The sequence below is a fragment of the Tetrao urogallus genome (assembly GCF_951394365.1).
Source record: "Tetrao urogallus genome assembly, chromosome: 13".
Lineage (NCBI taxonomy): Eukaryota > Metazoa > Chordata > Aves > Galliformes > Phasianidae > Tetrao > Tetrao urogallus.
Genome location: NC_136826.1, coordinates 14,500,662 through 14,572,750, shown reverse-complemented (window position 1 = coordinate 14,572,750; position 72,089 = coordinate 14,500,662).

Sequence of the window (72,089 nt, the reverse complement as noted above, 5' to 3'; positions counted from 1 at the left end):
GACAGCCACTGTAGCATTAGCATCTTTTGTCAGAGGCCCCATTGCCAGTGAAGGGGTAGTACCAGTCTGTGGAATGAGCCCTATTACCACAGTAGAGTACCTTGATGTTATTCTGGGAGTCCATCTAAAGGAAGGCCAGTAACTGCAGCAATTGCCATATAGAAGAGATTTCCCTTTAAGAATCACAGGGGATGTGTGGACCAGCAGCTAGCCCTGAACCTTTGCCCTTGCCTCATTCATAGTTCAACAGGACCTTTGTGATTCCTGTTTTCAAGTTGGCAGGAAACATGCACTGAAAACACTGCTCATCAGTTGGAAAGCCTCTCCTGATGAGTGCTGAGCTGGCAGCTTCTGAGTTTCCAGCATCAGAAGTGAAGTTGCAGCCAAATGACCAAACTGAGAATATGTCCCCTTCAGCTGTCCGTTGCTGCTTCCTTTGAGAGCCCACATAGAAGTCATACATCTTCAGTTGATGCAGATTACAAAGGGCAGTGCATGAGCTGGATGTGTTTGGCACACGGATCCTTCGGTGCCTTGCTGTTGCCCTGAGCTCACAGGGTTCTAAACAGTCCATCTTAGGTGATCATATCATTTGATGAATGGCACTGTATGCTACGAGGTTCCAAGTTTTCCCAAAAAAGCTGAAAACATATCAGATATCAGACTGAATCTTTCCTTGTCTAGCTGAAGGCCTGAGGTCTATGTCAAAAAGGTTTGGTGAGCTTTTCGTACCAGCATATTAAACCCAAGTGCTGCCATATTTCATATAGCAATAATTATGTCCTTTGCCTCTAATGTTCTGGGTAATGTTTAGCTTTGTCTTTATTACTTGCTACTGTTCTGCTGGGAGCACTGGTTTGCATTTAATTATGGATCACTTTCAAATAACCCTTGTGGCCCTGATTCAGCAAACATTTCTAGCGTGTAATTTTAAAGCAAGTGAAGCCTGGTTAAGTTGGTGTAGCTCAGATCCTCAGTAATGTTTAAAGCTAAGCATTTACTCATTCCATGACTCTTATACTGTTCTTTCAAAAACATGAGTATGTGATCGACTCAGCAGGTGTCACACTGAGACCTCAAATCACTAAGAACGTCACGTCTTTACTGCGCTCCTTAAATTGGGCTGGAGCTGCAGCTGCCTATTGGTTAGCATTGTACAGGCCTCTAGGACTTTGGGATTTCTTAGTAGGAAGAGCCACGCTTTCTATCATTTTGTCATAAAGCTGGATCCCCCTCTGCTGCACACTTCCTTTGTCTTGATGTAAGTGTTAGGATGAAGCATGTTGTGGAGCAGGATATGCCAGAAACACTCAGAATATTACATAATTTAATGGATCAGTTGAAATGCATAATAAAATATGGAGTGTTTGAGTTATTAGCTAGCTGCCTATGTAATTACTTCCGTTTAATAATTAATAGTGTTGATCTTTTTGTCTTGTCTTTGTTCCACGCAGAAAATTGATCCTTCTTTTTGTCTATTTGCAGCCATTGGGCTACTGGGCAGAGGGCTTTGCAGCTAATGTTTCTCATTGTTCAAATGTCACCATCAAATATTTAGCATCTTGATAACTCTAAAGCTATCACAACAGATTGGATGGCAACAATTAAAATTATGCCAACATCACTAAAACAGATATAACGGAGTGATGCTAGTTAAGCACTTAATGATCCCTTTCCCCAAGGAATTCCATTTCAATTTCTTTATGCTGCCTGATTGCCTCAGTGCATCCTGCAGGTTTTGTGCACTACTGCTCTGTGTAATACATATTCAGGCCTTTCTCTGTAACTCTCATTGTGCCAATCAAGGATGCAAATGGAGGTCTTTGGGACTGTGTGATTAGAATTTCTTGCTTGTTTGCAAGCCTGCAAATGATGGAGTGAATAAGAATCTGATGTGTAACAGTATAAAAAGTAATCAGACCTTGTATCTGGCTTCTAGTTAAACATCAGGATAACCCTCATGCAAGTGCTGCTGTAATCAACAGGAGGTTTTTATTGACTTAAATGGGAGTTGAATTAGGCCTTGTCTGTAGTTTGGGAATTCAACTGCAGGTACTGGGGCAGGCCACTGGCTGGGGTAACCTGCCCTTGTGGTCCTGGCAATCAGACAGCCATTCTGATGTACTGCAAGCAGCAGCCTGCCCTCAACCCCTGCTCCAGTCCCACTGCTCTTGGGCTCTGCTTTCCGTGCAGGGGAAGCTCCAGGTTTTGCTTCATTCAGCTATTCACTTAGGAGCTCAAATTACTCTGTGAACAGTGTTTAAAATATGTAATTATCTGTGGAAAATACGTTTCACTTGAAAGGGATTCTAATAATCATTATTTTGAACTTTAGTAGCTTGACATTTTCGTCATTTATGAAAGAACAATATCTTCTACTTTATTTTGGCTGCAAGGGAGAAATGAGCCTAATTAGCAGGAATAAAAATAAACTAAGTTGATAGAAAAAGCAGTTCTCACACATTTTCACATCCTTGCTTGCAAATACTGACACAAAATATTATAAAGGCTTTATGAAGCGTCCCTGCTTTGGGATCTTGTCAGGATGAAGAGGCAGAGATAGCTGTATGTGGATGGAAGGCTTTTGAGCACCGTTTTGGGGATTGTGTGTATTATGAAACACTCATAGAGCTGTGACACCCTTCCTGTTCCTTAAGTACTACAATGAATATAAAGACCCTGTAAAATTATTTGAGCAGAGACTTATTCTGTCTGCTCTGCTTTGAAAGGATATAGGAAATATATCCTTTGGGAACACTTCTGGCCAGCTGAGCTCTCCAGGGACAGGCTTGAAAGTGTACTGGATTGATGTTCTGGAGCAGCTCCAAGAGTGCGTGGCCAGTTGTACGACTGCATCTGCCCTGAAAACCAGAGAAGCAAACGTGCACCTATTTCTGAAACGTGTGGCTGTTAGGCTTATTCCACAGCAGTGAAAATCAGTGTGGTGCTTTTTCCTTCAATATAAGGATTTATGCTGATTTATGCTACCTGAAAATTGATGTCTCTACCTTCTTATGTATACACAGCCACCACTTTTTCTTTCTTTTTTTTTTTTAATTTATTTTTATTTTTTTATTTTTAACTAACCTAGGTATTATTTCCAGCAGAGATGGGGGGAAGCAAGTCAGACAGGGTTACTTCAATGAGAAATTTGCCCTGCCTGTCAGAAAGTGCTTGGCTCTGTTGTGAAGCGTAGTGACTTTGCCACTTCTCAGCAGAACATGGGTCCTTTGCTCAGCCTGGGGTTGAATTCAGCAGGGTAAGGCCAGGCCAGGTCAATCATAGAATATTTTGAGTTGGAAGGGGCCCTTGAGGCATCTGGTCCAACTCCCCTGCACTGAACTGGGACAACTACAGCTCCATCAGGCCCTCAGAGCCCTGTCCAGCCTGACCTCAGGTGTCGCTGGATGGGGCACCGCTATATCTCTGGGGAACCTGTGCCAGTGTCTCACCACCCTTATTGGGAAGAAAATGTCTTCCTTATATCCAGTTTGCTTCCCCTCTTTTAGTTTGAAATCATTACCTCGTGTCCTATCACAACAGACCCTGCTACAGATTATGTCCCCATCTTTCTGTGTTTAGAGAGAACAAAGATGGGGGTTGACAGTAATCACCTTCTTATCAAGATGCTATGTTTTCGTATTGTTTTTCTACTTTCCTGAGTTTCACATTCACTAGCTTTATTTTTTCCTCTCCTTCCCTGTGCTATATTCATTCAATATCAAACCACACAGCAACAAGTGTGGCTGTACTGATTCATCCTTCTGTAATGGCATGCTCATCTTGAGCATTTGACTGCAGAGCCCTTGGCAACCATTGCTTGTAGGTGAAAACAGTCGCTACTTTTTTTTCTCCCCTCTTGTGATGATTTTGGAGTCACTCCTTTTCACTTCTAAAGATTTCAGTTCATGATGATACTGGGTGAGCCTAAGAAATAATACCAAACTCAGCCAAAACACATAGAAGGAATGAAGGTGCCCAGAGAACAGTCATCAAAGAGAGCAAAGCCAGGCAGTCCTGTAGAGGAAGTGAGGTGGCAGAGGTACCTTATATAATAGCAACTAAACATCTGTGTATTCGCACCCACTCATGTTCTGTTGTTATGCTAGGGACTGGAAGGATTTCTTCAATGTTGCTTTTTACATTTTCTCTTATTATTTGAGCTTATGAATATTTTGAAAGCAGTTTAATGTTTCACAGAGAAATTTCACGCAGGTTTCTCTGTGCTAAGGAAAATGTGAACAGGATTTGCATTTTGATGTTAACTTAAAACTCCTGAGTTGGGTAAAGCCTCCAGGTCTACCTACTGCTAACAAGTGGAGCAGTCCTTCCCCTTCTTTATCTCCTCATTTTCACACAGCAGTGTTTTACCAGCCAGATATTTTGTTCTCATTCCTGAAGAAGCGTTGATTCTCTTTCCCATCAGCTCCTGTTGTCTGTTGATCTTCAATCTCCACGTGGATCTCTACTTAGTTCCTCTCCCTGACCCAGTCTGTTTGGTGCTATTCTGTTGCTGTTAAAGTTCAGGCTACAAAGACTTTGCTCTTGTCTTCATGTGCAATTAGCACAGTCTGCATGGTAGACGTAAATCCTGCTGCTGCTCAGGGCACTGGGAGCTTGGCCATTGAGTTCAGTGGGGTTAGCGTTTGGGCACATTAGAGCCTTTCAGCGCGGCATAGCTTGCAAGTAATTTAGAATATTGGATTGAATCATATTGATAATTGTTATTAACAAACATGCCATGATTAAGCCCTTCAGGAGCCCCTAAGAAGCTGTTTTCGCACAGCTGTTCCTGGTGCGTTGAGATTAAACTTCCTGTCAAGTTGGACATGTGGACACTTCCAGGCATGGGCTGACCTCGACAGTACTTTGTAATTAGGAAGAATTTTCAAATTTATATGATTAGTTTTATTTCGTGGTGAGTGCACACATACGCACAATCCACCCAGAGAAGAAGAAAGACTCTTCTCAAACGCAGCCCCATCTCTCCAGCTGTCTTCACAACTCTCTGTCTGTAAGAGCCATAAAATAACTGCCAGCTTATAAATTCGCTTTTTTCAGTTATTAAATGTGCTTTACTCATTCCAGCCTGTTGCTGTGGAGATAAGTACAATATAGGAACCTTGGCAGTATGACAGGCAATTAAAATACCAAGATGTTTATCCATGTATGAGTATTTTCACACAGTGAGACCTCTAAGCTTAGCCTGCTACTGACATTGTTAGTTATTGAATCAATTGCATGAGATGAGGTTGACAGGTGTAATTATATATTTCTATGGTGATTATGTATGGCCTGTCATAGAGACCAACGTGCCTGTAACTTTGCACTCACTTAATAGTCATTTATTGAATGAAGTATTGAAGTTGGCATGCCATTTACAAGGGGAGGAAATGTAAAACAAAACAGAAGTCCATTTTGAAATATAATTGATTCATTAACACATTGACCATTACTTTCTTTTAGTAGACTGAAATATTTCTTTTCATTTTTCCTATGGTTCTACCAGTTATTTAAGCGTGATCTTGCACCTGACTTTAACAAAAGCAGAGAGCTAATGCAGTGCATTAGTGGAAACCTGGACTGGATCTATAGCTGCCACATTAGCAATGGAGAAGCAATGGAGCTGGCTGGAACTAGATGGGGATGTCTTTAAATATCTGCTTCAAAATATCTTTAAAATCTTTTAAAGCAAACTTCTCTAAGTCCATATTTTTGTACAGTCTTATTTTTCTTAGTAACAATTGCTCTCCAGTCTGCTTAAAATTAAGCAAGTATTATTGGAACACGCTGAGGTGAGACATGAGCTGTTGCTGAAATTCCTCAGCCACTTTCTAGGTATAGATTTCTCTGCATAGGGACGCAATCCAAAATATTGCTGTGTTTTTCTCCCATATAGTCCTTTCTTCTGGCCTTTTGTGACACCCTGATGACAGGAATGAACGTCTCTGTTCCTCAAAATGAGAGGAGGCAGAAAGAGAATAGAAAGTAAATATTGATCTCAACTTATTGAGAGATCCTCTCATCCAGCTGAAGTTGAGCGACCAATTGGACTCATTTTCCTCAGCCATCTCTCTGCAGTACGGCTGTTACCTTATTCATAACAGTTCTTGTGCCTGGGATTTGAGATGTTTTTTGAAATAGGGGTGGTTTCCATGAAACTGTCACAGGACTCTGTGGGACTCTGTGGAAAAAATCACAATTTCTTTGCCTTCCCATTTCACAGGATGTGAAAATAATCTCTTCCCTATCTGTAACATCAAATTTCTGTTATTTAAACAATATAATTTTCAAACTTCTTTTCACTATTAAACTGTAGTGTTGTTTTTTCTTTTTTTTTTCAGTGATTCTATGCAACGTCCCTTATGGAAATTAAAAAAATAAAAAATAAAAAATGGGGCAAACATTTTCAGTGTAGCTCACGTTTTATTAAAAGTAATTTTACCAATAATATTACTGGTTTCTTCTAGCATAAAAAAGTTTCATTTTGAAGTGAAGTTCTGCAAAATAGTATAGGTTGATCTGCTTTTTATTTCAGGTCAGGTGGAGAAATCTGAAGGAATAACCATTAACTCACAACAGCTAGAAAATACCAGGCTTTGTATGTTGGTCCATTTTCATATCTGAAAATCTAATGAAGTTTAAGCAGAAAAGAAACTTTTTTTTTTTCCTGGTAATTTAAGTTCTCCATTTAAAAGCCATTTCTTGTTGGTTCTTCAGCCATTCAGGTGGTGAGAAGGAAAGAGGTCATGCTGGAAGGTGGATCCCAGACAAGGGACTCTGAAAGGCCCTGAATCCTGCTTAGGTGGAGCAGAGATTGAATTGTCATCTAGAGGAAAGCCAGATGATGCAGAAGGGAAAAAGCTGAGGTTACTCTTGTGCGAAAGCTCTGAAAGTTAGAAAGACCTTTGTGTGTGAAAGAACACTGAGAACCTAAAACATGTCAGTTTGGTTTTAAACTGACATCCAATCAATCAACACTGAGGAGAAAAAAAAACAACATGACAGTCTTCTGAAAGTCGGGAATAGGTCTGTTTGCATAAAAGCCCAATGCTATCCCTTTCCTTTCCAGAGCTTTTTCCCTCCAACCCTTTGGCTAACCTCACAGCTTGGAAACTGGTCCAGGAATAATAAATTTGGGTTAGTAACATCTTCTGTTTAATTTTAAAGAACAGAGCGTCAGCATTTTTGACAGTAGGTATGAGAATAGCAGCAGCTCCAAGATGGGAGTCTCATCTTTCCTCTCTATCACAGCCGGCTCCCGGTGTGGATTTAGCTGAATGATGAATGCTCAGGGCATTCGAGCTCCAAAAAAGTGGATGCAAACCTGAAATTGGAAAGTTTCAAACCCAGATTTAAAAGAATGTCTTTCCACCATTTCATCTGCCTAGACCACATTGGCAAGAAGTTTAGTAATAGGAAGGATCTGGGCTAATATCTGGCTTTCTAATTGTGTGCTTGGAAGGACAGCTTTTGTTGCCAGAAAACTTCGAAAAGTGCAGTAAAATGTGTGGTGTCCTAGAAAAAATGTCCCTGAATAAGGTGGTGTTTGGTGAATTGCATCCTTTTTACTCTATTCAAGTAGCATTTAAAAATCACAGAATATTTGATGTTTGAAGAGACATCTGGAGATGATCTGGTACTTGATCAAGTGATTGGCAACCCCGCCTGTGGCAGAGGAGTTGAAACTTCTTGGTCCTTGAGGGCCCTTCCAACCCAAGCCATTCTATGATTTAGTCCAACCCTCCTACTCAAAACAGGGTAAGCTGGAGTGGATTGTTAAGGGCCATATCCAAATAGGTTTTGAGATCTCCACAACTTCTCTAGATAACCTATTCTAGTGTTCAGTCACCTTTAGGTAAAAGCTTTTTCACAAAGGTAAAAAAAAGGCCCCCCCATGAATGCAAGTTGCAGTGATGGGATTTTATGAATGCTTTGGAGTTGGAAACCGACAACACTGGGGTTCTGGGTCTGAGTGCAGCTGCAGTGAACTCATTTCCAGCCTGTGTGTGCTTGCAAATCTTAGAATCATTTTGCCCCCCTCGGTTTCACAAGGCAGTGCTCATCTCACTCCAGCCCCCCTCACCCTTACTGCAGACTTTTGCTGCGCTGTTCTTTTCCTTTCAGATCTTGCCCTCCTGTTAGAAGTTCTTCTAAACAATAGGAGGAAATGGGATTACTGGGAGGAGTTCGTGTGTTTTGCAAATTGCAAGCCCTCGGTGTGTTTCTTCTCATTGCCTTATCCTCCTGGCCACCCTCGTAGTTCTGTGTTTTTTCTAAAGCTTATTGCCCCTGAAGCTGATGTTTCCCTTCCCACTGTTGTCTCAACGCTGCAGTGCCCAGGTGTCCCAACATCTTTGTCTGGAGGCCTTGGTGCAAATGGCCCAGAAGTACATGTTCTGGATCGGTTTAAAGGCAGCCATGTGGATCACTTCTTGAACAGCAGTTGCACGAGGAGACTTACAATGCTTAGAAACAATTGAGATGCCCTCTCCTTTGCATGGTGACTTTTCCCCTCCCTCCCTTTGCCTTGCTCTGCCTTGTCTTTAAACTGAAGTTTAAAAAAACCCATATTTCTATTTTCAAATTACATTCTGAGAATTTAATATCTAATTGGCTGCACGTATCCCTGATTAAATTCAGCAAACTTACATCAGAGCTGAATACAGTCTAATACATTGTGCTGCTTTCTGTGAGAATCTCCATAGCAAAAGTACTTTGCAAATCTGGGAAAAAGAGATTTCATCATAATCACTTTGGCTTTTGTTTTAGACCCCGCACTTGCTTGTAAGAGCTGCTATGGTTTCCCCATCGGACACCAATTCACTCCATGGCTCCTTCATGCATTGTTTGACAAAGGTTGATGCTCTGCACATTGGCATTGCAAACTTGGGGCAGTGCTCTTTAAAAAAAAAAAAAAAAAAAAAAAAAAAGTCAAGATCTCTTTTTGCTTCTGCATCTTTGCAGAATTTGGTGAACAGTTACTGTGCTGAGAGGTGGTAATGTAATGCAGCAGCTGCTGTTTGGAATTTCCAAATTACAGCTGTGGTGGAATGAATCTAGGGGTAAATCATCCTCAGCCATAATGGGATTGAAACCTCTTCTTTAGACTATGGGAAGGAAAAGGGAGTGGTGAGCATCTGTCTGATGCTGGGAGCAGATGTGAAGGAATAAAGGAGAGGGAAACAGAGTTGTGACTCCAGGTAGTTTCAAAGATATGGAGGGATTTTAGTTCAAGCTCTACCAATAGAGTAAATAGGACGTTGTTTTCTGTCTCAATGTGGTGCTCCTTTATTTCCATTCCCCAGATTATTTCCCTGTAGCGCTTACAAAAAGTAGTTGCATGTTGAAACGTGTAACAAAGGCAATCCTCTGTAAAATTGAGCAGAATAAACTCCGGACTGACAACGTGAAGCTGTTTGTGGATGAAGCTTTCAGCTCCTCTCAGGTGCACATGGGGCAATGAAGAGAGCAACAGCTTGGAGGTACTGTGATAGAGCACTTTTGATGGAGTTCCTCCTGGGTTTGCAAAACTGTTAGCAGAGTGAAATTGCTCATCTTTTGAGGATGATTATCTTCACTACTGGCCAGCTCAGAACTGTGAAGCTCAGCTGTAAAGTGTAACTGGAACATGATGTGAGCAAAAGGGAGAGGATTTTCCATATACACTTCTTGTTTTGGTATGGCATTTATTTCTATTTAAAACAATTCCTTGTTTTGTTCCAGTCTTGGCCACGTGGCTCCAGCAGCTCCATAACTCATGTTGCTGATGTTCTAACGTGATGGAGCAAGAAACAGATTTTATTTTCTTTTAATGTAGCTTTCATAATTGGTTGAAAGGCTAAAATCGTGAATGCTGCGGCTTACTCGCACACTAAACTTGACAACAGAAAACAAGTTTGCTTATTTAATATTTGCTTTGATTTGCTGATTAGTCATGGCTCTTAATTATTTTTTACCGTTTCCACATGAGCGATCAGGAAATGAACTGCTGTCTCACACTTTCAGCAAGTTTAAAAGAGCCTAACTATGGTATTTCCTTATTGACTTTTTACTCGCCCCTGTGCAGAATACTTAAAGATGTTGCTCCTCTTAAGTTGCCCACCTCACAGCTTGAGTAATGCCACAGCTTTTAAAAATGCTTCCCTTCTGGCTTGCTGAGGTGCTGAAGACAAGTCAAGTCATCCAGCACAAGAGGTACACATGAACAAAACGTGAATTGAAGGTGCGGGTCAGGTTACAAACCAAACAAGGGAAATATTAGAACCAGTTTTGGAGTCTGGGGAGAGCAGTAGTGCGGTGCATTTGCAGTGAGAAATGATGCCATCCTGGGATACTGGGTGAAGTTTTCACCGCGATAGCAATTCCCCTTTAGAAAAGAAAAAGAAATGACTCGCTCTGCCCCTTTTTCTGCTGATGTTTTTCTTTCATCTTTTCACTCCCTTTCAATTCGGTAATGATTGTAAATCACTCCTTGCCACAGAAAGCGCTGTTTTCGACAAGCAGTGATTTGATTCTTGTAATCTTATTAGTTTTATTCAATAAACACCCAACCTATGCTCCAAATGCCTTTTGAAAATAAACTAATAAACAGACCCCGATTGCTCTTTGATTGAATTGCAGATAACTCACTGATGATATAAATAACATTAAGTTAATCATCTTTCCTTTGGGAGTGCTTTCAGCACAGCACAAGCCTTCACTGTATCTATATATTTTTTTTTGCAGAGGAGAAGACCACCGACACTGGAAGGGCGGTGGCCTTTGCTGCACTGCAGCAGATGTAGGATTTCTGGGCTTTAACAGACCGATGGGTTTCATTGCTGTTGTTTGGTGGACACGATGACCATTTGTGCATGGGTGGGTTTGAAGAGAGATTATTAGAGCATGGAGTGTGACTGCAGTGCTCCTGGCAGGGTCAGGAAAATGCCCGAGGTAGAAATACCCCTCAGGACCTTTTGTAGAGTGACACGGCAACAGAGATGGTGCAGGAATTCCTCTGCGTTACAGCAGATGTTTTAAAAGGCTCCTGGGCCTTCTGAAAGGCACCGGGCAACATTTTCTATCTGGATGACAGAATAGCCACAGACTTCTTCAGAAAGTGACATCTGACCTACACTGGAGGTCAAAGCGAATGTAACACAGGCAGACCACATTCCACAAAGGTGATAATTGCCAGTTTTCTCGGCATGGGGTACGCTAATAGGAAAACAACTGCACTGTTGTGTGGCTTTCTAAATCTTACAGCTCTTGAAAGATTACATCAGCTCCAAAGGCAAAGAAATAAAGTACGTTGCAAATGTTGCTGCAGGCGGATTGTCTCTTAATAGCCAAACTGAGATGATTTTTCACATTTATTGTGTTCTTTAAGTCACTACAGTAATGGCGTGATGTCGCTTATAAAACCTGCTTCTAATCAACCTGGTTTAGTCTAATCAAGAACTTTGAATAATACAAAATCAAAGGGAGTCTTTATTTAACTGGGAAACAGCAGAAGGATGAACTCTTGACATTACCCTGTTACATCCTAACTTTAAGTGGAAAGGCAGCTTACAAGGCGATGGGCTTGCGCCTGAGATGTGAGCAGGCTGATGCTGTAGCTACCATCGATAATACCCCATTAATCCTTCTTTTGAACTGAGACTTTCCTGGTGATGCATCAAACCTTGTGAAATCCTGTAGGTGACATAGCATTATCCTTGCAATTTGCGCTCTTCAGCAGAGGTGACCCCCAGGTAAGCCCAAACTTTTTTAGTTTTAAGGTGGAAGTTTTAGCTACTTCTTTGACTTGCTGAAAGCTGGAAGTGCTGCCTCCCTTCTTCTGAAATAAGGGCTGGTGACTTCAGATGGCTTGGATGTGATAGCAAAAGGCTAATATGTTCTTACAGCTGCCTAGTCTTGCTGTCGAGCTGGGGTGTAATTGGACTAGTTTTTCAGCGGTTCAGATGTCAGCTGGGTGTGGGCTGAAGTTCACTGCTACGATTTAGTTCAAAGGTTTTCAGAGCCAGGCTTCTCGGCCTTATTTAGGTATTGAAGTCAGTGCAGTGATTTTTCAGTGTGCTGTTCCTGCTGCATTCACAATTGATTCAAAGATCCAGGGAGAACTGTTGGGAGATGTGTGGCCGCTGAAGCCTCAATTCTGCGTACCCTGCGTGGCAAAGCTGGAAGGATTTGTTCTAATGACTGGGAATAGTGTTTCTCAGGGTCAGAATAATATGTAATGCTGCCCTCAGCTTCTTACTATTTGACCATTAGGAACTTTGAACACTTTTTCTACTGGGTTTTCTTGTTTAACTTGAAAATTCTTCTGTGGATGTGCTTACCAGCTCTCTCATGTTTTCTTTTTACTTTTATTTATTTTCATACCATAAATTGAGCTCCTAGTATACTCTAATGTGAGTTATATTTACATTAGAATTTGCAGGTTGAGACTGGGGTGATTCTGATCTACTGCTCCTAGGGTATCTTCTGCAGATGTGACATTGGTGATCTGGTGACTCTTCCTGCTTAAGGAAAGCAATGAGTGGCAGCAGAGGTGCTCATGATCTGCCAGCAGACTTGGAAAGGCAATGAGACAATGGTTTGTCAGTTCTTACTTAGGAATAGTTACAACTATTACACTTGAAAGTTATTGCCAATAGTCTATTACAAAAACAAACAAACAAAAAAACACAAAAAAGCAATCCTCACACCCTCATAACGATCCCAAAAGCCAGTAGTGTTTTATATCTGTCCATAACAGATTGTACTCACTACTTTTATATTCTTTTGAAACAGAAATGAGGATGACAGGCTAAGAATAATTCAGGAGACACCCAACTCTGGTGCTCCTCCTGGTGGTTGCACCCTCCATCTCTCCAGTTAAGCATGGAACCATACATTGTTACTACTCTGGATAGCCAGTTCTTTTCTAACCAACTTGTAATTGCTCTTTCCTCTTCTCCCTCCCCCTTCCCCCCCCCTTTTTTTTCCTTCTAAATACTTACAGAGGATGTCTTAAAGAGTTGCAGGTGAATGGAAACAATCTGTGTATATCTCACGTTTGGCTTAATGTACCTACAGGCTCATTTTGGAGAGGTAATAAATACTCTTTGAGTAAAACCCATTTGGGATTGTCCACCTACAGTGAAACTGCTTCAGTGGGGTGACACCAGGGTCAAGAAAGAAATGATGCTGCCAGTGTAGCCAGTACCCATACCTTCCCTTCTGTTAACCCATCAGATTAGGGTTCCAATCTAGCTGTGTGACTGAGAAATTTTGCTTTGGTTTAAATCCTGACTTATCCAAAATGATCTTGGTGACAAGAAAAGAGTGACCAGGGAAAGAACTGTGTTAACCAGTAGTTTGGATGTTGTCTGTGCTGCAATTGGAGCAGCAGAAGCTGCATTGTGTGATGTATAAGGTGTTGGGCTGTTTTTCTGAAAAGAAAGAGAAGTTGCTTTGAAATGCTGAGGTTTTTGGAAGGATGCTGAGAAACAGCACTATCTCTGTGTGATCAGCAGCTGTCGCAGCTTTGGTACCAAGTTACGATGAAAAACAGATTCTATTGCAGTGGATCTCCTACGAGAAAAATGAATGATATCTCTTCCTACCAGTGGCTTTTCATACTCTTTACGGCTCTTCATAATATTATCTCATTTCACAGAGACTCTGAAATTGTATAAAAAGAAGGCTTTGTAGAATTTGTGGTGCAGCTCTTAGGAAATAAAAAGCATACTTATAAAGTCTCCTTTTGCACATGCAACGTACGTGCTTGGATGCGGGTGGATGAGCACATAACATTTGCACATGTTTTGAGCACGCACACGAAACTTGATTAGAGATTAATTATCTGCCTTGAGTATGGTGCATGGGTGGGTTTACACTGTGGTGGAGTTCTGAAATGAGGTGTTGGTAGTGAGCCCAGAGTTCCCTCTGGTCTCCTCATTGCTCTGGATAAGAGTCTATATTGATATAAGCCCTACCTGTATGCTGGTAGAATCTAAGTGCTGCAAATCCTCTGCTTTTTTCTGCCCAGTTCCACTCTCTGGATGAAGACTGACGCTTTGTTTTGCTTCTCTGCTCATATGGGTGCAGATGGCACAATTTCATGAACCATGTTTGTGCACATCACTGCACTGTAGCTTCCACAAGGAAAGATTCTGGTGCTGTCCAGACCAGATGGTTGGTTTTACATATTCACTTCCCATCTAGTGGTCCTGTGTACTTTATTTGTCTGCCCATGGCATATGTGTATCTGACTGGGCCTTGGTGTCTTTATCTGTATTCTACATTGATTAGCTATGGAATCCTTACAGGCCTCCATTTCTGGTTTTCTCCAGTCTTCTTCAGCATGGTAATCTTCAATTTTCCATGCATGAAGATCTAAAATAGCATCACATGTCCCTGAGCTGACTTGCCTAAATGCAGTTTTGTCCCACCATAATAGTAACATATTCTTGGCATTGTTGCTGAGATGGTATTTGAGAATCCTTGAATTATGGACATTCAAAAATATGTTGAGGAAATAATGTGGAGAGCAACTATAAAACCATTTGCAAGTAGAAAGTTGCTGTTGCTTAAAATTGCTTGAACTGTGAGTGAGTTACTGGGGACAAAGGCATCTTGCTGTGGCACAGCACAGTACCACAGGTACCACCTCCGGTCTGTGCATCACTATGAGGGCAAGTTCTAAGAAATCACAGGTTGTTGTGTCAAACAAAGGAGAATCTGATTTGGGGAACTTCATCCGACTAATCTGTTAATTTTACTCTGTGTTGTTTTTGTGGAAATGATCATTTAAAGAATTGCCAGCAGTTGAAGGTCCTAAAAGTAATCTTGTAACTAGAAAGTGTAAGGATGAAAACTTTTAAATATGTGAGTTAACTTGCCTAGTTTTTAACGTTTTTGTAATCAAACAGAAGCCTAAGAGAGCTGCAGGGATGGTTAGGGCTCATCTGGTTCTTTATTAGCTCCCCAAAAGCAGAGGTAAAAGAAAAAAGATATTTTAAAATTTTGCTTTTATTTATATTTATTTATAGTAATATTGTTTGTATTTATTTTCCTTATGCAGCCGATTTAAGATATCTCGTTTTTAAGAATCAATGTTTTCTTGGGTTTATTTCTGTTGTAAAAGGAGAAGTAATTTTAAATACCCTCTGAGCCAAAGGTCTTATTTAACTTTGTGACCTGAGTGCAATTTAAAGTGAATTATGATACTCTGCGACTCCTTAGTTTTTGGTGCGTAGTCTTTAGATGCTTTCACTCCTGCACCTGTCATCCATTAGGAGACCTCCTTCTGTGATCTTTCATCATTCAGGATATATGATGATTTTCTTAAACACTTCAGCTAATTGGCAGTGACTCTTGCTTTAAAATATATGGCAGTATTTGTAAATAAAAGATGCTGTGCAAGCTTTACATAAATGCAAGCAATTTGACTGAAATTGTTGAAAAATATAAGGCCACTATAAATTTAAATGATTCACTTCAGGGCCCTGTTATAGGCAGGATAGAATAAGCATGCTGTGTTCTCAGATAAGCTTGCTAGTTGCAAACAGCATCAGTTGCTCTTTGTTGCAAGAGTGGGATCTCTCGGTGTTGGTCCTTGCCCTTAACATGCTGCCAATGTATCCACTTGAAGGGCAAGAGTGTGCCAGGTATGGTTTTTGACAGTTTGATGGTTAAAGTACCATTTTAATTTTATAGGGTCAAACTGCCCTAATGCAAGATCACAATTTCTGATACAGTAACAGAAAATATGGAAATGGGTTTGTTTCCTTTAAAGTCAGTAGAGATATGTGAATACATGAATCTCACAAATACTTTTTAGAATAGAGATAGCTGCATATGCCTTCCTTTTGTCTTTCTCAGTGGAATCCAAACTTAATACTTGTTGTTTGTATTCTTTCTAATAATCTATCTTGGATTTCCATATTCATATCATAAGAGAGCTGAGTAAGAAGCATGAATAGTTGGTTGGCAACCCAGAAGTTAAAGGAAAGGCGTAGTTTTGGTTAGTGCTGTGCTCTTTCACACAGTATGAGCTCATGAGTTGATCAAGAAACATGAAGTGGCCGAACAATATCTGTCAAATCTAGATACAAAATCCCAAGTCAAGCATTGACTTTGGTCCTTAAATCTCATGTATGCTTAGACTAGAGTTTAAATTCCTAGGAGGTTATATTGATTTGTGGGTATGACTTTTTTCAAATGGCACAGCACCCTAGCATGGCTAAGAATGCCACCATTCCCCCATAGACTTCCCTTGGAGTTTTTATTGTTAGCTTTGATTAATAGATCAGGAGAATCTCTTGTTGAAAATTTGAGTCAATCTAAAGTTAGAATTATGAGGAGGATCATGGAGCCATTAATGGCAATTTTGAAAGTATAAATTCATTCCGCAGACACAAATCTAACAAATTTTTGGAAGGTGATTTTTGACCCAATAACTGTTGTGGTCTCCTTTGTGAAAAAGCATTTGTGGACTCTTAAATCCATACATCATTTGATGTATGGTATGCAGAAAACAATTCTGCTTGCTAAAAAATTTATCCTTGGATTGTGTTCTTGGGTGAAGTGCTGGTCCTCATGCGGGTATTTCTTTAACTTTCCCACACAAGGACTTCTCTATGAGAAGTTATAAATACAGAAATAACGTCTGGCTTTTTATGGAAGCAGACATTCACTTGCTAATTAACAATGCCAAAACATTCAAAAGATTTTAATTGGATGAATCAATAATAACAAATCGTGCGTAACGATCATGTTTCTGGCTCAGATGAAAAAAAAGCTGAAGGTTGAAATCACAGAGTAAAAACATTTTTATTGGAAAAGATAGCTGATAGGCAAAAGAGTTTGTTGGAAAAAAGTGCTCAAGAGGTGATTTGTTGAATGGGAAACAGAATTAGAAGGCAGAGGTGATAAATTAAAGAAAAGTCACTTAGGATTCCTGAGATCCCCAGTGTAGTTGCTGCTCTACAGCTGATAGCCAGGAGGTTGATCTGCTCTGACTCCAGCTGTAGAGTCCTACAGTAACAGCCATCATGCTTCCTGCTGGCAAAGGGGTAAACCCATTTTGCGTGCTGAAGCAGTGGGAGCATAGTTAGATGTATCAGCTGTGACATGATATTCAGAGGAAGACATTGTCCCAGAGGAACATCCAGGACAGACCAGTGTCCTGCAGAACCCCTGGGATAATGCTGTCCCCATTTCAGGCCTGCCCAGCAGAGCCTGGGTGTCCTGCCCATGCAGCGCGGATAGCTTGAGGCTGCTTCCTGTTTACAAGGTCATAACCGTGTGCTTGGCTAAATAAACACTTCAGCCTTTCAGTTTATGTAGCCCGTGTTACAGTTGTTAACAAGAGGCACCCTCGAGCTATATAGTAGCTTTATACTGAGATTTCCCATGATCGGATCTTTTATTGTTGTTTACAGAGTTCCACTGAGAGGTGGGATGGCCTCATGGCAAGGAGGACAGAGCTGAGCGCACCCTGCTCTGTCCCAGACCCCTTCAACGACTTCTGCCCAGATAGCTGAAGGCCTCTTGACACTTCATTTTACATGCTGAAGGCAGCTGTGATCTGTGCTGCAGCTCTCTGCGATGTGAGGGAGGGAGCAGCGCTTTGCTGTGTGCAAGGGCTGCACGAAAAGGGATGTGCTAAAAGAGATGCCTGGGCTTCTGCTGGTGTACCTGGCATACCTGGTTGGTTTTACTGTGTTATGAGATCTGGCAGATCTACAGGAACACCTATTCTTGTTTGGAAGAGAATTTAATTCAAAATGCAGCATAAAGCCATCTAAGAGGTGCCAGAATGAAGGAGTTGATTTTGAATGTTTCTCTCTTGCTCGGGTCAGCACCTGGGTGCAAGCTTGGTATGAACTTAGAGCATGGGTTGTGATGATGAATGCTGAGCTCCAGGAGGCTGTGTGAGCTCAGAATAGCAATCTTGACATGTGCCCATAGGAACAGCCTGGCCTCCAGAAACTGGGAGCAAATTATTCTCCTTTAGAAGATCACACATCAGTTGCTGTTGTGCTCTGCCTAAACAAAAGATGCTCTTCTCTCTTTTTTTCTCTCTCTCCCCCTTCCCTGCACACTCCTTTATTTATTTTTAAAAAGCAATTTCTAATAGTTTAAAACAGTTTTTTAGCCAAAAATTTTAAGGGCTGCAAACAGACTTACTGGCAGGTTTTCAGATCTCTTATGGCAATCGAAAGCAGCTGATGCGTGTTTTGAAATCTGTTTGCAGTCTGCCAGGACTTATGACTCAATTAATAAAACAAATGTGCCTATGAACTACAGCATAACCCTTCTGACCTTCATAAAGTTCTAAGTCTGTAGTGAATCTGTTTCAAGATTTCAAATCTACACACAGCTCATATTTGCACATATGTGCACGGCAGTTTACTGCCTTGCCACACTACTAATGTACCCTTTGCTAAACTTATGACCCTGGAATGCACACACTCTTTCCAGATGACTGGTGATTTGGAAAACCTCATCAGACACAAGGTTACGTTTCTATGCCCTGTTACTTGATATAACTTCTGTCTGACTAATTGCAGCTTAGGACAGGGCAAGCTGTTCCTATTTCTTGTACAAGGCAAATACTGGTGACATGGAGGGAGCTGCCATCTCTGTTCTGCCCTATGTGAAGACCAGCTCCTTCCTCACTTGGTGCCATACAGAAGGCAGGGCACCATCCCACCTCGTGCCCTGTGTTGACTGGCAGAGTTGCAGGGATCTTCTGGCACAGTTTTAAAGTCGGTATGTTTGTCTCCAGCCTTGGAGACTCTTCTGGAGCAGAGCGATAGCAATGCTTTAAGGCTCTTTGGGAATTTTCCCACCTACTAACATCATGATGTTGCTGTTTGAAGCCCTGTCCCCAAGCAGTTGCTCTTTGGCTACTGGAGAGATGGATATCTAACTACCGAGCTGGGCTAATGCCCAGGTGTCTGTGCAGTGCTGGCTGTCATGAGATGTGCTGCAGATGTTCAAGATGGATTTCCTGGCATTTCACATAGGCACAGAAAAGCTGCGGGTTGGACGGAAACCTTTAAGGGTTCGGGTCATTAGTGTGCTTTTGTTATCTTATATAAGGTAATAAAAGATAAAAGGGGAAGATACACCTCATGCAAGGAATCTTTTGCTCTTTAAAGCCTCATCTAGCACTTCTCTCCTGCACCCATGGAGCAGAGCAATGTCAGTGGTTACCCTGCTGCTGCCAATCTCAGGGCAACAGAGGGCATCTGAAGGGGAGCACAGATGTATTTGCTCCACAGCCTGTTCAAATGGAGGGTTTGGACAAATTTCTGGAAGACAAGTTAATAACTGTCTAGTCAATGTCAATGCAGACTGTTAAAATCTGAACTGTAGAGTATCCAATCTCTTAAGGCCTTTGGTAGAGGGAAAGGCATTGCTTCCCAGGAGAGCTGAGCAAGCTGAAACAGAAAATTAAGTGCAACAATGCTGCTCTCTGTGCTGTACTCACTCTTTTTATTCTTTCCTTGCAAATCTTCCACTCCAGCTTTTCTCCAAATACTTGAGATGGTTCAGCTTGCCAAGGACACTTACCATCCTGAAGATGAAGGCATGGTCAGATAATTCCCTTGTCTTAGTATGTAGTTTTCTTGTTAACCTATTATTCTGCTTAAAACTAGTTTCATAAATAGGAATTGGCTATTGCAGTCAGATTGTAAGAACATTTTAATGCTCTGCCAGAGGGGGAAGGAAGGTAAATTTAGGACTAAACAGGGAATCTAAATGAGTTATAATACAATGGCTGAGTTGTTTCACTGCTTTGATTTAAAACTCATTCCTAGCTTCATTTAATGTGTGGATTGAGCTGTAAGTACAGCCATCATAAGAACACTTTGGCCAGGCAACGTTCATAGAATCATAGGGGTTGGAAGGGGCCTCTGTTGAAATTTGATTGTATAGAAACTGTGATGCAGTGATGAGCTCAGCACTGAGGGAGTAGGTGGCCTGCTCAGAGTTGGTAAAGACTTTGTTGCTGTCTGAACCAAGTGAGGTTGAGTAGGAAATTGGAAGTCTCTAAAACATTGAAATTCTACTCTTATTAATTTAACTTTACTGAAAGCACAGTTTGATTTGGAAACAAGAAGAGAGGCATTTAGGAGGCAAAATGTGAGGGGCTCACTCTTTTAACTTGTTTCATTGGGCAATGAGACACATGGATACTCAGAGCATGTATGAGATCATACTATAATTCAGATTGGACAGGACATCATATGTATGTATAAACCCCACTCTTTCCCCATCCTCTTCTTAAGTATTTTTTGAAGGAGACAACCAAATCCAGGTGAATGTCACAAGACAGTTGGAGTTATAAAGATACCTGATTTCTGGTATCGTGGTTTCGTAAAGTAAGTAGTGTTTTATAAAATTTGTCACTTAAAAAAAAAAAAAAGGAAAAAAAACCACTGAGGCAGAGTAGATTTCCATGCAACTTCTGAACAGAATGTTTCTGTTACTTCTCCACTGGGACCTTCCTGGGAGCAAGGGACATCGGTGCCACCGTGCCCTGCAAGAGGCACTGTGAGAACAGATGTCTGCTGTGAGCAATGCTGCCCTCTCGTGCTGACATTAGAAGGAGCCCATCACTGTGCCAGGCCTCCAGCGAATGTCTGTTCCCAGCGCTGCTTGCTGTGAGGAATGGTGTCCAACTGGATGAAGCTCTGCTGCTGTGGCTGCCATCTCTGTGCATCTGCTTTAGCTGCACTATTATTTTGAATAATGGCAGAAGTCCCCAGAGCAAGATGCTCATTGTAAACTGCTGAGAGTTCAGCCCATCCTAAACCCAGATCACTCATACTTAAGGAGATGTGGTGCCATTTTCTACTTTGTTGCAGACCCTTGCTGCACTGGTATCCTTAGCTCTCAGATGGAGATAACCACTTTGTTCTCTGGCTGGTTTGACTGTAAGTACTGTGGATCTCATAAATAGACATACAGTGCTAAGCACATCGCATGGCAGTTTTGACTGGAGGCCTCTTGCAGTCTGGCAATTAAAGTATAAATATTTGCAGTGCAATGAATTCGCTGTACTGTCATAATTCAAACCTTGAGGAGTTTTAAAGGGAAAGACTGAAGTATAAGATGAAAGAGCTGCTTTTTGGTTACATTAAGTCCAACTCTAACTTTCCATAGGTATCTACTTAGAAACACTCAGAACAACTCGCTGCTTTATTTTTGTAAGTCGTGCTTTCCGGTGATCCTGAACTCTTCTTGAAAGCAAGCTTGCAATAATTGATGTATGCCCGTGGGGCTGATAATTATAAAATGACACATTATTTTACAAACTAAACAACTGCTTAAAGAATCTCCTGAACTCTGTATTTAAAGAAAAAGTCAGGCTTGGTTCATAAGCTGACAATAGTAAGGAAATTCAGACATGAGCAGGGAAGTGTTCCATATGTTCTCCAATACCTAGGCACAACTGGGTGCCTCTTTAATGATGAGCCGAATGCTCCCTGTTGTTTCTAGGTACTGCAGAACATATGGCGTGTTTTTTCCTTTAACTGTGAATTTCCTTGCTTTTGTCAGTAGGTGTCTTAGCTCCATTGTATTTTAATTTAGTGCTCGTGCCTCTGAACATAGTCCAAATTTGATCTTAGGCAAATAGGAGGGTAGATACAGCTGTTGATAATCTCATATTTTTCTTGAAACTGTATTTTGATACATAATCTATATGTCTATAGACACACCTTGTAATTGTTAATAAGGGCCCTTTGAGAGTTTACAAATCATTTCACTGTGCTCCAAAACTTAGCGTGGATGATAAATGACCATTTAGTTGCCAATATAGCACAATATTTCAATTTCCTGCCTTCACAGAGGTATTCCAAAGGTTGAATGGAGTTCATACTCACAGTATGTGTTGTCTAGAACTCTATGATCTCTTGCTGGCAAACTTTAACCAAAACCTTTTCAATTAACTGAACGCATTCCTTGTGGAAGGCAGCCAACCTAAGGCTGGACAAACAGTTTCAGCAATGTTTTGCAATAACCTCCCCCTGCTCCAGACTCTAGGTGAGCGTAACCAGAGTGAGATTTTTTACTTGACATGTAGGCTTTGTGATTGATAAAAGAATAATGTAACATCATGCTAAATTGCGTTCTATGACAGTGATGCAGCTCCAGCACAGTTTCCTTCTGTTCTCTTGGAATCCTGATTTATGTGGTGCAAATGTGGAAGGAAAAAAAAGTTTGGTTACCAAACAGCAGAGCAGAGATCACACTAATGAAAACACGGTATACTGAGATGTTAGCTTTAACCAGACTGGATCGCAGCCTGAGGTTTGGTTCTGGTCATATTTTGCAACATCCACATAGGGGATTTGTTTCAATAGCTGTGCTGTTGGTTGATGGAACTACAGGTAATAGAGTGGACTGAGGAATATTTGTGAAAAGTGGGAGAAAAACTCTCCAAGAGAGTTTAAAGTAAGAGACATAGCCTCTGCCACTGGAGTTGTCAAAGAATGGTCTTGGAGGAGAATATTCTGGATAAATACTGTTCTGTAGTTCTGTACTTGCTCTGCACATCAGTTATTGACCACTCTTGAGACAAGTAACTGGGCTGAAAGACCTTTTGTCTGAACCACTGCAGCCAGTTTTGTGCTCAACATTTGAGTGCAGTGATAACCACGAGTACATATAAAAGGACAGCTTGTTCTAGGGACAGAGACTGAACTCCAAATTCCCTTCATCTAAGTCCTTAATAAATTCATTTGCATCAATGGGAATACATCTGAATAAGCCCCCAGACAGCTCCATGTACCTCTATCTGAATATTTATCAGTTGGAACAAAGCAGGACGAAATTAAATAGCAGGTATTGATGGAGGACATGCTTCTGCACCTCCTTATATAGTTGTCCTCTATTCTAACTTATTAAATATTTCCTGAACAGCAGTTGCCTCAAATGGAGGTTCCTCCAGCTGCATAGAGTTCACTTGGAAACCACCAGAGGGCTGTTTTGCAACAGACCACAATGATTCCCCTGCATCTGTGGCCCACGGATGTTATCTGTGCTGGTTGCTGCAGATGCAATATGTAAAAGAAGGAGAGTCTCAGTGCGCTGGGTTTTGGGTTTTGTTTTTTCTTTCTGTACTGGTTCCATGTAAAGTCATACTTTGCAACCAGTGCCCACGTGCACCATTCTGTGGAGCAGTTGTCCATTCCAACTGGCTCTTGAAGTCTCTTGGGATATATTGCTTTATTTTCCATTCCTTGATTGTATCTTGTCTATTTCTCCCAAACTCCATCCCTTTTCTCTCACTCCAGGCAACCTGCATCCTCAGAGTGTGCTCTGTGCTGATAAGAAATAGCTTAGTTTCTCTGCAGTCACCTTTTTCACTGTTACTGCCCCTCAGAATCTTCTGGCAGCCATTTTTTCTGTTACCTCTTAATTTTTTCCTTACTAATTTTCTTTTTAAATTCACTCTAGGCCTATCTCATATCTTAGTCATCACAACTTTTTGAAACCTATCTGCATGATGGGGAGAGCCTTCTGTGGGCCGTGTTTCTTCTCTTAAAGTGAGTTTTCACTTCTTTTTAAATGTTACCTGTTTAGCTTAAATAACCCCTTGAACCTTGCTGTTTTCCCATGCAAATTTTATTTTATTTTATTTTTTTGCCTTCTGTGTTTCTTTGAAAGGCTTCACATTCCTTCTGGGACTCTATTATGGTTGCTTAAGTAGCCTCCATGCTGAGTTGAAGGATTTTAATTTCCTCACTTCTGACTTCAGGGCCTTTTTGACTAGCTTCCTCTTTTTTTTTTTTTCTTTTTCTTTTTCTTTTTTTTTTTTAAATCCTTTTTCTAAAGCTTAATGTCACAGTGCTAGGTTTTGTTGCATTCCTTCCCACAAGGACACTGAACTTAATTACACTATGCTCCTTTGTACTTAGTGATTCAGCTCTAGTTATTTCTTCAATTGACTTTTGCGTATCATTTTCACTGCTAGAGGAATACCTTGTTTGGTTTTTGTTTTTTTGTTTTTTTTTTTAAGGAAGAGAAATAACTTCCACCAGTTATCTCAGTTTACAGTCCAAATGGTGCAATTCTGCAAAGAGCTGTACAGCCCAATGAATGTTGCCCTCCTTCATGGAGAAGACTGTCTCTTCCCCAGTTCTGTTTCCTAACAGTACATGTAGGATAGGTACAGAACCTTCCTATGGACCTATTCATTCCTGGAGACAGGAGATGTCCATTTGTACTGTGAACTTCTTGAAGTTTAAAGCTATTGTTCTTACCCTAAGGATAAGGACTTGTATAATGGGTATGTCCTTCACGTCACACAGTGTGAATATGAGACTCACCTCCCCCCTTGGCCTACACAGCCAGTCTCACAACAGAATCGGAGACAGGCAGAGTCACCAACACAGCAGCTCCTTCAAACATAGCCTGGATTGCTTAGAAATGTCAGGAACATCTCCAACCATGTGACTTCAGGTGTTGGTGACAAATACTTTTGACAGGCTGCTACCTGGCTCATCCACTCATCCTTCCATACCATTTCAGTAGCCTGTCTCACAAGTTCCTGCACTGTTGGCTGAGCTTTTTCACTTAGCTATTTTCCAGCCCCTGGTAAAGTGGCCCCTTTGTTCTGATTTGGGGTGTCCAGTCCTTCCTGGAGTTCAGCTTAATGGCAGTGAAGGGAAAAGTGGTTGTGGGCATTTGTTTGACCACTGCACTCTATTTTATTGACCACCTTTTGTGATGTCGAGTTGTGCTGCTGGAACGTCCCCCCAGGAGGGCTGCCTGCCTCTTACAAAGCTAGCTGTAATTTTTGCCCTCTCCTTTACAACTAGATATCTTGTTACCCACACATAACTGACAGCCTGTCTCTGTTTTGTATGCTCAGTTTTCCCGTTTGCTAGTTTAAATAACACCCTTGTACCTTGTCAATTTTCTTGTAACAAAGTCCGAGTCCTGTTTAGCTTTTTCTACACCAAAAGTCCCTCAATATGGGGAGGGTCATCTGCTCAATTACTATATATATAACTCATATATCTTTATACAGTCATCTTAGCAAAAAGCTGCTTTTGAAAGAGAAGGACCAGTCGAGTGCCCTTGCAATATACCCTGGGTTAAGGGAGTAGAAAGAGTCCAGCTTGATTAATCAAGATTGCCATCAATACTGAATGTGCAGATAGTGGCCTGGATGAGAAAGGGACTTATATCTCAGAATCTGCTTATGGCATCCAGGCATGCGTTTATACTCTGATCTCAAGACAACAAAAAGGGCAAATGTTGTTTTAGGGAGCTGAAGTCCAGGAGTGAAGATCAGTTGCCTCCTGCAGGAAAAGCCCTATAATGGTATTTCGTGTCACCAGAATTTCAGATCAGACCTGTAATACTCTGGCTCTGTCTTTTCTTATAGAAATCATCATGATGTCATTTGCCTGTGGATGGATGTGTCATCTATCTCACTTCTATTTCCTGTTGACCTGCTCTATCCTGACCTGTTCTGACAGCCATTGCTTACCATTCTGGTTCCCAGCCATTGCCAATGTGGAACTACAGAGGAGTACTCAAGGGAAGAGGAAAATCCAGAGTATTCTTTGCTGTAAACCTGCTTATCTTGTCTCTGGTAAAGATCTGCCTGTGTCATTCTCTACTACCCTGAAAAAGGAAGGTATTTTTTTGGACTGTGATAATACAGTTTTCACTTTCTTTCATCAAGTGTAGACATACGTTGGATGCTATTTTGGGCATAAGTTTTGTCTCTCTTTGTTGAAGGAAAGGAGCTGGCAAAGCTTCTTTTGACTATTAGGAAGGCAGACCTTCCCTCTTGTGGCAGATTTACTGGTAAAGGTGTGAGAGAATGCAGCTTCTGCTTCTTGATGATAAACACTTTGTTTTAGTTGTCTGTTTGGATCACCATACTGCCTTATCCAAGTGCCTGGCTCAGTTTCCTGGAACCCTTCTTGGTGTGTTGTTGACAAATGGACTTGTCAACAATACTTGTGTGCACCTTAACACCACAGAAAGGATCCATGGCTGAACTGTGGCATCAGTGAATTGTACACAGATGGAGAGCTGAGATAGTATGTTGTTTTAGTGGAGGTTCCTGAGAAAGATTGGCCATCCACTTAATTGCAATCCAATGATATCCAGTCCTTGGTCAAAACTAGCTTTGCAAAACTCATTTTGCCCCTTGTTATGAATGGTTTACTTATAAATTAATGGAAGTTTTTGTGTTTAGTCAGGCTGGAAAGTGGACAGAGTTGCCTCACACATCAGACAGGAATGAAAGCCAGTAGCAAAAATTTCAGTGCATAAGCAAACTCAAATCTCCCACAACAGATATTTTAGAGGCAGTCCCAGGCTGCTGAATTGCTTCGGTACAACAATTTTCTATAATTGATAATTAACATGAAGGAAATTACTCTAACATGTCTCTGAGACATGTTTAAAATGTGCCTTTGGGGACATGGAATGTGGTCAGAGGAAGCACGTTGTAAATTCATCTTCATTTTAAAGAATCTGCTGCCGGAAAGACAATTTTTGCAGCATTTCAAGTGAGGAAAATGGAGATGTAGGGGATGAATTTTAGGGACAAAGTGTCTTGTCTTGCAAGTGAATTTTAAAGTCTTTTTGCCGAGGCTTTATATTTGCAAGATAATTATTCTCATCATTCGCTATGTGGAAATGAAGAAAGCTTTAAAAATTGAAGACAAATGCGGCTTAAAATCACATTCTGACCCCATTTTCATGCCACTTGTCTCCCAGAATGTTCAAGATAGCAACAAATACTTCCAAAATAGTTCAACACGCAAGACATTACCTGCTTTTGGAAAGGAAAAAATGCACTTAGCGGAGGCAAACCTTTATTTAATTAACCGCAGTGTAAAGGTTTCTTGTATTCCTTTGCAGTTACACAGCCATGAGAGACTGTGGAGTACCTGAAGGGTAACTCCTACTGGGACTAATTCAGTCCAGACAGCTCCAAGTATGTTCATTAAGCTCTGGCTGGGTTTCACACAGGTGGGGAAGGTTAGAAGGCAACAGATAGAGAATGGTACTGATTGTGTTAAGCATAAAACGCCATCTGTTTCACAAGTAAGACGGGAACAAAATCTGCACGTCTTGAGGGATACTATCCCGCTGCTAGAAGTCAGTGCTCTTTTTTATTTATTTTTTATTTTCTTGCTACACTTTCAAGCTTCAGCGTAAAGGAGTTAGAATGTAGAAATGGTCAGCTCATAAATCAGGGGGCTGTTGAAATGATGCTGAAGTTTAAATTACTACAGGGCCTCTCAGACTTGTAACACGTCAGGAAAAGAGGGAATTTTAAATAAGTATTGTGGTTGGCATGAGAGAAGATAGAATGAATTCCAATTCCCAAAGTTTTTAAATAGAGGAGTACAGGCTTAAATATCAACAAATGTAACGGTGAAAATGTTCTTCCTTGACTACTGCTTTCTTCTCAATTTCAAATGACCAAGTGAAAAGAAGAAAGGTTTTGGAGTGGCACAGCCAGTAGGACAACACATTAACTTCTTTGTTATCGAATTTGAAAACTTTCTTGAGGGTTGCTGGTTATGAAGAAGCATTACAAGCAAAGATACTTGGCTGAATGGCAATGTGACTAAGCTGCAGAGCTGTGTGGATGTTGTGGGCCCTGCACATGGCCACAAGGGGAAAGGGGTGATGTTCCTCTGTGCTGTACGTGGAGAAAATTCTGTATGGGAAAAGCTGTGGGTGGGAGCAGATAGCTGCAGACTTCTGAAAGAAAAGGTGTGTTGGAATGACAAAATGAAAGACAAAAGGTTTCTGAAGATCTTGAAGACGATGGTGTGCTCAGAAACCATCTGCTGTATGAAGTTCTTCTTTCTAAAGGCTGAGTGTGCAAGTGCCATTTCCGTAATTTTGGCTCACTGTATGTAACACTCAGTTTCTAATTAGAGGGACTCAAAGTGCATATAGTCAAATAAATGGTACTTCTTAACTCACACGGCTGTATCAAAAGTTTAGTGTTTGAAGTACTTTTTGCTAAAACCCCAAGCCCTGAAATCATGGAAGTCTCTCCTTTCTCTTTCTGTGCCATCTCCTATGTGCTTTCTCCTCCTTTATCATTTTTATTTTGTTTTCTATGCTTTTAACATGGTTCCATTACTTAAACAGAACTAATTTCCTGTTGCATTAGCTCAATAATGGTTTTGCCAGCTCTTTAGCTGTTAAATGCTGACATAGGGTTGACTTACACCAACGAATATTTCACGTTAGAACAGGACTTCCAGGGTCTGAGGCAGAGTGGAGGTAGAATTGGCTGACATTTGGGATCTCTGACACACAGGTAATGTACAATGTTAGAGAAAAATCCCTAAACAAGCATTTATTGCTTCAGCTTTACTTCCCTGAGGAGAAGCATCATCAATATTCACTTCCTAACCTTTGTGAAATCCCTTGCCCTTCACCTTTCAGCATTCATCTTGGAAGACGAGCAGGCTTTCAAAGGCTTTATTTTTTATGTTTAGAGGAGGTTTTCCTAAGACAGTTTAGCTTTTGTCCCATGCAGGTGACCCCCTGAGAAACTTATAACGTGATCAGTGTCAGAAAGGAGGGGCAGTGGAAAACTTCGACAGGTGGAAGCCCCAAAAATGGTGGGTAAGACCCTTGTGGCTATTCAGACCCTGACTTTGCACTGTGAGAGTATCCTCTTCTCTAACATAATTTTAAAGCTCAGTCACTTTGGACCACCTCAAAACAACCCCTCTCATTAATTCGAGTGTTTCTAAAGCTATTGTGACTGAAATTTTTCCTTACAAATTGTTTTAGCACTCAGGACTTTTTGTATCACAGAGAATTTAAACTATCTGTGATTCCACTCATTGCCTGATTGCCAAGGAAGGGCTCTACTGTCTCCCTGAATGGCTGATTGCTTAGGAACAATGAAGATGAACCTACTGAGAGCAAGACTGTGTCATAGAATCACAGAATTATTTGAGTTGGAGGGAACCCTTGAAGGCCATTTGGTCCGACTCCTTGCAGTGAACAGGGACAACTACAGCTCCATCAGGTGCTCAAAGCCCCATCCAGCCTGACTTTGAGTGTAGTCAGGAATGGGTCATCCACCACCTTTCTGGGCAACTTCTTCCAGTGCCTCAGGGGTCTGTAATGGATGCTTGGTTTTTGATTGTTTTTGTGTGGGAACAATGAGGTGGCAGAAGGGGGCAAATCAGCAGCTCTGCAGCCACTGAGAAAGAGCTCTCAGGCAGAAGGCTTGTGCTCATTTCTTCCAAAAAAGCTCATCTAATACTTGCATGAAACTAAAGCACAAGTCTTTCCTTTACTGTCTGCTGGGTGCTTTTCACTGAGGTTGAAGGCACACAAAGGTGGACTGAGAGCTGCTTGTGCTTTTGGATGTAGTACTGACCCGTTCAGCTTTTTTAATGTGAACTTCCCTGCACTCTTCATCAGCTCTGATTTTCCAGCACCTGTTCTGGTAGTAGAAGTGAATCAAAATATCTCAGTGTCTTCAGAGAAGCAGCACGAGGCTTTCATCGCATTTGAAATGCAGTCAGGGCATCACTCCTTACAGTGCTCTCAGCTCTCCCCTCCTTTTGCTGAGGCACCGCTGGCTGTGTCCATGGTTGCTGGTGGGCATCCCCTTGTTGGGGGACTGAGGTGGCCCCAGGCTGTTGGCATAGAGACCACCACATAGGGGAAAAAATGTCAACCAGTCTGAAAAGCCTGGATTATGCCACAAAAAGTTCCAGTCCATTTTGCAGCCTGTAAAAGACCTATTATATCACCCAGTTGAGCAATCATTTGGTGACCTAACCTCGAGAGTTTATCACGTAAAGTACAAGATATTAAGTTCATTACTGACTGTATGGATTTTGATCAAACAATAATTAAAAGCACTTAAAAGATATTCTGTAGCCTAAAAAACTAAATCCATGGCTATATAACATCCAGCCGTGGAACATATGTGTGTGTAATAGTATCAATATTGAAAGCCCCTACTGTGATGAGCCGTAGCAAAGCATTTTTAGTCGACATACTTCTGGGATTGCTAATGATTAATTAGTGTGTATCATAATGTAAAGCAAATGTCACCCCCGCTACCTGGGGCTGCTGTCATTTGAGAGGGGAAACTATTTCCAGTTGAGCGCTGGCTGGAAAATGCATAAAGCATCGCAGCCTGCCATCTCGTGGGCAGAGCCCCGCAGCTCCCACGGGGAGAGGAACGCGTTCTCTCCGCAGCCACTTGCCTGGCCCCGCTCTTGGCACCACTTGGAAATGGCTGACGGGTCTCAAAATGATTTAAAAGGAGAAAATCTGCACCAACGAATGTGCTGTCCTCCCTTTCCTCTGCCTGGAAGGGAAGCAAGCACGAGGAGTTGCTGATAACTGGGCTGGGATTTCTGATAGTTACATGGCAGGGTTGTGTAAATAAGGATCTGGAGCCTAGGAACCACTCTACTGTTGATTTCTCTTGTAACTCACCTCATTATCTGAGGACCTTGCAGTTGAAGTCTGCAATATAGCCATGTAGCAAAGCTTTTGCCTTATATTGAGAAAACTCCAAGAATTTTCTCTCTCTGTATGAAAATCTCATCTTGCCTAAATTTGGGTTGGACTATTATGTTTTAGTCTTCTTCCCCTTCTTCTTTTTTTAATCCCTCAATTTATTCAATATAAACAGTGCTATTTTTAAATGTATTTTTTGCCTGCTAAAAACAAAAAAGCGGCTCTTTAGAGAAATAGTTATTAATCAGCAGGAAATACTGCTGCCTTGGTCCTGCAATGAGATCCGTAAAAGGAGATTCCTGTGTTAGCACGGGGCCCCTTTTAATCAAATGGGGCTCCATGCAGACCCAGGGAGCTGGCAGGGTTCATGCAGCTCATTGCAGGCTCAGCCTCAAAGCATTTGCTTACTGATTTTTCCTGGAAATACTCAAAGGAAGGCTAACACGACCGAGCTAAAAGATGAGATTCCTATCCAACACCATTGTAAGCAAATGGCAACCTCGATGCGTTCAACCGGTGTTGTTTGCTTTCAAAACTGCAGCCTTCAGTTCCGTAAAGCTGCAGCCAAGTGATCGTAAACAACCCCCAAAAAGCCAATCCAGCAATGCTGAGGGCCTCTAAATACTCCAGTCAGATATCACTGTAATTCAGACAATTAATATGAAGGTAATACAGTTGCAGTTCAACTTCAATTTCAGAAGGGAAGGAGTTGTTTGATTTACCACACATATTTTGGGCATGCAAGTTGAAAAGCGTGCTTGATTTCCGCTATAAATTGTCTCCATGCCTCATCACTCTGTATTTTTAGAGTTATGCTGACATCCTAAGCACAGTAGGATCTTTCCTTGACGTTTTAAAGCAGCCTCTCTAATTTATGGGGATGTTTGATACAACATATTTTTTCAATCTGTAGCATGGGAGGGTTACAATTTAAAAGTGAATTTGAACTTTCATTTCTGCAGCATGCCAGGAGCAGCTGCATTTCAGATATGAGCTGGAGAACTTGCATGTGTTTTACAGTTTCTCTACCTGAACTATCTGGTGGTAATTTATTTTGTAAAGGCATAACGGCTGTGGTGGACAGGAATTAATAATCAGAGTGATAGCTAACTAATTTCCAGCATAGGCTTGATTCATTTTGGGTTGCTTTTTTTTGCTACTTATTAACGTTCTGAAACTTATTTCATGTCATCTATTAGCAAATAAAACTCACCAAAAAATGTCCCATTATGCATCGATACCAATAATTAATGCTTCAGATTCGATTCAGTTTGTTCTTGAGAGATGCACAGCAAGGGCAGAGGGATAGAAATTAGTGCAGCCAAACTGCAGCACACTCGCTGTGCAGCACAGAATCACCATGACTGTTTGAAAAATAGTTTTTTTTTCACTGAAGGATATTTATTTAATGGAAACTTTGCTCTTTTTTTTTCCTGTTCAAAATCCTATTTGTGTTCTGCTTTTATGTTCATCTTTTAGCAAGAACTTGGCAACCTAGAAACTGTGAAGTACAATGGGTGCAGCCTTTTCCCCAGTATCTTTTATCTTTATGGAAGGAGAATGTGTAGCTGGTCCAGGCTGTTGTTCCACACTGTGGATTTTTTCCTTTAGAAGAGCCAACATACCCACTATTATTAAAATCTCCCCAAAAGGGTGCAAAGGAAAGCTCAGAGAAATAAGTTAGGGTCTTTCATTTTTATTTTATTTTTTTATAACTCTGCACTTTTTGTAATTTAGAGGAAGGTGTTCAGAATGAGTGGCAGCCGAGGGGTTCGGAAGTGCTTTTGAAATCATGTCACCAGGCTGTTAAATTGTTCCCCCATTCTCGTCTGGCCTGACTTGAATAGTGCTGGGAGATGCTTTGGGGCAGCTCTGTGCCACATCACAGATAGGGGGTGCCCAGTGAGCCTCAGGGCACTGAGGTCTGTGGGAGCTGAGCTTTCAAGTGCAGTCCTGTGTCACCAATGGGACTTGGCAGCGAGAGCTGCTCCATCCACAGATTCGTGTGTTGGTGATGGATGGGTACAACCTGATTTCACAACTTACCCTGTTGGGGTTACTATTGGAGCTATGCCGGTAGCTCCAGTACTGAAGGTGCTCTAGGGTTGAGATGTGGCCAGTGGGATGCAATTTCAGGAGAAAAGCCCCAGTTTGATGCCACAGTTACAGTTCAGCTCTAAGGACGGAGCACGGCGTGCAGAGGCAGTGCAGTGTGGTGATTCCTCCCCCTGGAGTCCACATCACCTTTTGCTTTTGCAATGACCTCATCTCTTTCAGTCTGCGTGTGCGTGGGTTGGGTGTGTGCAGATGTATGTGTTCTGCCTGTGCGTTTGTAACATAACAGTGTGTCTTGTGGGAATAAAACACAAATATACAATACACAGATATCTACACAGCCTGCGATATGTATCTTTTCAGAGATATTCAGCATATTCCATTAATATTTGATTTAATTGTATTATTAATGCATTACATAAATAGCAGAGTTAGCTTGTGTTAGCTGGATGTATTCTCCTCTTGTTCATTCAGTCAATCTCCTTTGGACCTGCCATATTCTGAACAAGAAACAATACGGATTTCTCACTCGAAAGGCTTGCTTTGCAGATTGTATCTGTTGAATAACGTGCATTTGCTAATTTTGTGAAGATACTACACAAGGCTGAATGCTGAGTTTCATAGACATATAGTGCTAAAATTGCCTCGCCTATTATAAAGATAAAAATATCTTTTTGTTCAAATGTTCTGCTTGCTTCTTTACAAATGAAGGAGTTAAATGCTGAAAGGCAGGTGGATGCTGTAACTACTTTAGAAAAAGATGAATAGGGCTGATGGCTAAAGCTACAGGGAATCTATTGAAGGTCCAGATGCAGACATGGCTCTTACTCCACACACAGTTCAAAGTGGGGTGAAGCTGCCTGGGTAATTGGCTATGAAATAACTAACCTCTGGGAGAAAATTGCCCTTGTACTTAATTGCTTGTGTTCAGGGTAACATGTAGCCACCTGGCTGATTAGTGCCCTTACCTATATTTACACCCACCCGAGTTTAAATGTAAGCACTATTGTAGGCCTGGCTACATGCATTCATCGAGTGGCCCTAGTGGATTAAAGAAAATATGACCACCAAGGTCACTTTTTATTTTCATTCTTCTTTTATCTCTTTCTGAATCCCCCATTTCTCAGATAAGAAGAGCAAATTCAATCCCAAAGTAAATCCAGTGGCTTTAACAAAACAGCGCTGGAATGAATTTGGTCCCATGTGCTTTGTTTGGTTACACTGAGTACTTACAGTGTGGGAGTAAAATCTAACAGGCTATGGGAAGTCATAAGGAAGGGCAAGGAAATGAGTGGGAAGAAATGCTGAAGCAGAGAAGACGGATTGCGGTGTGTTTGTCATGGGAAATCTTTGTGAGCAGGTTGGGTAAGCATCTCAAAGATCACTTTGATCTGTCATGTAGTGGCAGGTTGCAGAGGAAAACCTTCTGCTGATCCCACCATGCAGCTGTTTCACCTCCAGCTTTTCACCCACTTAAGCATTTGTATGTAACATAACTGGATGCAGTCTTAGGCAATGTTTTACTATTTCTGTATTTATTTATTTGTGATTAAGTTGTTGATTTAGATTGCCTGATTAGGGCCCTGGTGTCCGCCAATAGGTGCGCCAGCACTGCTCTCCATGGCTCCTCTTTCAGTCTAGTGTATTGATCATTGGAGTTTCTTCAAAGGAATCTTAGTACATCAAGGTTTAGAGCCCAGTTTAAGTTGGTTTTGCTGCTGCTGAGTGACATGCATGAACTCTCCAGTCAGGCATATATTGCCAGAGATATCTGGGCCTGAAAGTCTGACATGGAGTGAAGTATAGGCATCAGCAGCCAATTTGTTTGCGTGACTGCTTCCTGTAGATTTTTAAAATATAAAGGGATAATTGGAAATGTACGAGATGCCATGTTCTCATAAGAGAAATGCCTATATTTTCCAGAATGAGATTTGGGTTTTTGTCTGGTTTTGGTTTTGTTCATGAAGATTTTGAATATATGCACACTGTAGATGGCGTAGCTCAGGGTCTGTAAATAATTACCAAGAGAAAGAGGTGGGGTTCCTAGAATAGGAAGCACTTCAAGCTATTCTAAATTCCAGGAAAAAAAAAAAATCTGAAATCTCTCCAGTGACAATATATAACTTGGGAGTTTTACTGCATCATCCCGTAATTTCCGTACACCTCAGCTCCTGGAGTCATGCTATTCTGCAGATCTTACTTCTCCCATTTAAAAGAAAAAAAACAATCACTCACTTGGAGAACAGTACCAACTCAGAAGTGCTGAAAAAATTTGAACACTAGTAGAAAGGGAAAGCAAGCTGCAAAGATGCATGTAGGATTGCGTCGTGCTGTTCTGACCTTCTGTTTTTGGCAGTGCTGCTGGAGGAAGCTGAGCAGTGTTTTCACTGGGACCTGGACCTCTTCTAACCGGTTGCGCTGAGCACCTCCAGTGCCTGTTGACTTCAGTGCTGGCTGATTAGCATCTCTTAAAATCTGGCCCTCCGCTGAGAAGATGTTGTTCAATTTGTAGGAAGGGGAAGAGGTTATAGCACAGAGGTGTCAAAGGATACGTTCTTCAGGCACTGCTTTTCCCATCAATGCTTTGACAGCCGTGTTTTTGTTGTTGCCTTGTTAGTGTTTTCAGCTCCCATCTGTCACAGAAACGCTGACATTTCCCTGCATTTAGAGCTAGAAAGCTGCAATTCACCACCTTTACTGAGGTACAATCTCTTGGCAACTTTGAGTCCAGAAGACAACCTGAGCAGGAATGTTACACGAGCCTGAACTGAGAGATTCACATGTTAATATACAGTTACTGACTGTGGAGGGTTTAAGGCCATTCTTTTGTTCTCAAGAGGTACCTTATTTATTGAGAAATCGCCGGATGGTGTCTATTCCAAAGAGGCGGTCACATGGAAGAAGTGCTGGAGTTGTTGACAGAAGCAAACCCCTGGGACAAAGTGTTTTGCACGTTGCTTAGCCAGCTCAGTCTGGCACTTTGAGCTTCTCTTCCGGTGTCCTTCAACCATTGGCCCAATACCTCAAGAGAGGAGTTCATCCCACATGCTCTATGGGGGACACCTGCTGTCTCTCTCCTTTAGCTATGGAGCAAGCTTGACTCGGATTTCTGTGTCTTAGCAGAGCAATGTTACCTGAGATCAACTCTTCCTAAATAATTCTGCTGCATTGTAGCTCTTTGTTAGCAGAGACATCTCCTTTTCAGTATGATACAGAAAGCCTTTCAGTCCTGGTTAAATTGGCAGTTTCTATACAGCCTGGCTCTGTTTTGGGGAGATAGGAAGGTTTAAGTGAATATGGAATATGGAATTAGAAACTCTTAAGTTCTAAACTCCAAAGAAAACTTCTGTTTAAATTACACTTCTAATACTCTGTTTTCTTCCTGTGCTAATGACTGCTATTTTATTCTTTCATTGTCACAATTGAGATAAAGTGAAATGTAGACTATTTCTTCTACTGGAATTGTGGTAGTTAGGTGGAAGGTTTATTGAAACAAAATATTTGCAATAAAATAATGTTGCAATAAAGGGGAGAAAGTCTGCAAGAACTGCAACAGGAGAGAAGGATTAACACATCACAATTGTGAGTGATAAGGACCTGACAAGGGTAATTTCCTTCACAATTCTGTAGAAGGATATGTATATATACATATATAAGGAACTTGAACCTGATAGTACAGACATAAAAATACACATTAAAATGGTGTGGCAGGAAAAGATTATGTTAACAACTATTTTCCAGTCTGTAAAATATAGGGAAAGTGCATAAATTCATGGGCTGGAATGAGAAATTGTCTCCCTTAACTCCATTGTGTTATAATGAGAGCCTTCCACTTTTGTTAAGAAATGGAACCTTTAGAACCTAGCAACAAAAAGAGTTCATTTGTATTAAAGATTTGTTTAAGGATGGACGTTTTAAATCGTTTGACCAATTTGTAGAAGAATTTAATATTCCTGGAGCTCAGTTTTCCCGTTTCCTTTGGATAAGACATGCTATTCTTTGTGAATTAAAAAAAGGTATAGAAATGCAAATGTCACAGATTGAAAAATTGTTGTACAAAGAGACTGTCTCACTAAATTGATTTCAAGGCTATATAGGACATTGTCAGTATCCTTAGACAAAGGCAAATTGGAAGTTAAAGAGAAAAAGGAGAGAGATTTAGGTAAAGATCTAAATATAAAAGAATGGAAGCAGGCAGATAGTTTAATAAAATGGATTTCTATGAAAATAAGACATCAAGTTGTTCAATTTAATTATAGCTTATTCAGAAGATGTATTTATGGACTGTTAAATTGCACAAATGTATAAAGAGGTTGTTACTATCCTGTAGTAACAGCAAGATACTGCATAAGCAGTAACGTATACATATACTTAGGCATTATTTGGAGAGCAGAGCTTTTTATTTAAAGGTTTCAGAAACTCTACTATGCAAAATGAGATCTTTAGGTGCGTTTAGTCTGAATTACAAAGACCTGTCAATTACACAAGTGGAAGAGAGATGTCATGGTTTGCTTCGACTCTTCTTACCAATTTTTTTCTGTGTTTCAACAGAAAGACATTAGATTATGGGTAGGCAGGGGACAAAGATGGTCTATGTCATGTATGGTAGAATATCTGATTTATCCTATTCCTCGGCCTCTTATTAAACATTCCACAAGAGTGGTGGGACGGAAGAAAACAAAGCTTGTGAGATGTATTGGTCAGGTGGAAAGGAAGGCCATATAAATATGCAGACATTGGGGATGCTGGGAAATGGCCAACAGATAACATTTTATAGTATGAAAAGAAATTGTGCAAATTCTCAGGCATTTCATCCAATGAAGTACTAAATAAACAATGAAATAATCACTAAAAGGGCCTACAGCATTTTGAAAGCTTTCCCCGATGACTCAGTTGAGAATATCATGGCTTTCAATGGGCAGGAGTGGGAGCTGATGCTGTGATTGCCATAAAATGTTTCACTTTTGTGAGAGCAGACAATGTACCAGAGGAATTGGAAGCAGCCTGGTTCCTTGGCATAGGACATAGGTAGAGCTTCACTACTCTCACATTGACTTTGGCAGTGTGGTTTTGGAGTGCAATTCGGGGATCTGCTTGGTAGAAAGCTCAGTTTTGCCCTGATAGTTGCTGCCCATTATTTTCTTCCAATGAAGTTACAACCTTATCAGGAACGTGCTTATTTTCACCCACCTCGTTCAGCAGATGACAGTATTTCAAAAACCCCAGCAAAACGAAAGGGGATATTTTAATGTTGAATAAAACTTAATATTCTTCAGCTGGGGTTGACTCATTCTTCTCAGCCCTAAATAAATGTGTTTTCTTTCTCCTGGCAAATAAACAAATAAATGGAAGACCAACAGCTTAGAGAGGAAAACAAAAGGGAGTACTTCAAATGTAGTCTTACTAATGAGTTAATCAGCACGTTTGAATGCTAATAAGCACAAGTTAGTAACTGGATCATCTCCTTTCTATTGTCCACTGGGAAGCTACATTTAGGAAATTAATTCAAAATTTGTATTTAACTCACTTTTTTATGAATTAATGTGCATATTTACATCTACTGTGTGGCAGTATCATTGGTGCCTGCTTTTTTTCTCCTTCTTCTCTCCATTAATAACTACTATTCTCTAATAAAAATTAGAGGATGGAGGAAATAATACTAATCATGAATTCTAGCACTGTCACACAAAGATCCTCATTAGAGCCTGCAATCACATGTTGTTGTTTGAATAAATGCCTGTAATTCTTGCCTTTGGATCTGGAGTATCCATTTTCCCTCCACGACATCAGTCAAGTCTTTCCCTGTTGACTCATATCTCTTGCACAAGCACTGGCCTTTATTTCTGAGGAGGAATATCAGCGGTTCTGGGCTGAGGCGAGAGAGGGGAACTCAATTGCTGTGGGCTGCCTGTGCTCGTGGCCTTCATCATTCCAGTTCAAGCGAGCGCAGTGATGGCAGGAAAACGTCACTGGGATGCCCTTCACCACATAGGCAACCACGAACCAGACGAGAAGTGCGACTCCGAGAAGCACCTCATGCACTGCAAGAAATTAAGGTGCCTGTCAGAGAGGGATAAAGCTGAACAAAACATGCACGTAAGCACACCAGATAGATGGAGCCATTGAGAGCACAGTCCCGCTGAATGTAAACCTCCCGACACGTCTGCTGGCTTGTGCTGCAATAGAAAACAGTTTGGCTATTCCTATTAATTTTTGTAGTTACCATTAAAGGCAATAGCACAACTAATGTTATATCAGGCCCAATTACGCTGCTTCTATTTTTTTTTTTTTCTTTCATGCTGTGGCATTTCCTTTCCCTTGAAAACACTCTTTCACTCAGTCTAGCAATTAACTGCTTGAACAGTATAATAAGGAAGCAATTAAGAGGTGACAGAGAAAAATTAACACTCCGTTTCACATTAAAGGCCAAGCGAGTATCCTGGCCATTGTGAGTTAAATGTGTCTTTGAAAACCTGTAGTTTGGATGTATTTTGCTTTTGAATAAGAAGCCAGCTCCATGTTTTTTGTCTAGAGTCCCAATCTGAAAATGGATGATAACTAATTGGGTGCTGTCTGCTTAAACAGGCTGTATTAATTGCAGTTTGTTCTCCTGTAAGTGTCAAGGAAAACAAAATCTTTGTAATGTGTAGGCACAATGTGCGCAGCCTTAATTTGAATATGCATGTACCAGAGCAAATAAAGCAAACTACTGGATGCAATGTTGCCATGGCAGACAGTATTTGCATAATAAATAACAGCTATCATGAGACTTTCTTTATGAAGTTCTCTGCTGTGTTGTCAGCTGTAAGAGCCCGCGATAAAGGAGCCAATATTGAGAAAGTAAGAGTGTGTTTTGCTTGCAAATGCAACACCCCAACCACAGTCATTGTTAAGCGTATGTGATTCTGGTGCTGCTGACAAAAGGTAGGGGGTTGCACTGTTTTGCACACATGGGAGCAGGAACTGTGCAGGAAATCACACTAAACAACTCTTTAAAAGTGTTGTGGTTTTTTTTTTTTTTTTTAAATTTATTTTTTATTTTTGGCAAGGCCATAATTTCCAAATCTGAGCTTTGAAAGCTGTGGATTTGACATGGAATTGTTAGTTTGGCCGGCCACGTCGTGTCAACCCAGGGCCCTCCTTTGTGACAATCCAACAAGTGGGACACAGTGGAGAGGGCTGGCATAGTGCTGCGGTTTATTTTGTAATGTGTGTAATGCTCCAGCTGAGTTCCATGGAAGTTTTGGTACGATCAGGATGTTCACATAGCTTTAGGACCTGTGTGTGCCACTGAGATCACATGAGTGTTGCTACTGATTTTGGTGGGGTTGGGATTGAATCAGGGTTTAGCACCTGTGTTACCCTACAGAGATACATCTTAACACCCCAGTGATTTCTGCTCTGTGTCCCCAGCAAGTCTCTCTCTTTCCAGAATGGGAGATGTGGAGAACCTGCAGCTGTTTGCCCCAGTTCTGTGCTAGCAGATCTCTGTCCTTTGGATTAAGGCTTTCTGGAGGCTCTTGATGCTGTTCTGTCCTTGCTACATGCAATACAGGCCCTTCATATAGAGCTGGTTAAATATATATATACATATAAAATTTCATTTTCAGTTGAAGGGTTTCGAGCCTCAGAGTGCTTCAAAACTTTCATGATCAAATCATAAAGCTTTGTGAAACTCTTGCTTTGGGGGTTCATTACAAATTGTAAGCACTGGAGAATCACTGAATATTGATAGTGAGCAAGTGGGTTTGTTGTGGAATTTGATATTAAAATCCATGACTTTGATGCAATACTAGCTAAAAGGGAGAGGTTTTGGCTGGATTTTCCTTTGAGCTTTATATTTTCTCTTTGTTGAACTGTCCAGGAAAAGCAGATGAAGGCAGTAATTTCTTTCAAAATATTAGGGAGAGCAGCTCTAAGGATCGATCTGAGGTGGAATGTAGGAAAGAGCCTGAGGATGGAATTAAAGACAATAATAAATCCATAGCTGAGACTGTGTGCTTGGAGGTCAGTGAGGGTAGAGAAATATGGCTCACTGGCATGGTGGGGAGCATGATGGAAGTGAAAGGAAGGACCCCGTTGAGAGGAAACCTCGTGGAAGGCTCACAGCATCTGAAGCAGGTGCTGCTGATGGTAATCAGCCCATTCTGGGGTGGATTGGTTGAGTAATCTAGGCTACAATTTAAGTTCCAAAAGTGGGGAGAAGACGCTGATTTACAAACCAAAATACACTGACTTTGACCAGGACAGTGCCTTTGTTTCTCTTTGGTTCCCATTCCTTTGCAAGAAAGCTACATTGAGGCTTTCCAGACTCATGGAATGCAAAACATGGAAAATCTAAACCAACCAACCAAAAAAATGTTGTCAAGGATTGTATGTGTGGGCTTAATGAGCTTTTATTTGGATTTTAATTACTTGACTGACACGGGAATGGAGTCAACTTGTAACATCAGCAGAGGTATTCTTATTTCAGATATTTCTTGTAAATGCTCCTAGGTGTGATTTAGATAAGAAATTAACCACTCAGTCATACAAGACCTTCTATCCCAACCCTTTCCAAAATTTGGGTGAGGAACTGGTACTGGCCATCCAGTAATGCTGGTCTGTTGGGTGAGGAACAGCCTGGTAGTACTGGCCATCCAGTAATACTGGTCTGGGGTGGGAACTGGCAGAGTGAGAACTGTTGTTTGTCAATCCTTCACTTTTCCATAAATTACTGAGGAATGAAACAATGCAGAAACTCATAGGAGGCTTTTCAGAGCATGCTACCAATTATTGATATAGAGCAGAAGTTACTATGTTCCTGATATAGGTTGAATTTTGAAAACAGCATAGAGGTTTAATTTTTATTTTTCTGTAATAATTCTATTTATTTAGATGTGTAATTTATTGTAAGGGATAAGCTGGCTATCTATAGATATGTAAGCCATTATTCTTAGGGTTTCTTTTGGTCTGAGTATCAAAATCTGGATGTATTTTTTAGCTAATGGACGGATCATATAATATCTATAGTACCTAATATCTTGTCCTAAATAGAAAAGAAAAAAATCTCTTCAAACAAGCAACCCTAGATCTCATACAACAGCACAGCATGTGTCAATTCACACTGTGTCATGTGACATGAAACTACTTAATACAACCTGACTTGGAGTGGCATTTGTATTGCCCATGCCATAGAATAATAATAAAAAAAAACACTTTCACAAATGAGTGATTATCTTTTCCAGTTGATGATATTTTGCTATTTGCAGGTCAAAGTGAAAAACAGGTAAGGATTAGTAAGCTACCTTGAAAAGAAATAATACAGTAGGGAAGAGATTTGATAAGGCCTTAACCATGCTGGCAGTATGAGCAAAAGGAATGTTTCTGTTCATGAAAGGATCACCCCACCTTTAGATGTGGTGTGAACTAAAGCAGGGGGAAATCCAGAGAGGGTATCTCAGCTTTTGAACAACAAGCTTGTGAGCTAAGAGGATTTTAATTAAGGTTAGGGGACAATTTTAAGGAATGGAGAGAAGATTTTATGTATTGGCAAAGGCTGAAGGCACCTTGATGCTCTCTGTGTCATCCCACACATCACAATACAGGAGGTTGTTAGTGCAGGGGCACCCCAGAGACGTGCAGATTATTAGGCAAAAGTGGCCAGGGCTGGGTGCTCCCCTCCCCATCTCCCCACTGTGCTGTTCCTGTTCATGTTGCCTGTTGAGAGGACAGCTCTCAGGTGTATCCTCACCGTGAAGACATGGAAATATGCAGCCTATTCCTAATAACCCTAATTTGCTCTATGGTTCAGAGCTGTGAGTTCTATGGATGCTGTACAAGAAAGTGCTTTGTAGAAGCTGTATGGTAGCAACAACCATCTGTAGTACCTTAAGCAGTATCTCCTGTAGTATCTCAAGCCCTACAAAGGTAAGAAGTGCCATAGCTCTGTGATCTGTGAGATCCTTTTGGATGCAACCACATAAACTCACTGGCTGCAAAGCTCAGAGCAAAATTGCACATCATCTAATGTAAACTCAACTGTTTCTTTGCCTACGAAGTCCTGAGACGTCAGAAATATTCACTGTAAATTTATTTTAGCTATTTTCACAGATATTTTTTTACAAAGCTTACAAAAATAAGTTTGCTGTGAATATATCTTGTTCTCTTGCCATGGCCCCATGCTGCCACTACCATGGCAACCACGAAATCTCCTCTCCTTCCCTTCCAGGTCCTGGCTGCTCAGCCAGGGAGTTCTGCTAATGATGCCTCGGCCATGGCAATGCCTCTTTCCAGTACCAGGGCTGTTTCCTTCTGTTCCCTACCTACCTGCAGAACTGCAGATGTCCTTTCTTCTCCACACCACTTCAGTCTAGGGAAATAGTTGTGTTTCTGCTGTGTGTAGGGATAACACAGCAGGTAGGATCTTGTGCTGGTTAGGTGGTCTTCAGGCAGTGCTTGGATGGGCTGGGTGGTACTTAGTGGACATACTTGTTTGTTTGATGCCTACACATCATTTCTCATAGAAAATGTGTAGCTCCAACGACTTTCAATCAAATTTTGAATGTTTTAATACCCGTTACGTGCAGGTTAGATCTTTTTTTACAGAGGGAAGACAGGACATGCAATAACTTAGGAATGAGCACAGCATGACAGTTTTGCAAACTGCCATGAAATGAGGATTTATTTATTAGGTTGTTGATCTCCCTGGAGGACCCGAGAGCAACATGGGCAGGAGTCATGCTGACTCAGGCAGGAGTGAGGAACACACTCAACTTGAAGGCAAACGGTTTTGTTGCACAATCCAGGGATGTAGGCTGGATGAGCTCAGCTGTCACTCAGTCCGTTAATCCCTCAAATCTTTTGCGCTTGAGGATTAATTTCTCTAAATATTGTGCCAAATATAATAGCCTCTCTATCTGTCGCACTATTAGACTTGTACGAACGACAAGGAGCCTTTTATCTCCCTAATAGGATTCAGCCCTAATTCTGAAATCATAAAGCATGAGTTTAAAATATAATAATTAATATGTATACTTTTTCCACTGGTAGATAGGTAACAACTGGACAGTTGTAAAGCCCTAATCCTGCCCTTTACACCAGTCCTGATAACAACAGGCCAGATAACAGCTGTACTTGCTTGCCTCTGATTTATCCCAGAATAGAAGATTTTCAGGATGTCAAAGATTTGAAGTAACGTTGTCACAGTGCCCTGCCATTGCCATGTCCTGATCTGCCATCCGTGTATGTTTTGGGGTAGAAGGAATCCAGGTGTATTTACCATAATGTGCAAACAACCTCTGTGACTGCTGTAGTTATATGGAGGAGTGCACGCTTGTCTGAGTAAGACAGTCCCAACCATATTAATGATGGCAACACTTTCAGATGAGAAATGTTTTATTAGCAAATTCCAGATTAGAGAGGCTGAAGTCCAAGATAATAGCGTATTCATGATAACGGTCAAACCTGCAATTTCAACCCCTATGATAATAAATCAGCTTTAAGGGTGCCAAGTGAAAGAAAAGCTTTAAATTTGGAGTCATTAAGATTTTCACACTTTTGCTTTTTGGTGAAAGTGAATGCAGAAGTGCAGGGATGCTGGATGCAAATGCTTTCGCTGTGGTAATTCCTAGCAATCTAGAAAGTAATGGCTATCTTTCCATAAATCAGAATGAAGTAAGAAGGTCTTCTTTAGTGGGATATTAGTTTGCTCTGGTTAGCAGAGAACTGAATGAGGTGTGGGTACAGATGTGCAATGTGAGGACACGCAGATGGAACTCAGTGGTCCATTGTGAGCTCCCACATCTGGGGAGGCTGTAGGGATAGCTTTGCCCCATGGTTTGCACTTGTTTGCTTTTTCCTATCCCTTCCCGTGCCTTTGAATGCCTGCTATTTGCAAACCTGCCGTTAAACTCTGCTACCACTGAACCCGTATTAACCTGGAGGCATTAGAGAAATCAGTTGGAAAGCTCAAAACGTTCTTGAAGGTCAGCATAAAGACTCTTCTGAATGACAAAGAAGAAAATTGGAGTCAATGAGACACGATTGTTGAGGAAAAATATTCTCTCTTACACAATCCACTGACTGAGGAAATTCCCAAGAGGAAGGAGTGTAAGGTGCTTCCTACATGACAGTGAATGACAGCTTTTTCATGCACTGTGGCTCAACAGTTACATTTTTCCCCTGAGAAGCCAGTGAGAAAGAAGAGACTGACCCTTTTCTCAGAACATTAATGCTCGCTCACATCTCAGCTCTTCTCCATTTTCAGTGTTCTCTATTTCAAGTCTATTTCTTCCTCTGCTTCCATTGAATCCCATCCCAGTCTGTTGCACACCGAGGTTTGAATCAGTAAAAGAGCAGGGAAAAAGGAATGCTTGGAGCAGAAGGACAGTGTGGACCCTCTGCCATCATCACCCTGAGGAGGGAGCAGTGACATCCCAGGGCCACCACTGCTCTCTGTCCTCCTGCATGAAGCCGCCACAGAGGGAAGAGAACTGGCTCCTGGAACCCTGCCTTCTAGCAAGAAATGGCTTGGGTTGAAGCAGCCTAAATGTAATACACAACTTTTAAGAGCCTATGAAGCCCCTTAGGCAACTAACTGCAAGGCAGTTTCAAAGCAATAGCTGCTGTTGGTTTCTTTGGGGTTACAGCTCCTTAGCAGGGAAATCCCCAGATGCACCACTACTTTCCCTCGGCTGTCTCACTTAGCATCTTGTTTGCTTTTGTCTCATATCATTCTCCTTACCTTTCTTTTCTTTTTCCCCAGAGGGCCTTGCTTGCTGACTCTCCCAATGGCTTTGCTGAGCTTTTGATGCCCAACTCTTGCGAGGTGAGTGGGGTGCAGTGGGGGTGCTGATGTAAGCCCCTCTCTTGTTCTGCAATTCTGTTCTCTAAATTCACCACTGTGAGTTAACAAATAAAACCTGCAAGGCTTCCTCTTAGGTCTCATGAAGGCCTTGGGCTTTGTCATTTTCCAGCTCCAGCCCCATCAGCCTTCTAAGCCAACCTTGCACCTCGTCCTGCCAGGCTCTCCCACATAGGTCAATCTCATTTCTACTTTGGATTGTTACAGTTTAAAGATAGCATTTCCCTTTCTTGCCTCACAGCATTCAAATGCTAATTAGATCTCTTAAATGTCTAGGAAGTTATCCCAGTTTATACATATATGGTTTATTAACTCACGCTCATTTCAAACCTTTTCTTTGATGTAGGCTAATGGAATTATTCTTTCAGAATCACTTTAAAAGGTGACTTCTCTTTCTTTCTTGCTGGATGGTGTTTCTCCGAGGCACATTTGATTTAGATAAAATAGTGCTTTTCCATGGGCTAACCCTGAGCACTGCTGGACGTCAGGCAGCGGAAATACAGTCTCTTTCTACTTGCAACAACTTTTTCAAGTTCACACTTCTACTCTTTGTTAAAACAATATTTATTTTACCTCTCTTTCTGTAGCTAATAAGAGAGAGCAGGCCAGGTTTGCGCAAATCCATCTCCCTGTAGAACATGGCCATTTGTGCCAGCATTTGTTTCCAGCTGTTTTCTCGTCATCAGCTTTTAATTTCACCAACTACCTGCTTGTGCCTCTCCTCTCTTTATTTTTTTTTATTTTTTATTTTTCCCCCCAACCTCAGGTATTTTGTGCTGTTATTGTGATTGTCAGTTCTGTTCTGCTTGAGAGGTTTCAGTGTATGTTGCCATGGTTACAGGTGCCAGAATTGGAGAGAAATGAAGGGGGTACCACGGCACCGTAGTGACTCTGATGGAGGCTTAGCACTGAGATGTTAGCTATTACTTCCCTGGATTCACATTATTTGAGGATGGATCCGTTTTAATAGAATATTTAAATGCTTGCCTGAATATAGATTGCACTAAAATGGAATTATGTGGAACTGGATTTAAAGTAAATGAATTTTTTTAGCGGTCTTTTTTTCCCCCCACCTTTTCTTAATGAGTGCACGCACAGCCTTTGGGACAGCCTGCAACTAAACGTGCAGAGAGCATTCAGAGCATGTCGTGCTGCACGGGTGGTGTGAGCCCCTTTGGTTTGATCTTCCATAGGGGTGTGTGGGGGACAGAGCACATTTCTTCACAAAAGTTCATAGAAGGAGATTACAAACTTTGGTATTTTTAAGGAGAAAGCTGCCTCAGAATGATTTCCTGTACCAGAATGGGGAACGCATTTGGGATGTAGGTGCATATTGTCTCCCTTCTGCTGTCTGTGTAGTGATAGCACATGCTTCAAGAGGCTTGCAGGAGGCTCGCAGGCAGAATGCCATATGGGTTTCTTCGATACTAGAGTTTCTTCTTCCACTTCTCATTGTATAAGTTTGATGCTTAATTCGAATCACGGCAAAGTCAATGGAGAAGCTCCTAATGACAGCAGCAAAATGTAGATCACATCTCAGATCAGGTTTTTAGTAACCTTCTTTTCCCACATTGCTTGAGGTAGCAAGAGACTGTTTTAAGTCCTTTGCCCATCAGATTGCCTCAATCAGTTCATCCTGCTCACTGTGCAACCATGGCTGATGTGTGTCACGTGTTGCTTAACCAAAGGGATGGGCGAAATGCCCAAGGGCTGCTGCATGTTTGAGATGGGTGGTAGGACATCATGCTGGTCTCAAATAAAGCCCCTGCTTTCCTTCCCTAGAGAAGAGATGGGTTCACTTCATGGGTTACATCTGAAGCTCCTGCCCACGTGAAGGGAAACTGTGGAAGAGAATGTATCCATTTATGCACACGTGTAGCTATATATGTATGTAATTAAAATCTTCATCATTCTGAAGGAGCTTTGAAATTAAGTGATGTCTTCCTAGGTTCAGAAATTTTCTTTTGAACCTATAGAAAAAGACCAAACAGGATGGCATCATTGCAGTGTTGATTAGTGATTATAATTGGGGAGAAATGGTAATATGACATTTTATCAACAGAGGAGGTTTTTACAGCGATTCAATTTATAATTGGTAAAATGCAGGAAAAATGGAACATTGTTGCTCTTCATCTTTTCCCCTGATTTTTATTTTCATTTTTTATTAACCCTTCCTCTTGGAAAGTGGCTCAATTAGAGCTGTTTTACCTCTAGCCATTGGGATTAATCTTATAGAATAGCTTTGATAACACTATTAGAAATGTGGAACTTAGGAAAAAAAAATGCAAAAATGCAAATAAATGCAGAAGTTGCATTTACCCTAATGAGAGCTTTGCATTTCTTTTTCAAAGCTAGCCCTCTTCTGAGGTAGATTAGAAACAGCAGTGTGTTTTAAGTGCAGAAAGGCAGATGTAAAGTGTCTGGGATCTGTAATTTGGTTGGAGTGCAGGAAGTTGACCCTTTCAGGTGGCTCTGTCCCACCTGGGCACACTGAGTTGGATGTGGCCTAGAGATTGGAGGGGTTGGGCTGTGGAGTGAATCAGCTCAAGGGAGAATAAAGCTTGGGGCAGGAATGTGGTTCAACTCTGTCTTGGGTGAGTTTTTAGGTTTAGATCTTCCTCGATTGTAAGATCCACGTTGGTTTATGAACAAAAAGGAGTATATAAAGATCTATTCCATTCTTCATGAACCAATGCAGATCCTACAAATGAATCACAGAACTGTCGGGGTTGGAAGGAACCTCCAGAGATCATCGAGTCCAACCCCTCTGCCAAAGCAGGCACCCTCCCTCAGGTTGCACAGATAATGAATGAAGGAAAATGAAGAACGATCTAAGCCTCCAACTTCACAAGTGCCTGAAAACCCCCTCAAGCCAGAGTTTAACCACATAAAGCTGTGTCACAGCCCCACGAAAATTGTACCTGATGATCAGAGCAGCTCAGAGTGCACAAGTACTGAGCTTTTCACTGGTTAGGTATATACCATCCCACTTACTAATGATGGCGTGGTCACCTTTTGTGTACCTTGTGGCATCCAGACAAGGGCTGTGGTTGCATGGTTTCCACTGCCTGGCCCAGCTCACCCAGAGTAGCCAGGGTAACTCCTTGCAGCCCTGAAATATGCTTTGCAACCCCCTCATCCCAGTGCTCCGCTCATATTTGTGAATTCTGCTCCACCAGCTGGATGCCTCGAAGCCGAGTGCTTAAAAGCCTGTGGTGCCCTTTTGTCAGCCTGGGCCTAAATTTTTAACTCTATGTACTGCAGAGAGTTGGTTTGGGAGACGTTAGGGGAACTGCATCTGCTTTATTTGAGTGCTCGCTTTGTATAAGTGCTCAGCAAACACACACGGCTTCCACAAAACAGGGCATCATATTTTCCTGTGATTTTGCAATTGCCTGCCGTTAGGTTGGGGGACAAACGTGCGCCCAGGATGAAAGGAACTGCATCAAAATCAGTGTTTACATGAAGTCTGTAAACAAAGCAGCATCTGCTTGGCTTGCTGCAGTGTTTCCAATTCATTGCGGTACCTAATTGTTGTCAAAGTGTTGTGTTTTCCTTGACGCTGAATACAATTTACAAGGAGAGGTAAGTGTAGTGCCTGCTCATCTCCTAATGAATGAACAGATCCACCGTTTTGTGCTTGACTTTCAAATTTTGACTACGGTTTGTACCTGGTGAAATAAGCGCGTGGAAATGATTTGTCAGTGTTCTCTCCCTGTGCCAACTCCAGGAGTTGTTGCTGCACAGGACAACAACGACCACTAGTGGCTAACGAGAAATTTTCCAAAATTGATAAAACTGGAAGAGAAAATCCATAGGTCCAATGCACTGATTTATTGCAGCAGATGACAGTGGATGGATTTAGTGTGCTAAGACTTAAAAGCGTGTTTGAGGTCAATTCCTCGTTCCAGACCACACTGTCTTGCCCTTACTCTGCCCACAATCAGTTCAGCTCCTATGTTTGTGCACATCACACAACATAAGGCCATCAGCAGTAGTGGATTCCAGTGCTGTGCCAACTACAGAGAACCCAAACCTCACTCTCTGTGTAAGTACATTCCATCAGTCCTCTGTTCTGCAGTTATTGCTTCTCCTGTTGGTTAGCATCTTCTGTCCCTTGTCTTCCAAGCACTTTTTAATTGGTTAATTATTCTATCCATATGCTACACACACACTAGTGAGCCAGTTATTAGCAATACCACATGCTCAGCTTGCTCTATGCATCTTTAAATTCTATATTTAGGCATTTTCTGGTCTCCACAACCTCCTTGTGCATTACCACAGGTGTGTCACGTAAGCCTTTTGTCAGCTCCTTCATGGGCTGTAGGCATCCTGCTCATTAGTCTGTTATCTCAATGATCCTCACTCATGCTCATGGGCTCCCTGTCACTTCATGCATGCAGCCACAATAATTACGCATCATTTTTTTTCCTGATCAAGATGGTGCCCTCCATGGGCAGATGGTACAGGCTGCTAAAAGTTGCAAGGACAGGCATTACCTCTTCCTTGTTGAACATGGTGGTCCCTTCCAACCTAAGCTACTCTGTGATCCTCTGCCAAATTTGCCTCACAAGTGAGATCTGAAGTGAAACCGGCTGCATCCTGCATGAAGTCGGCTCCGTGGAGGCAAAGAGACCACAGAGCATCCAATCCCTGGGCAAAAGCCTTTCGCTAAGTGAGTGCAGGCAATGCTGGGCGATGGGAATCGGGCTTTTTAATGTTATTCCTGCCGCCCCCCTCCGCCCCTTTGTAAAATCGCTGTGCTGTTTTGCAGAGGTTGCAGTACCAAGCGGCAGAGGAAGGTGGCATAGGAGGAAGGGGAATCAGAGGTTCGTTAAGAGCAGAGTTGCTTCAGTGGGCACTGCTGCCCTTGTGCTGCCATTGAACCCCGTGTGAACTGAGTAAAAAGAGGGAAGTTCGAGCGTGAAACGGTAGAATGAAATGCAGATAATAGAGAAGCGCACACCGATCCTGACATTCCTGCCTTGACTTCGTGTAGTCCCTTTCTATTTCCTGCTATTAGTGTGAGTAAACTGGGTGTTCCACTGCTGTGTGGGTGCGCTGGGTGCTGCAGCAAAGGCAGGAAAGTCATCTGATCCACAGCAGAGCTAATTTCCCCCATCCATTCAAATGTGTGTAGGTCACGTTGTTGTTAATGAGCTGCAGGCGTGATTGGAGGGGGAATGCACTCCACTGCTTACTTTACGAGGCAGTGTGTAGTTATTGTTCTGAATGGTTTCTGCAAAGTGTAGCTGAAACCCAGCCAGGGGCATGGTGCCAAAAGAAAGGGGAAAAACACTTAAGACAGACAGTTTGCCAGTAGCTTAGCAGCTGTCAACTAGTTGTTCCAGGAAGATATAAAGATTGAAGATTCATGATACCTGGCTCCTACTCTCTTTCTGTGTATATAGTGTATAGCAGTGGAGAAAAAGAGAAAGAGGCTGAGAAAGAGAAAAAGAGCACTAAGTGCTAAAACAACATCTCCTGTTTACAAGAGATTTTCTTCCCAGATGGCCGTGGTGAGAGGTAAGGTGGTTCTCTGCTCAGGGACCTCAGGCTTTGGAGCTTTTTGCTGATTTCTCCTTTCTGGGTAGACCCAGATTGCCTTTGTACAGAAAGGCCTGCACTTGGACCCTGAAAATTATGAAAGGAGATAAGAGCTGGCCCTGTACTTCTACTGCAAGAGAGTCCTCATTAAAGGGGCCATTAAGAAGTGTGTTAAGGGACTACATCTATCAGCAGGGAATTACATCCAGAATGAAAAGAAAACTTTGGGAATTTCTTCATCCTCTGTTTTGTTTTTAACTGCAATACAGATTTTAAACAACTTCCAGCATGTTGTCAGAGGACAGGAAAAAAGTCACAAACACCTGGTGACATTTGCTTTCTATCTTTCTATGGAAAGCGAGTTACTGGTGCCAAGGGAAGCAGGAACATTTGGCTTTTTGATGGCAGGGAGAATACAGGAGGGTTGGGTCTATTGACTAATGCATTGTTTAATTTATGGGTTGATTGTCTTTCAGCCTTTCTGGACAACAAAAGTGGGACAAATCTGCATCCCTGCCTGCGGAAAGTCTCCAAAATCTTGAAATGGGCACTGATTTCTGTTTCTTTGACAGTGTGGTGAGCCTTGGGGACTGCTCACACTCAAGCAGTCCTATGGGACAGCTGTGATGGCGTTAGCTGGCTCTCCAAGTATCCCACCTATGCTGGAGAAAGTTGGTCACCAATTCTGGACTCAAGGAAAGTCAACAGCTTTGAAGCAGTTGATGTGGCATTTCTACTTCTGGACTTTTAGGAACTCCTCCTTGATTTTGCAGAGAATCTGTTCAAATGTACTCAGAGGTTGTTGAGGTCCGAGGCAGGACCAGATTGCCTGTCACACCAATAAAACCTTTCTGCTTCCTTCTCCATGATTTGGGAACGAGCAACAGCACATGGCTCACTGCAGTTGGAGAGAAAGCTTCAGTGGCACAGCTGCTGAGTGCAGGTACTTCTCCCAGAGCATCAAACCTTGGATGCCTTATTCTAGGAAACCATTATGTTCTTGTGGGCTTTGCATAAGCGGAAAGAAAAAATAATTAACTTAACTAGATAAGCAGCTGAGTGTGAATGATGTGCTGGGAGCTATTGATCCAGACAGGGAAAATTGAACCCTGCAAGGCAGCATGACCTGCCTCATCATCATAGCCAGAAGAAGACAAAAATCTTTTTCATTTTCAACCCTCCTACAGGTTCCATTCTTCTACCTTTCTTCCTCTTTCTGTTATATTTTTCTTTCTTGAAACACGGCACCATTTTGGTCATTTCAGCTCTATGCTAGTAGGTGGCAGCCTCCATCAAGTTTTGAAACCCAGTGAGATGTTTCTCCTTCCTTACCAATTGGGCCCTGAAAATGGTGCAAAGCTCCTGCTAAGGGTGGTCTACCTGGGCCAGAAGGAGTCCTGCTCTCACTTTCCTATAACAATACATATGTGCTACACTGCCAGCAAACCTCACATAGGGAAGTCTTCCTTTGTGGTCTCATTTCCTGCAATGTGACTTTTAATCATACCTGTGAAAATTACTCTCCTCCAGCATGGTGATCAACAGGTTTCAGATGTTAATGCTCTTCTGCAGTTGGGGAGCAAATGGTGCAGTTTGGATTGGGTAATTGCCCTCACAGCCATGTCTGAAAATCCCATTAAGAGACCGTCCAGACTGAACAGGAAAGGAGAATGCTGGGCTGGGGCAGAGCTCAGCTTTCCTGGGGCCCTATGAGCACTGCTGGCATACAGCCATCAAAGTGCTAATTTACTGCAGTTATTTTCCAAAGTGCTACCTTAGTAAAATAACATCAGCCTGTGAGACACATCCATCCCTGTGTCTTTCCTCTCCTGACCCAAGAAGGAGGCAGAGTGGTAATGAGGAGAGGGAGACCTAGGCCAACCTCTTAAGGAAAAGCTCTCTGAGATACACACACATCTATATACATATAAATATTGTTATATATATATATATTTATAGATATGCTTGGATCACCAGCTGATGGAAGAGTACCTACTGCTGGCTCCACCAGTATGGATCTGAGAGTAGCATTCCCTCAGTGAGGCACAGCCAAAATGCTCTGTGTGCAGTAGCAGGCAGGAAGAGTAAATGTGGTCCGGCAGGGATAGCTGCATGCTATGAATTCAGTGATGCTGCCCTCGGCCATGGGAGGGGAGGGGTTGAAGTAGTCTGCCCATACCTTCATGCAGGAGCTGTCAGGTTCTTGTGAGGCATTTCAGCTCTCTTCTCATTCCCCTGGGGGCATTCAGCTGCCTCACTTCTCAGGTTGTTTGACTGAACTGATCTCTGGAGAAAGAAATAGGAGGACGCACTTAGCTGGTTTGAAAGCCCTTCTGTAGAATCATAGAATCATTAAGGTTGTAAAAGACCACTAAGATCATCTAGTTCAAACATCAACCTACCCCTGACATGCCCACTAACCACGTCCCTCAGTGCCACATCTCCACAGTTCTTGAACACCTCTAGGGATGGTGACCCCTCCACCTCCCTGGGCAGCCTGTCTGCATTTGGATCCTTTCCCAATCTGATCTATCTGTATTGATAGGTAGGTCACTGTTATTTCTCTTTTAAAGCTGATGGCCTTGTGTTTTGTCATATCTCAAAAGTTAGCCAAGCGTGCAAGTCCACTGAAGGCAGATATTTTTAAAGTAATCATCTCCATTGCGGATAGATGGAGTAAAAGTGAGTGACAGATACATTTCTTCATGTAACTGGAATATCGTTCCATTAAACTGGACTGAATGTTATAGTAGTCATCCAGTGAATTGGAGAGAAGCACTATTTTCAGCCTCGCATTAATCTAAATGGACACTTTCCCCAAGTAGTAAATTATTTATCTCTTTTCTATCTTGCAGGTTCGAATAACTGTGGTTTTAAGAACATCTCCAATCCATGTCATGAGGGAAGGACTCTGGGAATGGGGTGATCAGGCAGAATTGGTCTGTGGTGTACCTGTGGCACACAGAGCAGCTGGAGCTGCCCCACAGGGAGGGGAGAGTGCAGAGGTGATGTGTTAAGTGTGAGGTGTATGTGTGGGAATGGGCTGGGAAACAGCTGAGACTGCATCCTCATACCTCAAGAAGTTCTTTTTTAAGGTTCTACTGGAAAAAAAATGGATTGAATCCTACCTCTCTACATTCAGACAACAACGTTCAACAGAACCAGCAGCTTTGTCAGCAAGAGGAAGTTCTTTGGGGCACCAGAGCTGTGGTGCTGCCCTTGCACCGAGCACTTTATTACAGGGTTTATAAAATGATGTAGAGGTAGGAGCAGAAGGACCCCTTGTGCAATGACAGCTTGTGGGAGAGCAATGCAGCAGGAAGAATTTGATTCAGTGGAGAACTTTCCCTTGCACTGGCAGATTGCTCCTGCAGCCCCAGACTGCAATGCTGGCTCCCTGTTGTACAGCAGTGCTTTCTGCACAGTTTTGCATTCTGTGCCCGGTCTGTGTTGTCTGAGATAAAAACACAGTCAGGATTTATGGCTGTGATGCAGGAGCCGGGTGGTTAAAGTTTTATGGACTTCTTGTTTGAGTCACAGTAACAGGGTGGCTGTAAATCTTGGCAGCAGTGTTTGTAGTCATTTAAAGGGACTGCATGTCTGATACCAACAAAATGATTTCTTTTATCGCCAATAATGATGCCTACAGCATACAAATCCTTTCTGTGCCTGACCAACCCCTGACTCCCACGTGTCCATGTCTCCTGTTTGGTGCCTGTTGATCCACCAGATGGCACTTGGTTACTCTGAATTTGCTTTTTCCTCTGCTCCAACGTAATAACTGGCAATTGTCTGGATGTCTGGGTATTGCTCTTCTCATTCTGGGTTAATTCTTTTCTTATTTTGCTGTTAATTTATAAATACAGTAATGCTAAAAGGGGCTGAAAGCGATTAATGGACTAGGTTCTGCTGTGATCCAAACCCAGTATTATTTGTAAGAGAGCCCTCTGTGAAAACTTACACTCAATACATAAACATTGTAATGACATTTAAGAGGATTTTGCACAAAACCTTCCAAACATTTTAACTTTCTGCTTTAGTATTCACCCTCTCTAAATGTTTGTGAATACAGGAATATATATATTGAGAGTGACAGGGACCTACTTCAACCTGAGAGTTCCATCAGGAAAGCATCTGCAGAGAGGATGTTGGTATGGCTGAGATGGTCCTCTGTAATGGGAACCCTAAAAATGAGCCTCATCAAATGTAAGGAACAAGATAAAAATCAGTAAAAAAACCCACAAAAACTAATACTAATTAAAGTAATAAAGGTAAGAACCACATCTTCATCTTCTGTAATAGATGATGAGATAGATCTGCCAGTGCACAATGCTGCATTGTGCAAAAGACACTATCGAACTTCCTTTAACTAGCTAGTCTGCCTAGAACTAGCTCTGAATTTTGGATTTTCTTCCATTTGATTTGTTTTCTTTCCCAGCTTGTTGCCTCCCTTTGGAGAAACAGAGACTGGGAGTGTCCTTTGGGCTAAAAGATTTAAAAATTTGGTTCCTTCACATTTGTATGGGGAAGAGCTGTTTCTCTTACTGGCAGTCCTGGCCTCTCACAAGCCAACTTCTAGTCCAAGCTCTGGCTCCTGGCTCTCCAAGCAATGTCCTAGCAATGTTTCCTAGCTGTTCAGTCTGGCTGTTCCATTTCTGCTAATTCTCACTTGCTGGAAAGCAGCTGTAACTGAATAAGTCCTTGTCTTGCTGTGGCTTTGGATGGTGCATACCAGATTTATATAGCAAGTTCATAGGATCGTAGAATCGTTTGAGGGAAGGGACTCTCAGAGGTCATCTAGTCCAATTCCCCTGCAATCAACAGGGGAAACTTTCATTCTTAACTAACCTCTTACTGCCCTTGTTACTGCAAAAAGAGCTCAGTTCTTTTTCCTTGATTTAGTGTGGCTTTGGTGCAGTTCTACAACTGTCATTTCAGGATTACTAAAATGACATAATCCCTTCATGTCTGGACAGCTTAAATCATGAAGATGCAATATGTCCACCCAATAATTCTGCAGGGTAGAAATTAAACACTGGAGGAACTCAATGCTCCAAGGCACATCTGTGGCATCAGATGTTTCTGAGGACATCTGTCTCCATGTTTCCAATGAGCTCTACCCATACTGGTGCCCTTTTCTTCCCCTTCCTGCAGGTTCCCCAGTCTGAGAGCCTGCTCCTGCCTCCCTGCCTGATGAATTTCTCTGTTGTAAATGTAGCAGCTGTGGGAGACAACGGTCCGCCCTCTGTTCCTGGTGATGTCTGTGTCCACTGGAGACAATGAGATTACTCTAGATTGAAATTGAAGCCTTCTGTCTTATACAACAGTGTTTTTATTGAAACCATAAATCTGCAAAATGTTTTGGAGTTGCCAAAGTGTGCTGTTTTTCATTTAGACTCCAACCAACAAGCACAAGTTCTGACTGTATTGTGAAGTCTTAACTTCTAAGACTTTCCTTCTGTTTTAACTGGGACTGTACTGAATTGTACTGGAGGTTGTTGTGGTTTTTTTTTGTTTGTTTGTTTGTTTGTTTTTAATTCTTTATTTCATTTGAAATACCATGAATTTCCTGGGGGAAAAAAAAATCCTTTAGTCTGTCAGAAAAACCTTTCTTCTTTTTGGAAATTTATTTTGCTCTCTTACGTATGGAATTTCTGAAAGAACTCTATTCCTGCTGTTTTGATCACATGTCCAAAATGGGATCCTGCTTCATGAGCCTGCCATGGGCAAAGCAGGATTTGCCCCTTTGCTCCATAAGATGGCCTGTACAGACAGACAGACCTGTTTGTTTAGCAGAGCATTACAACTAAATGCTACAAACAATGTTAAGTAACGAACTTTGCTAATAGATTTTGATGAATTTCAAAGGCCAATTAAACCAAGAAGAGCACAAAGTAGCATCGTATAAATATTTAATGTAAACTTATGGATTACATTGTTCTGGTGACTGCTGTCAGAGGCACTTTGAAACCACATGTGGCTCATGATAGCAGAGCCAGTTGCAGCCAGAGATGAGTTCAGACTCCTTTAATAAACACCCCTCCTGGGATCACTTTCAAGTGCTAAAATTTTATGAGTAGCTAAAAAATGAGAGTTCTGCATTCAACAATGAGCATCATCGTATTTCCTCTCTGCCCTAATGAAAGTGATGGAATATACATTTTCAGTACCAAAAACAAAGATAACGTGGTTTTGAGAGACAAACGACGAGCAAAGCAAAATGTTCTCCTGGAAAGGGAGCCTTTGTAGCCAGCATTGGTCTCCAGATGCTCTTACAGCAATGGGTTTGGAAGGAAGCTCATTGTACCAGCTGCTGTCGGTGACGTGTGCCTGGGTTGGAGCTGCTGCTACTGGGCTCCATGTACACAAGTGAATCGATCCCTGCGTGTGCCTCGAAGAGAACAGCATGTTCTGCCCTTGGGTTTGATGAGCTGGTGCTGCTGGCACAACCATGAAACCCCTGCGGGAGGTGCCTGCTGCGCTGTGCTCATCCTCCTTGATTCGCTGCTTCCCATTTCAGCCATCAGTCATAGGGGTTGCTCTGAGGATGGGGTTATTTTGGTGGCAAGGTGGGATCCATGCAGTGATCCGTGGGCAGGACTTTCCCTTGGATTAAGATGAAGCTGTCACACTGGTAGAAGTTAACAAAGGACAGGGGGAAAAGAGGATGAAGAAGCTACATGCCAATTAGAAGATAGTTTGAGTGACCCATTTTCTCAACTAAAATTGGTGGTAGAGGCCGTTTGTAGCACTCCCCACACAGCACAGCTTTCCATTCAGGAATATAGGGCCACTGGAGCTGAGCCCATTTTCCAAGCAGAGATGCTGAGGGCAGAGGTGCAGAGGAAGCTTTCAGCATGGCTCCTGCCTGCTGACTCCCATTGCATCCTTCCTCATCACCCAGGGAATGTGACCAGGGGCAGGTTTCCTGCATGGAAGTCAGGGCTGTGTCTGGTGTGACTCCCTAACAGAATTTGGATTTATGCAACCAGTAACGAGCACTTGAGGACAGCATCCCTGCATCTATAAACCCTCCCTTCATAAGAAAAATGTTTAATCTGGTTCCCAGATCTCTCTCTTCATGATAGATTGAGAACAAAACCAAACCAAAACAACCTGTATCACAAATCTCTGATGTCACAGGCAGGTTTTCCCAGGTTCATCTCAGAGTTTCTTGACTGGCAGTGTTTTGGCATAGAATCACAGAATTGCTGGAGTTGAAGGGACCCTTAATGGCCATCTGGTCCAACTCCTCTGCAGTGAACAGGAACACCCACAGCTCCGTCAGGTTGCCTTAATAATCACATAATAATAAAATAATAAAAGGTAAAAATGGCAATTTGTAGGTAAAAAGATCCCTAAGCACTTGCAGCAATGGCAACTTAGAATCTACATTTCCAGAAAGTTTTATAATGCTGGAGACATCTGTGTTTAGCACTGTACTGCCTTTTATTTTCAATCGTTTTTCTCATTTAAAAGATGTGTGTATCTCATTATGCCTTCAGCTCTGAGCCAGCATTTAATTCTCTGATTGCATATGGTGGGTACATCATGTGCCATCACACCCACCAAAATAATGAAATGATAGTTCCCTTCTGTAGCAATGTAGAAGACTAGAAATAACTGTCTGCTGAGAGATGCTATTAATGTTTTTCCCTCTTTTCCCCCCCTTCCCCCCTAGTAAAAGTGGATTGCAAGGTGGCCAGGATTCAGATCTCAGGAAGCTTATTCTGACTTCTCCGTGACTTGTCACACACTGGCAGCACTACAGCTTTGGTATTTATGGTATATTACACACATGTTAGAGGTATTTTGAGAATTCAGGACATACCAGTCTTCTTTTTAAATCTATTATTCATTAGCCTTTCAATCTTCCCTTTATGCCACAGAATATTTTTCTTATTTCCCTTGATGTTATGAATTGATGGGCTTAAGAATACTGCTCTCATCAGGAAGATGCTCCCACGTTTCCCTTTGCAGGTTGAGCCAGAGATCAGTGAGCAGTAGGTGGCTCTGTCAGCTCTTCTTTGGGAAGGTGGATTAGCACACCTGCATTCTTCTCCTGTCTGTTTTTCCAACTTTATTTATGCTGTTCATCTTGTTTTAATCTCCTCTCCTTCCCTTGGCGTTTCCTCCAACTTTGAGAAGCTTCCCTCTGCCTAATTGAGAAAATTTCTTGTGGTTTGTGGAAAAGCTTAAAATAAGCCTGAAAGCAGCGAGGAGCAGCAGTGGGGATTCTTGTCTGGCTAGACAACAGTGTAAGCAATGCTTCTGGTGCAGCAGCATCAGCTGTGAGGTCTAGAAGAGCTCCCACAGCCCAGGGCAATCAGTGCCCATCTGCTGAGCACACGTGGTGCACCCCTGGTTATGCCAGAACACAACAGCTCCAGTTATGGAGGTTTGTGGATGGGCACTTTCCCTTCACTTAGCACCAGGGAGGACTATTTAAGATAAGAATCAATTTTTAGAATGTGGGGTCTCTAATATCTTAATTAATTACCATGAGATGATGCTTTTGGGAAGGAGCTGTGGCAGAACAGCTGCAGCACCATAGCGATGTGCTGGGAGCCCCAGCAGGGCTTTGGGCTCAGGGTGGGGGCACAGAACATGCAGCCCCACTTCTCCTCAGTTCACCCACCTACAAATTGATTGATGTCTTTTGTCAAAACCCGAGTGACCTGTTTCACTGTCTTTATATCCCTGCTAAATGGTGAATGTTGCTCCTGAGGGTAATAAAGGAGAAGCTGTACATTTACCCCAAAGGTATCCGTTACGATTTAATAATGTTTTTTTTCCCTTATTGTTTTATTTTTTTTTCCTTTCCACATGAACTCTGCTGACATCACTTTGAGTAACGCTTTCCTTCCACTGTTCTTTTATCAAGTCCCCTGTTGCTTCAGAGCAATTTCCTGCAAACTGATGGTGCTGATGGCCCTGGGTTTGCATGGAAGTTGTTATTGCTGTGCACTTTGGGCAGGGGTGGGACTCTGTGTTCCAACGGGAAGGCTCTGCTGCAAGCACGAACCACTTGGAAAAGACACTTGTCAACAAGCCCCAAAGTCATTGCAACCTTCATCTCGCACGGTGTTGTTTATTCTGCTTTACTTCAGTGAACGGATCTCAGAAAGTAAAGACAACACCAGGAAATGGTGGGTGTTTGTTCAAAGGGAAGTAAACCCAAATGCGCTTTTCAACAGCATTCACCTTTCAAGGTGCCAGCTCTTGTGAAGTTTCCTAGGCTGCCCACGCTCTTTGAAGCTGCGTTCCCACTCTTTGCCTCCCTGATGTTGACAATGTGCCTGGGAGCACAGCCCCTGATCTGCCAGCTCCCACCCATGTTACAGTCCGCAGTGAGACATCCTTTTTCCTTTTCCTACCAGGTATTTTTTAAATAAAAGGCAGACTCCTTAGCAGCAGCTTGGTTATTCATCAATATTATTAGATTTCCCTTCCCTCTCCTGGAGCTAGGAATAGAAACCTATGAAATTACTGTGGAGGATTACTGTGGAGGACTCTTAAAACAAAGCACCGTGTAAGGAGGATGTGAAAAAAAAAAAAAAAGAAAAAAAGTACAGCTGAAATAGAGAGAGATTTTGTGCACCAGTGCAGGGGGAATATTGCATACAGTACTCAGAGTATGAGCTGGCAGGAACCTGGCAGGGAAGAAGTGTGGGACAGGCAGGCAGGCAGGATGCACCATGCCCTTGCCCTGCTGCTGGTGCTCATTTCTCCCGCATTAAGTCATCCATGCAGCTTCTGGCCAGAGCCAGCAAGGCATAAGGGCACTTTGAGGAATACATTGGATTTTTTCCGTGTTTTTGAAGCTGAGATGTACAGAAACTCAGAGAAAAATGATGTCTCCTTGAAATCTTGGAGAGGTATTCCTGTTGTGCTGCAGGGGCATGGACGCATGGACATGGACACTGCTGTCGGGACAGCAGGTGGCAGATGGGGCTGTGTTCCAGCTGGTTTGCACTACATGAATCGGGGAGAGGGGCAGCAGCAGGGATTCCTGCCCCAGCAGCACACTCAGGCAGGAGGCAACCAGACCTTCCTGGTCACATTCAGGTGTGGCATCACATTTTTTCAGTGGGTGACACGAAGAAACTAAATCTAAAGTGAGGGCTGTACCCAGAGTGCTGGGTGTTGGAGCAAGGGCTGGTTGGAGGGAGAGGTGCTCGAGGTGCATCTCAGCCAATTATGGCAGCAGGTGGCTTTCCAGTCAATGCTTGTGCTCCTTTTCTTTGGGAGATACCTGTCAGCCTTGTCACAGCCTAACTCGAGCCTAGGGAATTTCTCAGTGGGCAATGCCTCATCTCTAATTTAACAAGCAAATAGAAAAGGCAGTCTTCCCCTTGATGGTAACAGGAGAGCAGCCTTCATCCTGCTGCTGCAGCCAATTCACTGTGGGGCCTGTTCATAACCCATGACATCTTAGAAGCACAGCTGCTGTTCTGTTTCTGCTGCAAATATGAAGCGTGCAGATGTGGCACTGCCTACAGAAGTCTTGGGCTTCCCAAGAAGTTATTGTGCTGCCTTTCCATCAGCTTTCAGGCAAGGGTTAATAAGGCCACAGCGTGGTAGATGACAAAACGTGGAACTTTTCTCTTTGCAGTTTTCTTAAGCACAAAGTTCACCTGTGGTTCAGTGTTTCATTAAAATTAAGGCTGACAGCTTTTCCACTTAAATTAAATTAATGAGATGTTTGAACTAGTGCTAAACTGTTTGTGCAGATCTTTGATGCTTGATATCATCTCTGTGCTCCCTTCCCATGGGCACCCTCTTGTTGCTCCCCTGGCCATGCTGGGATTAAAGGAGCAGTTGGTACCAGCACTGGGAGCACATAAATTCACCAGAATTTTTGTACAGAACCATTCTTGTACAGGGGAAAAAAGTTTACTTTTTTTTTTTTTTCAAGCAGTTTTCTGTCTCTCTGACCAAGAAGGATGCTTTAGCTGCCACTCCAAGGTGCTGTCTGACAGCAGTTCTGTCTCACGATGCCCATGCTTTAGGAATATTTCTCTGCTTTGCCTGTTTTTGCAGGATTCTCACTTCACATCCACTTAACTCACCCTCTTCCAGCTATGCTGCTCACGGTCACCTCCCTGCAGTTCTCACCCCTATTCTACAGGTGTTGCTGCTTCCTATCCCTTTCATTTAGAATGAGATGGGTTTACAGAGGCTGCTGATTAAGCTAACAGCTTGTTTAGGCCAAAATGCGTTAAGAAAGGCTCAAAGCAAAGGAGGAGGAATGTATATAGCTTGAATTTGCCTTTTTCCTTGGGCTAGGAGTAGTGAGTGAGTGGGGTCTGCTTGCTAGTGGTGATCTGTAGGTGCTGCTAGGAGCTTAGAGGTTGGATCCAATCTGGGGGTCAGCTTGGAGAGGTGACAAGGACCTCATGGTGATGGGAATTTTGCTCAGTGCTAGTATCTGTTCCTTGAGCCCCTCTAGGAGGGTGCCTGGGGCATGTAGCAGCTATGAATGCTAGTGTTGTCATCCTAAGGACTGCAGTGCTGTGAGGAGAGCATCTAATTTGTAGCGCAAGCAGACAATAGCAGCCTTGTAGAAGATGAACAGAAAAATAAGCTTTGTGTAATTTCCTAAATCTGAGTACTTCCTTTGCTGTACCTTTGCAGAGGAAGACTTGCTTTGTTATAGGTCCCACTGCAGGGCAAAGAGGCTGGGAGCTGTGGTTGCCTGACTGAGAAGGGGAGGGAGCATGTCTGCTCTTTCTTGCTTGAAAATTAATCTGTTAGAGGAGTTAATAGCAGTAAAGAAGATGAGAAGGCAAAGTGTTTATGTGTCTTAAGAGATCTTTAGCTGTGGTCTGATGCCTCAAAGAATCAGGCATCTCAGTGTTATTTGCGGCCACAAAGTCTATGGTTTGTGGTGAAAACAACATCTGTCTCTTCAAATTTCAGATTTCCTCATTTCATTGTCTTTCACACCATTTGCATTGTAGCTCTGTTACAGTTCAAGATGGATATAGGCAATGCTGTTGATAAGCACTTGCTTATCATCTTTTCTGCTATCTGGTCTCTGTTTGGAGCAGTGGAAACGCCACCCAAATGGTCAGCTTGCAAGGCTGGAGCACACTTAGAATGAGCATCACTTGTTTGCAGAAACCCACAAGTGAAGTAAGCTGCCAGACTGTTTTGGCAAAGGGAAAAAAGTCACAATCGTTGCTCAAACGTGGTATCTCTTGGGCCATTGGTATTACTGCAAATATTATACTGAATAACGAATTACAGAGCAAGAATAAATGTCACCAGAGCAGAAGAGTGCTGTCCTTATGGTGAATGGTTTTTGGCAGAATGGTTTGTTACCCAGGATTCCTCTGCTTCAAGGATTGAAATGGGACTAAATGTCGAGCTGTGTTTGCAGGGTGGTCTCTTGGCTGCTAACATTTCTATCAGGTCAGTGTATTCATGCAGAATCCAGATGCTGTTTTATAATCAGAGCTTTTGATATTCTTTGTGTAAAACTTTCTGCTTCTTTCTGAATCATCAAATGAATAGTCTAGCCATTAAGTTATTTTTAACATAGCATCCCTTTCCCTCTCTCTGCAACCATGATCTCTTAATCTATGTAAACACAGGGGTGTTTAAAGGAGCAAATTAAAGATCCATCTAGAGCAAAGTACCTTTGATTTAGGGAGCAAAAAGTTCAGAAGACATAAATGAACATATTATATAGCCATGGCTGTTAACTTTGCAGCTCATAGGCCACTGGGGGGAGAAAGGAAGATGGGTGCTGTGATAGGGATGGCTTTGGTTGAATACCTCTTCATATGAGTTGTTTCTGCATGGGATGTCCAGTTAGAATGGCACTCTGGAATTACTGCCCAGCTGCTGTTTAATTATTGCCATATGGATCCATCAGGCAGCTTTGAGTAACCTGAGCCTTTTGGGCTGATGCTGTGTTTCTTCAGGATTATCAGTGAGTTTTGTGTCCTTTTCTGTTTGCATTCTCATCCAAGTTTTACAGCAAACAGCAGTGAGAAATGCCAGAGGGCAACTTTTCAATTCTTAGCAAAACAAAAATATGTGCCAGGATTCATGCATATATTCATGTGGACACCTGTGTTATTGAAACACATTTCCTCTGCTATTTGTGGTGTATTTACTTGAACTATTCTAAGATTCAAGTAATGCATAATACTAAAACTCTCCTGTGGCGCTTGGTAGGAAACACAAAACTTTTTATTCTTGGAAATGTTCCATTATGTATTACTCACTCTTTCCTTCAAGCGTAGAGCTTTTTTCTTGGCTGGAACCAATGCAAGCCCCAGAGGTTCTCAACCTTCTTTGCTCTGACCAGGGCAAACCTTTATATTCCTAAGGTCAATATTTGTTTAAAAAACACATTTCAGGGCAGCCCCGTTTACTGCCTGGTACTGAATTTGCTTGTCACCAACACATCTGCATCTTTGGTTAGCTTGTTTAGTTTATAGATCGGTGAGTTTTGGCCTCTTCTCCTCCCCTGTAGGGAGCTTTGGGTCTCATTCTCCTCTCAGGCTCATGTTGCAGGTGATTCACTCTTCAGGGAGATGTTGGCCATGTAAGGACTGAATCTGTGTCTTGGGGCTGGTGCTTCATGGCTGTCAATGGATGACAGACTGCTAAGACAGTACAATTAGGAAGAATATGGTGTGATGTTTGGTGGGAGGTGTGGCAAGGTCCTGCCTCACTGCTCAGATATCCTCCTATCCATTTCCTCCTGTTTGACATACATCCAGAATATAGCTCTAAGCACATGTGCAGAACTTTATTGCTGTAACAAGCTTTATTGGCATGAATAACACTTGAGATGAAAAGCAGCAACAGACTTTTAATTTGGAGTGAGGGAAGAGTACCAGGGAAGACCTGGAATATCCTATATCTATATACATTTGTGCTGTGGTGTCACATTGCCACCCCGTCCTACTGGCACAGGTCCCTGACATGGGGGATTTACTCTGATACAGCACTGCTGTGAGGTAGTGCAGCCCTACCTCACCCCCTGCAGAGCTAATGAAATTACTCAAGAGTTCCTCCTGTGGGAAATCAGTGTGCTGGGTCTTCCTGTAGATGTGATCTAAACCTCCTGCCTTGTTTGCTACCATCAGGCTGAAGCAATGGCATTCATTCTTTATCTTCCAGCCAAACCTGGATTCAGGGTCTCTTATCCATGAAAAATCATAAATCAAAATAGTGGGACGTGCCATGCTGATAATTGATTCTTCCAAGAATATTTTTTCCCAAAGCTTAAATTGTTTCCAACAACAAGTTATAATGAAGACTAAGTGTATTTATGAAGCAAAATCATTAACAATGGATTAGACGGTGAAATCCAATTTTCTATTCCATCAGTGATGCTAATGCAGACTCAGATTTCATTGATGTATTGGGCATCATTGTCATCCTCTTAACTGAGAGAAAAATTGTATTTGCCATTTTCCACTGGCTGCACTTGGTAGGAAGAACTGCATATTATACAAAGGATCAAGCCAGAATCCTACTGGAGAAAATATTTACAATAAAATAAATATTTCACAGGCATCTCATACACACTTTGTATTTCATCGTATTTAATGTATGAATGCAGCTATTTTACTCATCTGGATGTGGATTTTTACTCTTATAATTGATGAATTAAGGAGCTAAAGGTAGAGAAATATGTTTCTATTGTAGATGTTGTTGGGGTTTTATAATAAGTGCATACAGGCTACAGGAAACTTTCTAAGAGCAGTGTGTGGAGTTATTTTTTTTAATAAGAATAGAACTTGGAAAGAAAAGGTTAATTCACCTCTTTCAAAAATATTAAGTTGTAAATTCCAGGTGTTTGAAGTTCTGATCCCTGCTTTTACACCAGATGTGATCAGCACTGCTGTGGCTGACCCTGCTCCCATGTGGCTTCCATGCAGCTCATCACAATGAGCTTCACAGGTGGTAGAATGGACACAGCTGTAATTGTGGGTAGCCAGGGTTACTCCAGGGACCGAGCCCAATTAAGATGACTAGAGATCAGGACTAATCTAACCCTACCCTAGCATCATCTGCAGGAGTTATTGCCTTGCTGCCCTTCTCCTGGCCAATTGGGAATATGTGTTAAGCAGCAGAGGCTTGGTAGTGAAACTCAAGGGAAAACGGAAGTTTAATTCTGCTCCTTGCTTTTGTCTACCCCAATGTTCAACTTTTAGCATTGTAAATAGCCTTTGGTAGACTAAACTGTACAAGGGATGTCCATATGGCATGTGTGGTGGTCACTGAGAAGAGATGCTGGCAGTCTGCGTAGTAAAGCTGCATCTTTATTCTTCACACAGAATAAATCCAAGCTAGCATTTGCTGGATCTTGTTAGGGACCTTTGGTTCTTCAGTGTTGTGTGCTGTCATTGCATGGTCACTGGCTTACAGAATCATTAAGGCTGGAAGAGACCACTAAGATCCTCTGTTTCAATGGTGAACCCCTTGCCACCATAATATGATGCTCTGGGAGCTTATTTAGGTCTCTGAACAGTGGTCTTTTTCTCATATATTGGTCATTATTTTTCCCCCCTTTCTAAATCACTCCCTGCCAGTATAATATATCTGGATATCAGACCACTGAGTTATATATAGTAAAATGAAATACCAGATTTTCATCTTAATGTTATAGCAAGGCTGTGATTGATAGAAAGGGGGGAAAATACTTTATTTAGGGCAAAGCAATTTTTTTTTTTTAAAGAAACAACTTTTATTTTAAAAATATACATGAAAACTTCAAAAGCAAAAACAAACATGACTTTGCTGTAGACTTCTAATGAAATTTGTTTCTTCTACCATCTAAAAAAACCCTCAAACTGATCAACTTCTGATTCAGCTCCAGGTGACTGAAAGGAAATTCAAGCAGAAGATAAGAAGGCCTTGTTGTGTTTGGATTTGTCTTAATGCAACCATGGTATTCTCTCACTGCTGTAGATTCTAGAGGATTTAATCTCCAGGCATGGGCTGCCCTTGTTGGAGGGCTGGGAGAGGTATTGGGAAGCAAGATGTGCTAGAGGAGGTCTGTCATGATGCTTAGTGCCTCTGCCCGTTGACAGAATGATTAAATACAAAACTGAGCTGTAACCTGGGGTAAGCAGCCAACAGGAGCCTTGCCTTTCCTCATTGCGCAGTGCAGCCACTGTGTAGTGCCAGAAAGCTCCCCTGTTTCCTGAAGGATTAGCAGCCACAGAATAGCAAATTGGTAGGACACCTACCTGGGACCTGACACTGCAGACTCTGTTTTATATTGCCTTTTGGAAATAGCTCTGATGTACTTTCTGTGGGTTTGGGTCGCTGTGGTGCTGAAGGATACAAACGCAGTGTTGCCCTCGCCATAAATGTCAGCATGGCAGAGATATTATACCTCCTTCACTAACAGCATGGGGCTGGGTTAACATCTTCAGCTGCTTAGTCATTGCGTAAATAACACGAGGTCACCATCTGTATCTCCAGCATGTTGTCACAGGGGCTGTAGTGATAAAGAAGTCCATCAAGTACCCCATTCTGCTCCTCCAGAAGCTTTTCTGTCCAGCATTTCTCCTGGGAAGATGAAGACCTCATACAGGCATGGGGAGCAGGACCTGCGAGCAACGGTTGGGCTGCAGATGCTCCCAGGGAACTTGGAGGCCTTAGGAGAAAACAAGCTACATTGCAGAGTCCATCCTGTGACTGGAAAAGAAATTCATTTCTTGCTGTTGAGGAATTCAAGTCAGAATGTGCCATAGGAAGCATTTCCCCAGGGGGTACGGCTGGCAGATGTATTGGCGAGCTCCCGCAGCCCACATCAGGCAAAACAAATGTTCACAAAACCAATAATAACCATTCAGAACCATTCAGTTCTGCCTTCAAAACCAGAGAGGCTCTGGAATGCATCTAAGATCGACTTTCTGCTTTGTAGATTTCCTGTGTGAATTCGTGTCTCCCTGCCACAGGGTACTGCTGTGAGAAGTGGACCGTCCTCAAATGAGAGCAGCATAAGGAGAGGAACACTTAAATGTGTGCCCTACTGGGGAGGGAGAATGGAGATTGAATTGGAAGTGGCCAAAGAATAGGAGAGTGCACAGTAGGACCTATCTGATTTCTTTTGTGTGTCACCCGGAGAATATCAGGAGGTCACAGACTGGGGGGATTCTTCTTAATGCTGAAACTGTTCTCTTAATGTCACGGTTGTGTATTGCATGTCAACATCAAATACAATGGAGAAAAATTATTCTGTTTGGAAAATCATCAAAAGCTGTCTTCAAAGAACAATGCGTCAGGCCCATGTAAGCACTCTGACGTTTCTGATGTTGCCTTCATCCTCATTAGTCTTTAATGACTTGATGAGTGACTTTCTGTCTACCAAAAGTTGCAGAGACTTCTAACTTTATAAGCACCTTGCTTATCAGCAATGTCTGCTTTTGTTAGTCTTCCCTATTGCATTATAGTTTGTGTGCATTTAAGTCTTGCATTAAACAAAGTAGGGCTTTTATTTTTTTCTGGGCAAACGCTACTCCTTTATGAACTCTGCAGGGTTTGTCCATTTCCAAATCAAATGGATGCGTTAAATTGGACTGGGACAACGAAGACCCAAGGGATGGCAGAAGATGCCATCTTCTGAAGCACAGCCTTCGTCTGGCTCAGCTGGGGTGGCTCAGTGTAACAAATCAGCTCTGTTTACCAAAGTGCTCCTGGTGTTTGCTGTGTGTATCCCTAAATGTCACTGCTGAGAAGCAGGCGAAATTCCCGCAGGTACACCAGTCTCAGCTGTTGGCTGTTGTTAGGGAAGGTAGCAGATTTCTAATCTGGGCAGATGTTTCTTTTTAAAGCGGGAAACTCTTAAAAAATAGATCTTTGATGTGATATGATAACTAGACATGAAGGGGACAACAAACTGATTGTGTTCCTGTTAGCAGAAATTGTGCCTGCTTGTGCTTTCTTGCATCTGTATTGGAGAAAAAAGCCTTTTCTAAAGCTTATCTGTTGTATGGAGCTCACATATATAGCGAGATGATGCAAGATACCATTTTCCAGGGAATAGCATATGCAGTGTCCATTTTGTTTTAATTATTAGATATTTTTTAATGAAGTCATGTATCTCCATTGCTCTGAAAGCAGCACATCTCCAGACAGCATCATCCCCTTCCATCCCCTTCCACCATTATGTGGTGCATGCAGGTATTGCTCAATGGAAGCCTCTGCTGTGGGGTACAATTAATACCATTCAAAACAATGTGCCTGACATAAACTACCAAGCGTGCTGCCTCAGAGGTGTCTATAGCTTATATTTAAGAGGATTGACAAGGTGTTTGGGCTTCTGTGAAAGAGGGAGAGATTTAAACTTGTGAAGGATCTACAAGTTCTCATCTTCCTTGGTGGTCTGAGGTTCTCTAATCCAAATACTTGCTCACATTTAATTAGAGACGGGCCCTGAAGTGACTCAGTGGGCTGTGTGCATGCTGAATCCACAGCTGAGACAAATTCATTTGCCACATGTAACACAAACAGGGCTGAGCACCTCGCTCTGAAATGCCTCAGAGATCAGGTTGGAAGTGATTGTCGGTTTAACACCCACTTTGGAAATACACACTCGTTGTAAAATCATGCCTATCAATGAAACCAAGCTGGAATTCAGCGTGTGAATTGCTGGAGTAAATATGCAAGTAAAATGCAATGGAACTAGCTAAAGGAGCCCTGGTGATGTGGTGTTTGTATCTTGTGGTTTCCATAGATACATGTGATAGTGTTTTGCAAACGCTTTACACCACCTGAAACATTTCTGCTACTTCAGAAATAATAATTACACTTAAGTGCCTTCTGTGGAAAACATTCCCTCAGTGTTTTTTGAATGGTGATAACAGAACGGGCTTTCAAAGGTCACTACAGCTTCCTCAGCTCTAGTCTCAACTTTCTTTCCCCTAAACTAGATGTGGAAGTAAAAAAGAGGCAGAGAAATTCCGCAGCCCAAGGTCTGTGTGTGTGATTTTATGATGGGCTTCAGGGAGAATAAATCAGGTTGGGGCAAAAGGCTCAGATGGACACATAGTGTGTATGTGGCAAGGCTGGTTGTACAGATCTGATGAGGAGCAGCTGAGGGAACTGGGATGGTTCAGTCTGGAGAAGAGGAGGCTCAGAATGGATATTAGGAAAAACTTCTCAGGAAGAGCAGAGAGGCACTGGCACAACTGCCCAGGGACATGGTGGAGTCACAGCCCCTTGAGAAACATGGAGATGTGGCACCGAGGGACGTGGTGAGGGTGGGTTGGGGTTGGATTTGGTTTTCCAATTTTAGTAATTGTGTGATTCTACCCACGGTGGGTAGGGAGTGAAGGATCCATTGGGGAGATGCGGCTTTGAAAGAAGATGAGAGGAAGGGACAGAAGGAGGATTTAGAGCAGTGATGGGGTGAGCGATCAGTTCTGCATCATGCAGTGACTTTGAACTTGGCAGGTAGGTGGGGAGGACAGCCATCCCTTTCAGCACATGAAAGTATCCTTCACAATGAGAACTTACAAAGAAAGGAACCTTGAACCTAAGGCGGCACTTTGCTGATAGGAAATTGCCTTTTTCTAGAAATGCAATTTCCAAATGAGGCCAATGGTTTGAAAGGTCTGGCCCCAGTGCTGGGATCAAACCATGGTGGAGCTCTGCACGCACCATGTTGTGCTGGGGCAAAAGCTGGATCTCTGGAGCCTCAGCCCCACAGAGCACAGTGAGTTCTGGCCACAGCTCAGATCCGGCGCTGACTGTGAAGGCTGAGCTCTGACAAAAATCTGGCTCATCTTATGAAGGAATAATTGAAACAGTCAGAATTATTATTCTACTTGCTCAGTTCTCCTTCATATCAAAAATGCATTTTCCCCCTCTATGCTCTAATTAACAACTAAAGGAGGAGGAGGAAACTAATAATGCCAATTACACATTTGGCTTACGAAAAAGAAAAGGAAAGCACACTCCAATGCGTTTGTGGACAATAAGTAGGAAATGATTCACGCTTAATAAAGCTCTTTGCTGTTAATCTCCCTTAACCTAGGGGTTCTGTTACTTATATTGAAAAGTGTCCTTGCTTTCTGTCAGGTTATTGCAAAGAGCAAATTTTCATTATTACTTTTTGCAGGGCTATGTCACCTGCTGCCTCTGGGGCACTATGTAGCTCTCACAGAGCATGCAACCCAATCACTGTCATGGTGAAGGTGTTTTATCATTGTGGTGTTCCTTCCTCTCAATCACTAAAGTGTTGGGAAAAGCAGAAGAGGATGTCCCAGGCCATGCACTGGTGTTGAAGAAGGCTTTCTAGTAGGCAAACCTACTGTGCTCTGTCCAAAGCATGGCTATGGGCAGGTGTGGAAGGGCTGCTGGGGTGGGCTGCTCATAAAGGCTGTTGGAATTTGCTACTGGAAAGGTTTCTGGGTGGGTTCCCACCACCCAGAGGGCTGAGGATGAGTCTGGGCTGGAGAATTTAGGAAAGGATCCCCAAGCTAACCACCTTGCTGGAACACTCAGGGCAGAGGGGATGGATGTGATTAGCACACTGTGTTAAAAATGTATTTTTCTCATGTGATGCACAGACTTTCACAGCTTTCTCATTCCATGGAGGAATGCCTAGAAGCTGATGTTATTAAATGACTGATTTATAGAAGCTGTTATTGAGGAGGGAGGGGCTGCAGAACGGATACTGCTGACAGTTCCTCATGCTAAATGATTTTCTTCCCAGCAGTGTCATTCTCTGACCTCTGCCTTGTCGCTGGGTTTCATGTATTCAAAGATTTCTTGATTTTGGTTTGTGACATTAAATTTTTCCATGGTTATTCTGAAGGAGCCATGGCAGCAGAGGTGCCATCCACTGAGTGATTTATCCTGTCTGTAAGGGACATCTGGGAGGATGTAGATTCAATGCCATCAGTGTCACTGAGAGCTGAAGATGATAACGGATGCTGCATGTATACCACCAGGTCAAGGTGAGCCGAAGTGTGTTGATGGGGGGGGGCTGAGCAGAAGCAGCAGCACCATAGCAGAGGCATAAGGAGAAGAACAAAAAGATATTTCTGTGGAAGACCTAGTGCCAGATCCAAGACCTAAATTGTGGAAGACGTAAAGGGCCAGATCCTGGCCCTGCTGGAGCCAGGTTGTCAGAGAAAGGCACCAGCTCCAGTTGAGACCTCTCCAACCTGTGGGG